The sequence below is a fragment of the Prionailurus viverrinus genome, chromosome A3 (genome assembly GCF_022837055.1).
Source record: "Prionailurus viverrinus isolate Anna chromosome A3, UM_Priviv_1.0, whole genome shotgun sequence".
NCBI classification, from domain to species: Eukaryota; Metazoa; Chordata; class Mammalia; order Carnivora; family Felidae; genus Prionailurus; species Prionailurus viverrinus.
This window is the reverse complement of record NC_062563.1, coordinates 131416458-131488546: the sequence shown is the minus strand read 5'-3', so window position 1 is coordinate 131488546 and position 72089 is coordinate 131416458. Positions and strand designations below refer to the sequence as shown.

Here is a 72089-nt window from a genome sequence, read left to right as displayed (position 1 = left end):
TGTATCTGTTTTTCTAATGGTCTTCCTCCTCCTCCTCCTCCTCCTCCTTAATCTTCTTCTTATAGCATAACAATAATTAGTGTAAATTACATTGCTATGTAATGCCATGATTTGAATGTTTTTGCCTCTCCCCCAATTCATGTGTTGACTCTTAACCCTTAAAGATAATGGTATTAAGAAGTTAAGTTTTGGGAAGTGCTTAGATCATGAAGGTGGAGGCCTCATGGATGGGATTAGTACCTTATGAAAGAGGTTCCAGAGAGATCCCTAGCCCCTTCCATCATGGGGAGACACGGTGAGAAAGCAGCCATTAGGAACCGAGGAGAGGGTCCTTGCTTGAAGGCACCCATTCTGGCACCTTGGAGACAGCCAGCCTCCAGAACCGTGAGCTGCAAGTTTCTGTTTTTTGTAAGCTACCCAGTCTGTGAATTTTGTTACGGCAGAGAGAACGGACTAAGGTAGTGATCGGTATTTAACATGCAAAACCACTTAATGATATTGGTGTCACTATTCCCATTTTGCAGATAAGGAAACAATCTCAATGTAAAAAGGAAATCTACCAAAGCTCTGGTGCAAATGGAGGAGAAATGGAACGTGAGCTCAAGCCCTTCTAATGCAAGGCCTTGTGCTGTAATTTACTGACCCTTCTCCTCTTTCTCAGTGTTCTTTCCACATCTCTGATGATTAGTCACTGGCACTCTTGGTTGGAGGGTTGGTTTTCAGCAGGTGACGTGACTAGACCCAGTCCTTGATCAAGTCAAGCATCCTGATTCATCTGAGAACTGCATAGGCTTTGGTCCAGCTATCCAAGCTGGTCTTGTAAATTTCTCACCCACGTTGCCCAGAAAGACCTTAGGGAATTTTGCTACGAGAGACTACTTCACAATAAGACTTGTCCTCTTGGAAATCATTAGAGTGAACACCGTGTGTAGCACAATTCAGTAGAAGCGAGGCGCAGAGGAAAGGCTCCAACCCATCATGGGATATCAACATACCAGGAACCAACTCACCATGAAAATTTGGCAGTTTCTCTGCCTGGGTGCATTTTGGTGTCTCCGAATGTAAAATGAGGACATTGGATTCACGAAATACAAGGAATTGTTCAGGGCTAACATTTTGGACACTGTCACTGGTTCATTCCTTCACTCTAGACCAGTACTGCCCAGTAGAACTTTCTGCAAGGCTGGTTATATTCATCATCTGCACGCTCCAGGACAGTGGCCACCAGCCACACGTGGCTCTGGGGCAGCTGAAACGCTGCTAGTGCAACTAAGGAACTGAAGTTTTGACTTCATGTAATTAAAATTTAAACAGCCATCGGGGGCTAGTGTCTACCACAAGGAAGAGCACAATAGTCTAGACAGTCGCCGAGGCTTGAGAATATTCTCTGTCCAAGACATCGGATTCAACATAAAAGTGATAGAAATATAAAACCGGAGCAACAAGGATCTTTGCTCGAGGATCATGAAGTCTAGGACAGATCAGCCAAGTGTGATCGTACCATTCAGGGCATCTGAGGGCTTTTTCTGCCCTCACCTCACCTCTGAACTCCTTTCAAGAATTAGACTCAGCCCTTATGTAGTTCCTCCATCAAGAGAGTTGCTTCTTGTCTTGGCTTTCCAAAGCACACTGTTTAGCTATTAATTAATTCATGCGTGTGTTCATCCATCCATGAGGATTAAACAGATCTTCATCAGGATAGAGAGTTTTGAACGATCGTATACTGCCATAGGGTATAATATAGCATCCAGAAAAATTGGCATTTCGTAGGAGCTTAATGATTTTGTTACAATTCGTGGCGAGTCTTCTTTGCGATCATGGCAGTAGGCACAGTGTCTGCCATGGAATAGGGTGACTGATACGTGTGGTTTTTTTTGAATGTGTGAAGCGATATAACCCAAAATAGATACCTATGGACATGTCGTATGAACCTTTAGAAGAATAGGACACTACTTTCGGATGAAGGAATACAGTGTGTTGAAAGGTGACCCCCAAGATGATATGTCTACATCCTAATCCCTGGGCACTGCACATCTCACTTTGTATGGGAAAAAGGTTAATGTTACCCTGTCTGGAAATAGGGGCCTTGCAAATATAATTAAATTGAAAATCTTGCGATAAGGATCTTATCCTGGATTATCCAGGGGGGTTCTAAATGTAGTCACTTATAAGACACACACTCAGAGGAGAAGACACACAGACAGGAGAGGAGGCGTCAGTGTGATCAAAGAAGCAGAAAATGAAGCTATGGGGCCAGTTGATGGTTAATTTTATGTGTCAACTTGGCTGGGCCACATTACTCAAATATTTCCTCCAACATTATTCTGGGTATTTCTGCGAGGGTGTTTTTGGATGGCATTCATGTTTAAATCAGTGGACTTCTAGTAAAGCAGATCACCGTAATGCGTGTGGGCCTCATCCAATCACTTAAATCCCGAATAGAACAAAAGACTGACCTCTTCTACGCAAGAGCGAGTTCTGCCAGCCAATGGCCTTCAGACTCAACTGCAACTCTTCTCTGGGGCTCTGGACTGCAAATACCATTGTGAGGATTGAATGTATGCCAAATACGTATAGATTTTGTAGTTTTTTTCTTTTTGAGACCATGAAAATTGATTAGATAATTTTAGCAAAGAAGCGATATGATTAGATCATTCTTTATTGAGTTGATTCACTTACATATTAACTTGGTTGAGGAGGGAGTGCCTGGCAGGAAGGAGGTCAAGGGCTTCTAGCAATTGTTCAGGACAGATGCCATCAAGACCCACATGGTGATGGCATTATCTTATATTTACACGTAATCAGAAACAGAATTTTCTTATATTATCTTATATTTACACGTAATCAGAAACAGAATCAAAATCAGAGATACAGAAACAGGGCCTGTGGCATGTTTTCCTATTTCAAAAGAGAGTGATCAAAAAATGTTTTTAATATTTACTTTAAGTTTATTTATCTATTTTGAGTGAAACAGAGAAAAGGCACAAGCAGGGGAGGGGCAGAGGAGAGAGGGAGACAGAAGATCTGAAGCAGGCTCTGTGATGACAGCAAAGAGTCCGACCCGGGGCTTGAACTCACGAACCATGAGATCATGACCTGAGCCAAAGTCAGACACCCAACTGACTGAGCCACCCAGGTACCTCTCAAAGGAGGGTGATTTTCATAGAACAGTAAGACATCCTTATAACCGTAACTTTCAAGCCGTAAGATTTCTATGTATATATTATCCCCTGCTGCTCATATTTTTGAGTCGTAGATGCCTCTATCTTTATTTTATAGTTGAAAACACTTAGGTAATTGGTGGTTAGCTATCGTCATTGAGGTCACATAGATATTCTAACAAAGTCAGGCTGAAATTGAATTGAATCCAACATTTGTGCTTATTGCTTTTTCTTTTTTGGATTGCTTAACACTAATGATGATATACTCATTATCATTTACTGAACTTAAATTTTTCCTATGATCCTGATACTGTGCTCAACACATTTTTTTAAGTTTATTTATTTGAGAGATACAGAGACAGCATGAGTGGTGAAGGGGCAGAGAGAGAGGGAGACAGAATCCCAAGCAGGCTTTGCACTACCAGCACAGAGCCTGATGTGGGGCTTGCAGATGAAACCATGAGATCATAACCTGAGCCAAAACCAAGAGTTGGACGCTCAACCAACTCAGGTGTCCCAGTGCTCAAAAATTTTCATACATTAGTATATTTTAATACTCCTAACATTTTTGCAGTAGGTACTATGATCAATTGTATTTTACAAAAGGAAGATCCAAAGTTAAAAAAATTAACTTATCTGAGATCATATAGCAAGCATGCAGCAAACATAGGCTGGGAACATAGATTATCTGAGGCTACACAATGATGCCCTAACCTAAGAGATTGTCAATTCCTGATTGCATTTGTTGGTCAGATGAAAAAACCATGAGCAAGCTAGATTTTTCAGAAGTCAGTAGGTTCCATATTTCTGGTTGAAAAGTGAAGAGTTCTCCAGAAAGCCGCTGGAATCCATAGAGAGCATATTTTATGCAGTGTGTTGGAGCGGTTCAGAAATAAAAAGGAACACTACAGAATGCAACACAGACCTTTCATCTTACGCCTGCCTCTTATACTTGTTCCTATTTATCTCACCACTTATCAGCAGATGGTGGAGATTAGAAAGCATAAAGTCTCTTTTGAAATAATTACCTGACTGACCCTGTTATGGTAAAAACTTGTAGGCTGCTAGGCATTTTTCTCAGTGCCGGTGGGCGGGATAATCAGCCTCTCCCTCCCCAGGTACTATCCTGCTAGCAATCATAAGAACCAAACAGCTGTCCTTCTTCCTGTGCTGAAATGTTAGTCATGCTAAGAAATTAACTGGAAACTTTGAGCCCCTTCCCTAACAACAGTTATGTCGGCCTCAGAGTCATTTGGTGGGTGAGCCTCGAGTCGTGGAGAAAATATACACTTCTGTCTCCAACCGGAAAGCGGTGTAAGGTTAAAGTCAACATCAACTGGCATTGATACAATCATTGATTACTCAGATTTCTCCAGTTTTATATACAGTATTTTTGTGTTGTTCTATGACACTTTATTGCACATGCAGATATCAGTAATCACAGCAATCAAGACACAGGATTGTTTGATCATGACACAAGTCTCCCTCTTCCTAGCTCTGCATATTCACACCCAACCATCCCTTCCACCCATTTCTAACTACTGACAACCCCTCATCTGTTTCTTAGTTTTATAATTTGATCATTTAAGAATGTTTTATAAGTGGAATCATCGAATACGGAAACTTTGGAGATTGAATTTTCATTGAGCACAATGCTTTTGTGATCCTTCTGAGCTGTGATGTGCATCAAGATGTATTAGCGAGGGTTCTCCATAGAAAACCAAAAGGATATACATAGATACATAGAAAGAAGAGTTGGCTCTCCTGGTTATGGAGGCTGAGAAGTCTCATGATCTGTTTGCCTGTAAGCTGGAGGCATAGGAAAGCCGGTGGTATGGGTCCAGTCCAAACCTGAGGGCCTGTCAACCAGGGGAGCCAATAGAGTATAAGTCTTAGTCTGAGTCCAAACACCTCGACACCAGGAGCACGGATGTCCATGGGCAGGAGAAGACAGATATCCCAGCTCAAGCAGAGAACAAGTGCACCCTTCCTCCACCCTTTTGTTCCGGCCAGGCCCTCAATGGATTGGATGATGCCCACCTACACTGGTGAGGGTGATCTTCTTTACGCAGTCTACCAATGCAAATGCTATTCTCTTCCAGAAACATCTTCCCCGATACACTCCGAAATAATGTTAACCAGCTATGTGGGCGTCTCTTAGTCTAGTCAAGGTAACATATAAGTAACCATCACATAAGAGTTTATTCCTTTTTATTGCTGCCTAATATTTCACCGTATGGATGTACCACAGTGTGTTTCACCATCCATCCACTAAAGATCATTAGGGTTGTTTTCAGTTTGGGGACAATCCACAAATAAATCTTCTATGAATATTCATATATAGGTTTGTGTTGTTTTGTTTAGTTTATTTTGTTTTGAGAGAGAGAGAGAGCATGAGTCAGAGTGGGGCAGAGAGAAAGGGAGAGACAGAATTGCAAGGAGATTCCGTGCCATCAGCGCAGAGCCCGATGCAGAGCTTGACCTCACAAACCATGAGATCATCACCTGAGCCGAGATCAAGAGTTGGATGCTTAACCAACTGAGCCACCCAGGCACCCGTTGTGTATAGGTTTTTATATGGACATAATTTTCATTTTTCTGGAATAAATGCCTAGGAACACGATTGTTGGACCATATTATAAGTGTACGTTTAGTTCCTCAACGAACTGCCAGAATATTTCCCAGAGGAACTGTACCATTTTGTGTTCTTAACAGCAGTGTGTCCAGTGTCTCTGCATTTTCACCAGCATCTGTTATTTTAGCTGTTTTAAGATGTACGTAGTGATGTCTCACTGTGGTGTTAATTTGCATTCTTACAATGATGAGTGATGCTGAACGTCTTTTTATGTGCTGTTTTGCATCCATACACCCTCTTCGGGGAAACATCTGCTCATGTCTTTTCCTCATTTTCGAACTGGATTTTATTTTTGATGTTGCTTTTTGAGTTCTTTTATATTCTGGATACAAGTCCTTTGTCATATATGTGTTCTGTGACATCTACCATTTTTTGAAGAGAGAAAAAAGAAGCGAAACAAATTCCATCTATGTCTGTTTATTACCTATCTATCATCTACCGATCTATCTATCTATCTATCTGCCTTTTCTTATCAGGAAAATGCTATTTCTCCTCAGACATTTTCACAGTATATTTTACTCTTAGCACACAAGACTTCTTGTACGTGAGCTTTCACTCATTAGTCAACGGGTTGTAGAAAAACCCATCATTACCATTATTATTTTTATTCCACTTCTCAAAAGTGAGATACATAGAGACTTCTTTCCCTTACAGGTAACCAGGCAAAGATTATCAGACAATAGGAGATAAACTGTGATCTTTGGGGTCTTTTTCATTTTGGAAGAATTAACACAGACTGAAAGAACTGTAAAATCATACCCCTCCCACCTGGCTAACTGACCTCCTCCCTTAAGAACTGAACCTGCTATAGTGAGTTAAGCCCCATCAATGTATTGAAAGTAGGACATAAAAGATGGTTTCCAGTCCGTCCAGTGCTTTCCTAGGATGACTGGAAACTATGTGGTTTGGGGAGTTGAAAACCATGTTTCCTGTCACTGATTTCTGGGGTAAACATCCTAGAACCCTTCACCCATTTCTCAAGTATGGAGGTGGAGACCCTGAGTAGCCTGAGTTCTATTGGTTGAAAACAGAAAACTGGCCAGTTAGTTGATGGGAGAAAGTGACATGGGGATTTGATCCTTCTGAGCAACAGGGATTCCATTTCCACTTGAGGCTCCCTGTAGACAGTCATGGTTCCTTTTTATTTTGTTTTAAATGTGCATTTATCTTTGAGAGAGAGCACAAGCCAGGGAGGGCAGAGACTGAGGGGCACAGAGGATCCCAAGCAGGCTCCTCCCTGAGAGCAGCAGAGCCCGGTGTGGGGCTTGAACCCAGGAACTGTGAGATCACGACCTGAGCTGAAGCTGGACGCTCAACCGACCGAGCCACCCAGGCGCTCCAGTCATGGTTCCTTTTTAAAGTGATGAAACATTTGAAACGTAGAAAAGCACAGAAAATACAAGAACAGGCACCCATTTACCCACAGGGCCAACACACCCTCAGTTTGTGCTTTCTTCCAGGCAGAAGCAGCACAGAAGCAGGAGACGAGGTTTGGCCCCCTGTGCCCGGGTTGGGCCCCGCGAATGAACCCCACCCCTGTGAAGAGACAGCCATGGGGGGAGGTCACCACAACGGAGATTAAATAGAAGTTAACGTGCTGCTATGCTTGCTTCAGAATTGTTTTTGTGCCCAAACCTAAGAACTATGGCCTACGGATGACCACCCCGTTCCTCACCTCCTCCCTCCCTTGCCCTCATAGCTAACCACATTTGCTGTGTATCCTTCCCACAACAAAATACAGACGGCTGGCCTCTGTGCATAATTTTACACAAGTAATCTCACACCACACAGTTTGTGCTGTTTTAGTCACTTGCCGTCTTCATTGACACTACTTCCGAAATGTCATTAGTATAGAGAGAAGCAAAGTGCATAAAAGCAGAGGCGTGTTTTTGTTACGGAAGCCCCATCAACCACTGAGCCATCCAAATGCCCTCCGAGGTCTGTTTTAATCTGAGGACGCACATTATTCCATCCCCATGGAAAAACCCGCAGCCACGATCTCTTCCAGTATCGCTTCCCTGCCACTTCTTCCCTTGCCTTCTGGAACCTCTCATTGCAGCCTCACTTAAGACCCTTTATGTTTACCATGTCCTTATAATCCCTTGCTTTATTCTGGGAACGTGAACCAAATAGATGCCTCATTGCACTGAGTCCTTATGCTGAGGAGTTGAATCTGTTCCTTCTGTCTGAGGAAATTTTAACATCAAGGATTTTTCACTTCCCGAAGTTCTTTTCTTCTGTCTGTCACATATGGGTTGTGTGTGTGTGTGTGTGTGTACAAACATCTTCTTTTTCTTCCCTTACCGTGTGTTGATTTCTAATTCTTAATCATTTGTCTTTCAGATTCTTGTTTTACTAGTGGATGTTCTGAGGCTTTAACAGTCCACATGGTCGTGTCCGCTTCGTTGTGCTTAGGATCGTTGGTTCCCTCATGCATTTTGTAGCCTTTGTGAGCTCAAATGAAGAAGGCCTCCCTCTCTCCACTCTGGCCCCTGTGGGAGATTGGATGGAGTCTGTGTTATTGAAGTACCTTTAAAGCTTTGTGTATTTCTTTCTGGGTGAGTCCGGTGGTATAAATCTATTCATTGGTTTATTTATTTATTTATTTATAATTATTTTTAATGTTTGTTTATATTTGAGAGAGAGAGCGCGAGCGAGCGAACACGAGCGGGGGAAGGGCAGAGAGAGACTGAGACAGAATCTGAAGCAGGCTCTGGGCTGTCAGCACAAAGCCTGACGCAGGGCTCGAACTCATGAGTTAGGAGATCATGATCTGAGCCGAAGTCAGACCGTTAGCTGAATGAGCCACCCACGCGCCCCATGGTGGTATAAATTTAGAGTCCAAAGTCGTATGAAGTGCTGGTAGAGACAGATCAAGTTTCCTGCTGGTTTTTAGGGCAGAAGGGAGATTTATCTTCTGATTCACCTTTCGCTGCCGGTGAGATATTTGGAGCACTAGTAGTGGTCTCATTTATACTTCCTGGTCTATTTAGACCCAAGGTCTTAAAGCCGGGCCTCATGTGGGTGTTGACACTCAAGATCCTATTGTTTCTGGGTTTAATATACCTGCTCAAGGTCAGGGGCACTGTGTGTTCTCATGCTTTACCTTCTGGTTTTTAAGTCCTTATTAATTCAAGGGTATATCTTATCCTGTCTTTTAAGTTTGGGGTCAAGATGCTCCTTCCTTCCCTCCTCCCTTCTTTCCTTCGTTCATTCGTTCATTCCTTCCTTCCTTCCTTCCCTCCTTCCTTCCTTCCTTCCTCCTTCCCTCCTCCCTTCCCTCCTTCCTTCTTTCCTTCCTTCCTTTCTTTTTTGCATTATCTTCATCTGCCATCTTTTCATAACTGGGATTGTTAAAAACAGGTTTAAGTGCTTTGGCATTGCCTTAGCACACGGAGACAATGCAGTTAGAGAAAGTGCGACTGTCAAAGGTAAGCAGTGACAGAGTCACAACATCACATTACCATCCTTCACGTTAGCAAGTAAAACGGAGAGCCAGCATTTTGTAGGATTAGTTGAAGTATGAAAAGTCTCTACAGAAATAACTCGTTTGGTAGAATTTTTATCTTGAGCAGAATTACAAACAAATTCTAGGAGCATCTGAGGTTAGTGTCGAGTCAGTGAAGCGCACACAGGAACGCTAAAGAAATAAAAACGAGGGGCATGGGTCACATGGGCAGTTTAAGAAAGGGGCATCCAGGTGGAAAGGCTGGACAGCCAGCCCAGAAAAGGTGCTCGTTTGGGCCGTGTTGGCTAATGAGTCTCGCCTATACCCAGTATTGCTCTGTTGGAGTCCGTTGTGTGTGCGTTAAGTAACCCCATTTTTTTTTTACAGAGCACACATTCTGCTCTCAACAAGAGGTTTTGTCCTCTTTATACACTTGGAAATGAGAGAAAGCCCCCTCTAGTTTTTCTTAAGAAGAGAAATCTAGACTGGCGGGACTTTGACCAACCACGACCACCAAAATTCTGCTTCCTAGGGCCAGGCAAATGGGTTAAGAAATCCACTTGGAGAACAAACACTCTCCTCAAAAAACTAAAGGGCTGCTTTACCTGGTGTCTTAGTTTTTTATTGAAGTGGCAACAAATCACCGCCAAGGCAGTGGCCTAAACATTACGAATATATGATCTTACAGTTTTGCAGGTCAGCAGCACAACATGGGTCTCACGGGCCACCTTCAGGGTGTCTGCTGGGCTGTGTTCCTTTCCAGAAGCTCCGGAGGGGAAACTGCTTCCCTGCTGGTGCGAGTGGTTGGCAGATTTCAGTTCCTTGGGGTTCCTGGCTGTCAGCTGGGGGTTGTTATCAACTTCTAGGGGCTGCTCACGTGTTTTCGCTCACGGCCCCCTTCTTCCATCTTGAAATCTGCCATTGGCCAGCGGTCTCTCTCACATTTCACTGCCTTCTGGCCTCTTCTGGTGTGGCCTGTGACCGACTCTTCTGTTCTTCCACTTTAAGGGCCCGAGTGATTAAATATGTAAACATATTTTCACAACTTCATATAATCATACCGAACTTTAAAACCTGAAGAATAATTCGTTAACTTTTTCCTGGCTGTTGGCTCTTTCAATGTGTGCCATTTGGCCAATGTTCTCAGGACAAAAACAAAGCAAAGAAAGCAAGAGAGAAAGAGAGAAGAAGATCATGAAAGAAGAAAAAAAGAAGGAAGGGAAGGAAGGGAGGGAGGGAGGAAGGAAAGAAGAAGAGAAAGAAAGAAGGAGAGAGGAACTAACTTTCCAGGGGGTCAAGTTAAAGAACAGGACTCACAGCAGTTCTCAAAGCAAGAAATATCTTTACCTGTTTACCGTTTCTCTTTGAATATTGTCTTAAAATGAGCTTTGCTATCTAAACATAGTGAGTAAAATTTAATGTACATTTCTATTGCTCCTGATGTCCCTGCTGCTCATGTTTTCCAACATAGTTGAACAAATTTATAATGCCACCAGCAATGTAAGTGCTACACTCCACTACAATTTCCCCAGCATCCAAGGTATTATATTTTACTATTGTTAGCTTAGGTGAAAAACATTTCTCGAACATTGCTGTTATTTGCTCTGTGATTCCCAAGAGGTTCAAGTGATACGATTACATTACATTAATAATGGTCTGTAATTCTGTCTTTTCACTGAGTCATAATGATGCTCCCCGCGGCCCCCCCACCCCGCCCACTTAGACCTAGTCCTTGAGAGTGATATAACTTGCAAAACTACGATCGAGGTCATTAGGTCAGGAAATTTTCGGTCTTCGATTTTATGTCTATTCCTAGCATCTCAAAAAAAATATGTTCTTCCTCTTTTTTTTTTTTTTTTTCCTGCAGGAGACTTCATTTTGCCCTCCATGTGGTTTATGCTGCTAATGTAATTTGGTTAATGGATTCTACTACTTCTAACTCTAACATATGCTTCGTCTGATACCTGTCTAGTCTAGGCTTTCCGAAAGAGTATTCAATGAAACTGTGTTTCTGGGTTAAAATTGGTTATGTGCTAAAAATTGTTCCATAATCTGGGAACTGATGGTGTAAGCAAAGTATAACAAGTTTCTTTTATGAATATATTCTCACTTTATGCATGATATGTTCCTAAGAGAGGGATATTATTATTGAAAATCTAAGAGAGGAGCATAGAAAGTATTGAAGACTCTGAAGGCAGGGATTTTGTACCTAAATTAACTAATCAAAGGAGAATGCAATAAAGCAGGCCCCCTGTCCTTGGCTTACAATGACCTCGGGCAAATGTATCACCTTTGTTTTTTCCAATCTATTGTTCATTGTCTTATACATCACACATATGTGATGGTCAGTTACATGGTAAAAAGTCTGTGCTCCAGTGGAAAGGAACAGTTTCAGCACTGATGGACCAGGATAATTCTCAATGCACTTTGGTGGCTCCAATGAATGGCATATGGAATGGGATCAGGAACCCCCCCCCCCCCCCCCCGCCCCAAGCCTAATCAAACCAGCTAATTAGGGGCTGTAGAATGAATAAACTTTGTTATGTGGAAATGTAAAAGCAGGGTGCAGAATGCTTGCAAATTAAGTACTCAAAAGAAATAGAACCAGCAGGTAACTTCAAGGGTTCTCAATGTATTTCCAGCACATTCCTTTTTAAAAATGAGTATGGTTTGAAACCTCAGGCAGCAAGTGAGAGAGCATGGCGAGGTTCTTTGTCCTTGTTTCCAAGACAGAATTTGAACATAATTTCTTCATTAGCAAAGAGATCTTTCCTCAAAAGGAGTCCTAAAGATTCCTGCTTATGTTACATTGCAACGATAACTTCTATTTATACAGTTCTTAATAGGCAGTAAACACTGCGTTAGGCACAGTGTACTCCCCCATGACAACTTTGCAAAATAAATTTGGTCATTACTCCCCCTCGTACTTACGTGGAGGCTGAAAATGAGAATTTAAATGGTTCACCCACCATTACACAGCTAGCGGTCAGCAGAGCAGAGCTGGGACTCTCTCAAATGCTTTCTCACACAGAATTCCCTTCACCCAACGAGGACACATAAGTGCCCCCTCAACTCGCTGCAGGGGGTCCGTAGGCCTGTCACCGTCCGAACCCTTCCTAGTCTCCTATTTCAGAACCAAAGAGCAGTGTGACATTTAAAATTCAAAACCAAAATACCCCCAGAAGGCAAACAGCCTTTTTGCGATTGTTTTGCCTCCCGAGGGAAGCTCACTTAACATGGGAAAGTAAAATTAAAATGTTGAAGGGGGGGTTGAAGACCCGGACAGATACAGAGTCGGGAAGCACGTGGCAACTCTGGAGGGACAGCAAGAATGACTGCCTTGATGTCAGAGAGAGCCATACTCAGGTCCGTCCTTTCCCTGAAGTTCAGTTTCCCCACCTGTGAAATACGAGGGTTCGGCCAAACGGTGAGTGCGGTAGAGTCCCCTGTGTTCACACAACCCACACGAGATCACACGGGAATGATGGATGACGATGAGAGATAGATGATACATAAGTACGTAGAAGCATGGATGGGTGGTGGAGGCTAGCGGGGGATGGACGGATGCGTGGGTGGGTAGACTGGACTAGATGGAAAGGAGGGGCTGACATCTGCCTTGGAATCAACCACATCCAGAAATCCATAGTCTTCTTGCTGATGATCTGGGTTTTTTTCCCTTCGTCCTCCCCACTCTACCCGCCCCCCCCACCCCCATTCCTCACGCTGTGGCTTCCACCTGCGTGTTGGGTCACAGGAGATTCTATCTGTCTCCTGCATGAGAAAAAAGACTGGGAACAAGTAGGTCTGGATCACATTACAATGGCTGCAGCCAAGATAAAAAAGGGAGCTTACCCTTTCTTGTCCAATTCTGAAAGCTCCCCAGAATGAATTTGATTGATCCAGAATAAGTCACTGTTTCCTTCGTGTGGCCGGGCCATAATGACTCAAGAAATGCAGCGCTAGGCAGCACTGTGGCTGGCTCAACCTGTTTTCGTGTTTCGCTACTGGATTACACGTGATTCTTCATTTTCATCTCCTTGCTTCTTGCCCCCTGGCTTGTGATATTCAGACATTTCTACCACACGTTCATCTCTAGAATGTAACTGATTACAGGAAGATTAGTAGATCCAAGGTGAGCGGTTAGAAAATGAGTTTAAAAGCTGATTAGATACCTCGTGATAGATTGCTAGTGCATTTCCCCTCGCTCGACTGTGCCACTGTAAGAGGCAGGATAACGATCCCCCAGCAATGCCCATGTCCTAATCCCTGGAACCGCTGAATAGGGGTTACAGACCTCAGAAACAGGGAAGTTTTCCGGGATTATCCAGGTGGGTCTAATTTAATCACTCGGGCCCTTAAAGAAGAAAAAAAATGTCTTCATTGTGATGACAAGTCAAACAAGGAAAAACAGGAATTTGGGAAAAGAAAATGTGTCACAACTAGGGTTTTTAAGAGATAGCTTTTGAGAAGTTTTCTTTAATAGCCTGACATTATTTTCATATAAAATGCTAAAATGAAAATACAATGTAGGTATATATCTATCTGTATAATTGGCTAGCTAAATATTGATTGGTGCCTGTATACTCTCAGTTGTTACAATCCTCGCTGATACATCAATAAGATGCAGAGAGGGTGTCTGAACAATTGGGGGTTTGAAAGGGTATTATACGCTCTTCTTTTCATAAATTATATACATAAATATTCATTGTTGTGAGCAGTATCTTCCTATATTTTTCTTAGTCATGTCACGTTTTCATTGCCAGTGTCCTGAATTCTTTAATCTGACCAGCATTAATGATTAGAATTTACCCAAATCAGATAATACTAGGATAAAAGAAGAAAAAGTCAGAGTCTCTACTGTAAGAAAGCTCTTATCTATGTTGTCCAATATATATTTTAGTTAATACCATGAGTAATATGAATAATTTACTTTGGTGGAAAGAATTCACAGTAAAAATGGTATGATAAATTTCTTATTGTTGTCACGAGTAACACAATAAATGTCGGGAGAAGGGGTAAGAAACAGGCTGGTGAGGGTGAATCTTTTTTTTTTTTTTTAAGTTGACTTATTTATTTTGAGAGAGACAGAGACAGCACAAGTGGGGCAGGGGCAGAGAGAAAGGATCCCAAGCAGGCTCCTCGCTGCCCGTGCAGAACCTGATGTAGGACTGGAACCCACGAAGAAGCCGTGAGATCATGACCTGAGCTGAAACTAAGAGTTGGACGCTTAACCGACTGAGCCACCCAGAGAAGGGGGATCTTGATTCTTACCGCAATCTTGTTACTTAGTAGCATTTTGACCACGTGACTTGCTGCCCTTCCTCCTTCCACGCTGTCATTTATTCACCCACTAATTCTTCCATCACTTACATGCAGCCAGTGAGGGTGCAGAAATGAATCATCTGGCTCCTGCCTTCAAGAGCCTCGCGTTCTAATAAAGGAGATGGAAAAGGGAAGAAAAAAGCTTCCACGGAGCAATGAGACCAAGAGTTTGGAAAGTTTAACAGGAACACAGGGGGAGAACAGCAAAGTAGGCTTCAACCTCCTTACAACGGTGACAAGCAGTTGTCCAGTTTTATTCATGAGGGGGAAACAGGGGGTCCTAGTACACATCCGCCTGTGCCGTGCCAACGTGCTCAATACTCGACAATCCCCAAGAGTAGTTTGAAAGGCTGTTCACAGTTGGCCTCCACCTGGTTTGTCCTATCTAGGGTCATTTCAGTCTTGTCCTATTCCTCCGGGAACTTTAAACTCTTCACCATTCTCTAAACAAGGCATAATTTCTCACACTTCTGTGCCAGGCGCAAGCTGCTTCCCCTGCCTGGAAAGAACCTTCTTTCTCTTTCCGACATGAGCCCTGCCGACTCCCCCTGCTCTGTCTTCTAATGAGCTACTTCATGCAGCAGACACAGTTCAAACAACACCGTAAAACCCCGTTGGGGCTCCTAGCACAGGCAATGACCTCTCTCTCTGCACCCCAGTGCTTTTGCCCCACCTCTAGCAAAGTACTCGTCAAAGCCACGCGCCTGTCTCCTTCACCAGGAACGCCCCGGGATAGAGATCTTATCTTTCTCATTTCCTCATGGCCAGCACCTAGCAATGTGCCTTGGTAAATGTTGCTTACCAAAATGAATGTATATGTAAAGAACATATTATTCAGTGGGGAAAAAAAACGCAAATAAATGAGTGATCAGATTAACGAGTCAGTAAATTATTGAATAGTGATTAAGGAAATGAGGAAGTGTGATTGAGTGGTAAGTCGTAGAGCTATTTAATTAATGAATAAACTGATACATTATTTAGTAAGTGAATAAATAAATGGGTGGCTTACCTAAGGGTGCTCATTGCCGTTTCTTTCCACATCAAAGGCCAGATGATTTACTCCCCTCTCTCACATACCTCCCGAGTTTTATTGGACACATAAGCTTTTCACCTTTACCGGTCACGTCTCCCATTATCCTGCTCAGGTAGGATTTTTGCCTAGAGGATGAAGAACAGGTCACCTTTTAACTATTCTAGACAATTTGCAATTGTAATATGCGACAAAGTTACGGTTTTGACGATATTTCAAACTTATTTTATGACTAATTTGACAATTTAAGCATAGCCCTCTGTAAAACGCTCAGTGTTTTTTGTCTTGTTTGTTTGTTTGTTTTTTCTTTAACCTGCTTCCAGCTATGGATGACAAATGACTTTTACGACTTTTATATACGTGGGCTCACCCATTACACTCTGTCAGGGTAAAGGAGTTTTATACAACTTTAATTTATAGAAGACTTAGAAGAAAACTTAGAAGAAAACTTCTGTTACTTACAGTTTACTCAAATAAAAGCAGGTTTGTACTATGTCATTTGCATTAACAAGAGAGTGAACTCATTAGCTTTAGAAACGGCATGGCATTTTTGTGGTGGCCACAAGGAAAAATTCCTCGTGTTTGCAATGCAAATCTGCACTCGATCTCGATTGTGAAATTGCACGGAGGGAGTGATCGTTTGGTATTTTGAACACCCATTTCTCATGCAGCCAGGAGCTTATCGCGAGGATTGCCAAATAATCAGATCATTAGGTTAAGATTAAGACTGTCGACACAGAATCTACTAGCTGAGGGTCTGATGGAACAGGAGCCGTGCATTTTGCAACGATTAACAGATCCTGCATTTTAAGATTCCATTATCACCAAGGCCTGGGTGGCTCAGTCGATCGAGCATACAAATTTTGATTTTGGCTCAGGTCATGATCCCAGGGTCGTGGGATCGGGGCCCGCGTTGGGCTCCATGCTGAGTGTGTAGCCTGCTTGGGATTCTCTGTCTCTTTCTCTCTCTCTCTCTCTCCTTTGGCCCCTCATCCTCTCCCCCCCCCCCAAAAAAAAATAAATAAGTAAACACGTAAGTAAATTAAAAAAAAAGATTCCATAGTTCCCTCACTTTCCATGTAAATGAGCACCAGGGCAAGGCCTCAGTGAATACAGTGTTCATCAAACCCGTCACAGATATTAGAGAAATTGCAGATTAATAATAATAATGACCTTCATATACTGCTTTCAATGGAAAGAACAGAGGGTGACCATGGACATCCTCTGTCCGTCTAGGGTCCTGTAAGAGGCAACTTTCCCAGACCTGTTTCAAACAACACTTCACTTTGATCACTATAAACCATGTAGTTTAAAAATAAAAAAAAAAAACGTAGAAAATAGAGGTATGTTACCCATTGTCTCAACACTCAAATCTCCCGAATGCCGGCACCTAGGCTTTCATTCTTCACTACCCCCATGGTCCGCTTTTATTTTACTCACTTTCTTTCTGTATCATTTCGTATGTTCATATATTGTGTTTAACAAATGTATTTTGAATCGCTTCATGGTTTTCAATTACTATAATAACCCACGGGCTATTTAGTTATATCCGGGAATTTGGTTATTTGCAGTGTTCGCAACTTCCAGGTATTACAAACATCAGTGTGTTGGTTACTGAGGTGTGTGAAGCTTTTGCTATATTTTGGATTATGTTTTTAGGATAGGTTGCCCAAAAGGAATATTTCAGTCTAAAGTATGAATATTTTAAAGCATGCATATATATTTTCAAACTATAGAAAGAATTTGGAGAGGGGTGCCCGGGTGGCTCAGTCGGTTGAGCATCTGACTTCACTCAGGTCATGATCTCATGGTTCGTGGGTTCGAGCCCCGCGTCGGGCTCTGTGCTGATGGCTCGGAGCCTGGAGCCTGCTTAGGATTCTGTGTCTCCCTCTCTCTCTCTGCCCTTCCCCCACTCAAGTTCTCTCTCCCTCTCTCTCTCTATCTCAAAAATAAACATTCAAAAAAAACCCAAAAAGAACTCGGATACACTCTAAGTATTGAAACATCTCTTCTTCCTCAGGAAGTACTTCGTCCCTTACGTTAAATATGGAAAGAAATGTGATTAATTGGTAAAGGCTTTTTCCCCCCTATGATGTTGCTCTATTCATCACAGTTTATTTGGCATTTCAAATACTCTATTCTAGAAAAATATTGATGTGATAATTTTGGACCACTTTTTCCCTAAGAAGCAGTCATGTAGAAGAAAACAGGGATTTGTTTGTTTGTTTGTTTTCTTCTCCACAGAGCAGATTTTTTTGTTTTCTTTTTCTCCAGAGTGCAGAACAGAGACCTTTCTGGATGGATCAACTCTGCTGTGAGGAAGTGAGTTCTAATGGTTCTGGACTCACCACGGATGCATCTAGGAAACTTGGGCCGGTGCTTTATTTCTGGAAATGTCCAGACAAAGCTTGGATGACCAATTTCCGGAGAGATGTTCTGGTCTTAGAAAGGTGTTCTCATTCTGGCTGGGTAGTACAACTAGATGTAAGGTAAAATCACTTTCTGTTCAAAAACTATAGCATGCTGGGGCGCCTGGGTGGCTCAGTCAGTTAAGCATCTGACTTCAGCTCAGGTCATGATCTCCCAGCTCGGGAGTTCGAGACCCGCTTCAGGCTCTGTCTGTGTTGACAGCTCCGAGCCTGGAGCCTGCTTTAGATTCTGTGTCTCCCTCTCTCTCTGCCCCTCCCCTGCTCACGCTCTGTCTCTCTCTGTCTCAAAAATAAATAAACGTTAAAAAAAGTAAAATAAAGTAAAAACCTACAGCATGCTGGCACCACACTATCAATCGTGTATCCAGCAGGTGTGATCAACTACATAATTTGAAAGGTATTGCATTTCCAAAGAGGCAGTCAACGGAATTTGAATCAATTGTTTCAACTTTGTCCTCCGCTAACGCCCATTTAAAGAACTACTAAAAGTAACAGAACAGTGGTTTGATATATATACTTTTTTGACAGCTTGTTTAATCTGCTCCTTCCTTGGGCCTCTTCAGTGTTTCATGAGGGACATGCCAATGAATGAGAGCCAAAGACACCCCAGCAGTAGACGAAAAGCATCGACGTAAGTTATACCCCAGACCGGGGACTGTGACAGAAACACAGAATGACTTGGGCATTTCAGGAAGTTTTGTGAGACGGGGCAACACAGCCAAGACCATTCTGACAAAGCCATACCAATTATGCTTATTGATCTTGGAAATGAACTCTGTCTTCCTCTCACTCCCCCGACCAGCACACTGTCCCCTATTTCTGCTGACTCACCTCCCTACTCTCCCTCATGACTTGCCCCAAGCAAAGGCTGGGCTCTCATAGCACTTGAGAAGTCTTCAAGGGGACATTGGACAGCTGCCTTGAAGAAAAGAAAACTGTGTTGGGAGAGAGGGACACTCAGGAAATACTGTGCTCTTTGAATACATTCAAGAATTTTTTTAGGAGCGAGAGAGAGCTAAGATATTTCTGTGGTTTCGCATGCAGAAATATGAACAGAAACGACCAGAGGACATTCTAATAGGAAAGGCTGGCCACATGTGGAACACACCCCTGAAGGTAGTGAGGTGCCAATGGCTATTGTAACACTGGAAATGGACGAGCTGTTGTGTGACCAAGTAGAAGGAAGTAGGTCAGTTCAGTCCATTAGATTTTATAATTGTAGGATGTAGAAGGAAATAGGGAGCTATTGAATTTTAGCTGCCATTATCCCAGGCTAGCACTGGACAACAACCACGTGACCCATAATTACGATAATTGTTCGGATGGACTTCATAAATGAACTGAGATAGTCCTTTTGGAAAGAGCTTTTAAAAGTGAAAACATTTCCCCAATACACATTTTCTCGTCTGCTTGGCTGTCCCCTCTGGGCTCAGTAAAAGAAACTCATGCCGTGGAAGTATGTTTAGCGATTGGGCCTCTTCCCAGGTTGTGAGACGTTTAGCAAAAATCCAGAGTTATTATTAGATCTAAATGGAGGCTTTTGTCAAAAGGCCTCTTGAACTGTTAGGAAATCAGAGTGCAAATTGATAATGACACACAACACATCTCTGCCCTGGCAGCTCCCAAAGGCCACTGAGATACCCCAGAAAGAACTCGCATGGTCTCCTGCCAACCGCGTGTTGCTCAACACTTGTCCTTCTCCTAAGTCAGCCTGACAACTGCATTGTTCTCTTCCTTATGAGAGGCAAAATGAGACGGATTAAAGAGGATGTTTGAACCGAGACCATTAATTTCCTTGCAGTGTGTATTCAAGTCAGATCCCTTTGGAGGAGCCTTTTGTGGTTTCGTAAAATTACAGCGTTGGTTCTTTGGCTGCCTCTTCCAGAGCATAAATTTGGCCTTCTAAAGAGAACGTACTGCAGAGAAGAAAGGAAAGAAATGAGTATGTAGTTATCTTAAATATATTCGTTTTATATAATAGTTCTGTTATGCAAAGAAACAATTACGGTATTAGCTCCTTATTAATAACAGAAATCATAAAAAAGCGGTCTTCATAAAACTTACAAGGTTTTTTTTTGTTTCTGTTTGAAAAAAAATTAATAAAAAAGATTTGTCCCTAACAGTTTACGAATGCTTAAAAATACTTGTTTTTTTCAATTGTCAGGTTTAAAAATAAATGTTCCTCTCTTTTCTAAGACAATTAGCATACTTTTTAGTTTTGCAGGGGTTAGGTGAGACCCTGGGGTCTCGCGGGGCAGTTGGAGAATGAATTGTTCCACTCGCTTGTCTGAACATCTCCTGTCCATTAGCTTCCCTCAAATGTGAGTTACGGTCGTGTGAGCAGCCCACAGCTCGTGAAACAGCAACGTTATTTCAGATTCTTCCTTTTTTTTTTTGAGTTTTAATTTGTTATGTTTTTATTATTATTAATATTTTTATTTATTTATTTTTTAATTTTTTTTTCAACGTTTATTTATTTTTGGGACAGAGAGAGACAGAGCATGAACGGGGGAGGGGCAGAGAGAGAGGGAGACACAGAATCGGAAACAGGCTCCAGGCTCTGAGCCATCAGCCCAGAGCCCGACGCGGGGCTCGAACTCACGGACTGCGAGATCGTGACCTGGCTGAAGTCGGACGCTTAACCGACTGCGCCACCCAGGCGCCCCTTTATTAATATTTTTAAATACGATTTATTGTCAAGTAAGCTAACGTAGAGTTGTATACAGTGTGCTCTTGGTTTCGGGGGTCAATTCCCATGATTCATCGCTGACGTCCAACACCCAGTGCTCATTGCAACAAGTGCCCTCCTCAATGCCCATCCATCATTTTCCCCTCTTCCCCACGCCCCCTCATCGACCCTCAGTTTATTCTCTGTATTTAAGGGTCTCTTACGGTTTGCCTCCCTCTCTGTTTGAAACTTTTTTTTTTTTCCACTTCCCTTCCCCTATGGTCTTCGGTTCCGTGGTTTCTCAAGTTCCACATATGAATGAAAACATTTGACATCTGTCTTTCTCTGACTGACGTATTTCGCTTAGCATAATATCCCCCACTTCCATCCACGTTGTTGCAAATGGCAGGATTTCATTCTTTCTCGTTGCCAAGTAGTATTCCATTGTACCCATAAACCACATCTTCCTTATTCTTCTTTACAGCCCATTCCTGTGCTCCAAACTGTTAGCAGGAAGTGCGTTTTATTTCATGAAGGCTTAAATGCAGTGCCTGGAAAAGGGGGAGATTCTTACTTTGCTCTGTGGGTTAAGCAAACTTGTGGTTGACTTGAACTGATAGAAATCAAAAACCAACTGAAGAAAGACAGCTTGGCTTTTTGGAGTCATATCTACCATCTGGGGATGAAGTAGGTAGTTGGGGAGACACAGTGAGATTTTTAAAGGTGCCCTCGCTGTCAGTCTGCAATCTCACCTCTAGGCCCACTGCTGTGTGACTGTGATTAGTCACCTCCACTCTCTGGGCTCTCCATTCCCTACCGAACTCCGTGATTTCCAATCGCCATTGTACCTTAGAATCGCCACTGGAGACTTTTTTCAACACCCACGCCTGGGGCTCACATCATACCAAATCCTTTAGAATATCCGATGGGTGTGGCCCAGCTGTGTACTTCTAAATAATTTTCCAGGCAACTCCAAAGTCAAGCTGGGTTTAAACCATGGCTCTAGATTGGTGCCTCTCTAACTTTAATGTGAGATGAATGACGGGGGATCTCGTAAAAATGCAGAGTCTGATCCATGAGTTCTGGGAATTCTGCAGCTGAAGCAAGTGCCCCAGGTTATGCTGGCTGGCTTCGTTGCCCTGGGACAAGGAAGATCTAGAACCTGGGAGCTTATGAAACATATGAAAGGCCCCACCGCAGGCCCACTGAGTTGGACCTTGTGTTTCAAAGAGTCCTAGGTGATTCATAGCACATCAGAGTTTGAAAAGTGCTGGTGTAGATAATCCATAATAACCCCTCTGGTTCTAACACACGAAGTCTTTCAGGGTAGGGCCTCTGCCCACTTCTGCCTTGTTTCCTTCCAGTCTCCCCATGCTCCCCGCACCCTGACAAATGAGACTCTTTGTATTTGCCCAAATGTGTGTCTGCTCTGCCTTTGTGCCTTTGCATTATGGGTGTGCCATTCCCTTTACATTGAAAAGACCCTTTCCCTTTACCTTGCTTGTTTTCCATTCCTCCCGCAAGATTTAGATATCAAGTCCTCCAAGAAAGCTGTATTTAATATTTCTAACAACCACACAGCTTCTTCATGGAAGCTCCATGCTTCCTCATATTGAACCGAAATTACCCACTTTTGCGCTTTAATACCCATCTAGAATATAAGTTTCTGGAGTGGCAAACATACATCTCACTGAGTTTGTTTGTTTGTTTGTTTGTTTTTCTTCTATCTATCAAGTTTCCTGGTACAATGGGTACACTTCTCTTCTTAATGTACATTCTAATTAGGATGGAGATCCCAGTAGGTCCTTCATATCAAACCGTTCTTTCTGCCACGACTGTTAGTAACAGGGTCCTGTGCCGGTAGCCACTCAAGACGGATTTCCTACCACAGCCTAAATCTCTTCGCGTGTCCTAAGGATTTGTTGGATCACGTGAGCTCTTGAAGGCTCAAGACCCCCAGAATAAAGCAGTGTTCGTGGGCTGTCTTCGGCAATGGTAACAGACGAGCGAGAAGGGCACGTACGCACTTGATTTCTGTGCTTCTTCTGTTTTTGACGTTTATCAAAGTGGACGTCCCTTCCCAAAGGCCAAGGGAGAAAAGATGGAACAGATCATTTTTATTCGCCCAGTGTTCTCGTGGTTGTTTCCCAGGCTGACTGAGAATAAATTTGCCTCCTGTCCAGGCCCCATAATTTCTGGTTGTTAAAGAAAGACACATGGGTATTGCCGAAGCACCCCGAGAACTTTACTCGGCGGAGTGTGACCTGAAGGATAGGGGAAATGTGGGAGGGCTGTTCACTGTGATTTTCTCCCTGTGACCCCCATTGGAAATGTCCTGTGAAAAAGTAAGAGACATTAAGGCTTCATTTGCTCTCAGCTTAGTTTTGGATTCAAATTATGTGTATGTATTAAATTCAGTGAATGTCTATGTGGTGCCCCCTGTGTGTCAGGCTCTGTTAGATGTTTGGGGAGACTAACTATAATGAGTCATAGATTTTACTTTTCAGGAGTTTCCTATTACAGATAAGGAGGACCATACAGCTAAGTGTTATCCTAGAGAATAGGGTGCCATGAGAACACAAAGAGACAATAAACTCTCTTGCTTATGCTGTAAAAAAGGGCTAACATAACAAGGGCTAATATGCCAAGGGAAACAATTTTTAATGTTATTTATTTGAGAGACACAGAGAGAGAGAAAGAAAGAGAGAGAGTGCAAGAAAGGGGAGGAGCAGAGAGAGAGGGAGACACAGAACCCAAAGCAGGCTCCAGGCTCTGAGCTGTCAGCACAGAGCTCGACGAGGGGCTCGAACCCACGAACCGTGAGATCGTGACCTGAGCTGAAGTTGTACGCGTAACTAACTGAGTCACCCAGGTGCCCCTAGGGAAACTTTAAAAAATGAAAGAATTACTCAAAATAGAAGGAGGAGAAATAGCTTTCTACGTAGGGGAATAGCCCAAGTCAAGTCAAGAAGGCAAAATAGCATTTTAGGTTTCATTATAGCACTAGAATTAAATTTAATAACATATAATCTTAAATATAAATGTTTTTCTCAGCCATATAAATTTTTAAAAATAGGTCAGGGTATTATCCAATCCTTAGTCACTAATAATCTGGATAGCACTGTGGTATACCAGAAAGTCCAAGAAAATGGTCGAGGAAAAAGTAAAATCAGTAAGAGAACTTTAGCTCAACTTGAATTAAATGTGTCAAAGATGAGGCAGCACCTCTAAGATATATGGACATAATCTTGTGAATTATTTGAGGCTGGGCATGATATTTGTTCTACTACACAGATTTGGCCTTACCTGGGAGTGTTACCAATTTAGGATAATGATAAGCAAATTCTCAACCAGGTTTTTGTGGGCCAGACAAGCAATGTGAATGTGTACTTTTGAATTATAAGGGGAGGCATTCTCCTGCCTCAGTCTAGAGTCAAGTTTGATCATTTTAGTGCCCCTCTGCTCCCATAAGAGTTTCTGTTTTGTTTTTCAATTCTACCCATTCTCTGAAGACATTTCTCTTTTTGAGTCTGGGCTACACATGGGGGTCCATCTTGGTTTAAGCACTCTTCATAAGATACTAACAGATATGCCAGGACACTGGCTCTCTCCGATGTTTTGTTACCTCTCTTACTGTTTTTGGCCTCTTAACAAGAGATGTATATATCCGTATCTGTATCTGTATCTTCATCTATATAATCTATATCTATACTCTTTCAAGATACTTTATTCAAATGATTAGTTAATGTCTCCATTTCTATTGCTGTGTAACAAATGATCCCGAATCTTGGTGGCTAAAGAACAGCAATGGTAGATTACAGAGATAAGCTTGTCTTGTGCAGATGACTTTTAGCGATTTCTTTAAAAATAAAAACAGATGACTTTTATACTGACAAAAGTAAGTTTGAAAACAATAATAAAATAAGAACTAAGACCTAATGTATGTCCGTCACTGAAACGTGCTTGTCCATAAAAGACAATATGATTGTCCCTGATCTACTTTTTTGACTCTCTACTGATCAGTGGGTCCACCTGCCAGGCACACAGAAGGAGGCTGGAGAAAAAGGTAGGATCTAGTCAAAACAGAGAAGAGCTTAAGGTGAAGAATAAGGTCCTCGTCTTGGCTTCTCTGGCATAAGTTAATCAACTTAATATACATTGAATTCAGGGGCGCCTGGGTGGCGCAGTCGGTTGGGCGTCCGACTTCAGCCAGGTCACGATCTCGCGGTCCGTGAGTTCGAGCCCCGCGTCGGGCTCTGGGCTGATGGCTCGGAGCCTGGAGCCTGTTTCCGATTCTGTGTCTCCCTCTCTCTCTGCCCCTCCCCCGTTCATGCTGTCTCTCTCTGTCCCAAAAATAAATAAAAAACATTGAAAAAAAATATACATTGAATTCAAATGCTGGAGAGGATTTTGAAGGGGGAGTGGCAGGGTCCCTTCTGCAACAGAATTTACAATGGGTTATGGAGAGTGGAACCAGGAAGTGAAAGAGGTGAGGATTTCAAGGCTAATTGGAAATAGGTTTGCATCTTGACTTGGCAACTGGCCTTGAATAAATTACATTGTTAAAATATTTTTTGAAGATGAAAGGCACAATTCTAGAAAGAAAGAAAGAAAGAAAGAAGAAAGAAGGAAAGAAAGAAAGAAAGAAAGAAGAGAAAAGAAGGTCACAATGAGACACACCCTTATGAAATTTCAAACACTAGAATAAAGAGATCCTGAAAACATCATAGGAATGAAAATTAACAGGCATCGGGTTTCTCATTAATAACACAAGATGCTAGAACACAATGGTGTAATTCTTTCGTAGTTCCCAGGGAAAACATTTTCAGCATAGAACACTGTAGTTGGCTTTGGTGGAAAGTTGCGTTTTTCGACTCAGCATCCATTTTTTTTTTTCTCTTCCTATTTGTAGGTACATCTCCAGTTTTGTTGAGTATTTGCTGAGCTGGGATAAGCCAAGGAGGGGCCCTGGATAACGAATTATCGGTCTAAATCAATTGTGACAAAATCATTCCTCTTTGCTATTGCTTATTCAAAGGGTGGGACTGCCATGCAGTTCCAGCCAAGGAGTCTTCTGGGTCTCTGGAAACAACTGTTTTCCTGATAAAAAGAAAGAGCTATTCAGGAGGAAGTCTCTTCCCTAGTGGTCCATCTTCTTGCCTCAAATTCAGTTATTTGAGGATATTATGCTTGGATTTGTGTCACCCATCTTGTGACTACAAGGTAAGAAACAAAGTGCTGATGGCCAGGGAGAATAACAGAAAGAGCCTAGGTCGTTGATAATGGTGTTTAGACACTGCACCAAGCCTGGTACCGCCCACCTCCAGATTTCCTGTTATTTCAGATAATAAAGATCTTTCTCGCTTAAGCTGTTGTGGGATGGTTTGTCACCTGCAGCAGAATGCATTGTGAATGATCCATGGGCCAAGTTATCTATGAGGCAGAGGATGTAAAGATATTTTATCTTCAGACTTGGAAATACTCAAACATTTGCAGGTCATGCATTCCATTTTAGAGATTTACCTGCGGATCTATTCCAGTAAATCCAGGAAGGCAATCAGGAAAGGAAGCAGAATCCATCCCAAAGGAGATTAAAGGGAGTGCTGAAGTGATAGCAGAAAGCCTGGAGGCAAGAAACCAGATTGGAAAAAAAGGAGAAAGGGTTGGAAGTGCATCAGGGAGGGCGAGAGGGAAATTTCCAGGGGGCAGGGGGCGGGGGGGTGTACTCAATAGATAGAAATTATAGTTGAGAGTTTGGGCTACACTAAACATATGATCATATGACAAGGGGAGATAAATACAGAATGAAAGAAGGTAACTAGGAACCCCGGTATATGCATCTTGGAGAAGGAAGGTAGAGAATAAACAAGAGAGACCTGACATGAACATGGAATGAACCATGTTGCTGCATATGCTAACAAGTGAGGTAAATTAGAGAAGCTATGCAATCCCACTAAGTAGAAATAGTCACCTTTGGAAATTCCATAAGTCTTAGCATTGGACCCATCTAGGCTTAGCAAATGAGCAATGATCATATAATTTTCAAAATTAAATACAAATAAATGTAGTATAATCACATGAGCACAGATAGAATTAAACTTTCGATAAGGAATAGACATTTTGGTGCTGCTTGTCTGGCGGGATAGACAAAACGATGCTACTGATAATGTAAGAGTATAGAGGACATAAAGCAGGAATTCACAGTGGGGTACAAACCGATAGGAAAAGTTAAGGCATTAGTATCCTTAACTTAACGATCTAGTGTAATAGCTTAGATATTACATATCTTACATACTAGATATTAGATATTGGGCAGCACTGGTGGAATATGAAAGATGTTGGGGCTCCTGGGTGGCTCAGGGGGGGTTAAGCGACCGACTTCGGCTCGGGTCATGATCTTGCAGTTTGTGAGTTCGAGCCCCGCGTCGGGCTCTGTGCTGACAGCTCAGAGCCTGGAGCCTGCTTCGGATTCTGTGTCTCCCTCTCCCTCTGCCCCTCCCCTGCTCATGCTCTGTCTGTCTCTGTCTCTCAAAAATAAATACAGATAAAGTTTTTTTAAAATAAATAAATAAATAAATAAAGATAAAGATTTTGCTCATTTATACTACTTTTCTCTTTCACCAAATCTCCAAATGTTTGATTTTCTATTATTCTTCTTAGTTATTCTGCCGTCTACTTTTAACATTAAATAGTATATTTAAACATCTTTCTTTTTTTTTAAACGTTTATTTATTATTGAAAGACAGAGAGAGTCTAGAATGTCTCACACAATCCTCTTGTCCCCTATTTGTCTTCCAAATCCCACCTCATATTGTCACTCTGTGAAACATTCCCAGCCCCCTGTCACCCTTGCTCCCAGACGGCACCAGACAATAACTGTGTGCCCCCTCTATAGCGTTAATTTATACATTTGTCCATTCAACGTACTCCGGAGGGGTGGGTTATTCTGTTCCAGGCTCTGGTGTAGGTGCTAAAGATACAACTGCAAAAAAGATAAGCCACCTATGGGCACTCTTCTCACGGAACTGACACTTTATAGGCAGGAAAAGAATGAAAGATCTGATTGTAAAATTAAGGAATTACAATCGTGGTAGGGGCTATGAGCTTTGCCCTTCTTTTCAGAGAATAAGGAATTCACTGAAGATTAACCTCAATGAAATATGTTTGTGGCCAGATTAGGAATGTGTGAGTTGCAGCCTGTGGACCAAGCCCAGTCTACCACCTGTTCCTATAAAATAAAGTTTTATAGGAACACAGCCATGCTTTTTGTTTACTTATTATCTATGGCTGCTTTCAGCCTGTAATGGCAGAGTGAGGTCATTGCAACAGCCATTGTATGGGACGCAAAGCCTGAAATATCTTTTCTTCTTTAGAGAAAATGATCCTTGGAATAGATCGTCCTATGAACAATGCAGAGAACTGTTCATGCTTTTATGCTTGTACCCACTGTACTAAGATCATCTGTATACGTATTTGATCTCCCCATTATCATACATTGAGATCTTCTTTGCACAGGGACCTTATTCAATTCATCTTAGTCTCCCTAACTTCTGGTACATTATTGGTACAATGAACAACTCGTTGATTGAATCAATCTTCTTCCTCTACCTCACAGGTCATCTAGTCCAGCTGCTAATTTAACTGATTTGTTAATTAAGGTCAAGGGAGTTTGTGGGACTTTTCTCCCCAAACACCTAGCAAGTTAGTATCCATAGTGGGTCTCAAATCCTGATCTCCTCTTCTCCTTCTTCCTCTTCCTCCTCCTCCTCCTCCTCCTTCTTTTCCAAATCCTGATTTCTTGACTGTCACTCTTCTCATCTCTGTTCTTACTTTGATTCAGCTGCCTCAATTGGTCTAAAAATAAGCAATCATTTGAATCTCACTAGAACCAGGAAACTGGAGATATGCATCTACTTACAGAGTCATGCTTTGAGAGCCACGATGACTCAGTTATGAAGAAAACGTGCCCAGGAGCTTTGTCTCAGTCTGTGTTATAACTGTCTTTAGAGAGTAGAAGTTTGTGCATTATCTTAGCAGGCTGAGCTCGATGAAATACCCTGGAAAGCTCTGAGGACTCCTACGTGGAGGTCAGGGATGCAGAAGCCTCCGTATTGCTGTTCCATATGCCTGTTTGCCCTTCCTATTAGAAGGCTGGGAATATAATTAGGAGACAGGCACCACAGATGCCGCAGTTTACAATAACCAGAAGAAACCGTCGAAACGGGTAAGACATGAAAGGATAATTTTGCTTATACAAAATAGCAGACTGCAAACTAAAACCAAGAAAAACAAACAGGCAGATGGAAAGAGTGGAGAAGGCATTGGCACAGCTGTGAGCGGGATTTAGACACCCAGATGCAACATCATTTGGGGGGATGGGTGGGAGAGGAAGAGAATCTGAGAAAAAAAAACAAAAACAAAACAAAACCTGAGATACAAAATAGATACCGGAGAATAATGGGTTTCTCATCTCTCCACCTGCAGGTTCAACTTTTTCACAACCACCTCCTCTTACCCTGGCTGTGGCAAGTCATTTCCTGGGGGAGGGAGGAGGGGACTCAAGGACAGAGAAGATAAACAGGCATCCTTCCTAATAGAGAAGGCAGTGGCAGTAAAATCAACAGCTCTGATTGCAGTGGAAGAAGAAAGACATAGCCATTACCCAGAAGAGGGCGAATAGTGGTGTTTGGTTTTATTATTAGCAGCATTATTTAGATAGCAACACATGTGCATGGCTGCCTTTCCAGATAGAGCCATGGGAGGGGCAAGAAGGCTAGAACCACCCTGCCTGGAGTTTCTACGAATGCATTAACCACTGTCATGGAAACTGCAAACATCATTGTGGTTAATCCCCCTCCCCCAACAACACCGGCACAAAACGTCGGTGATGTACTGTGTTCTCTATTTTTAGGGGTTAGGAAACTGAAGGTCAGCGGGGAAGAGGCTGGATTTAAACTAGAACTTTTTTTTTTAATGTTTATTTATTTTTCAAAGAAACAGAACGTGAGCGGGGGAGGGGCAGAGAGAGAGGGAGACACAGAATCCGAAGCAGGCTCCGGGCTCTGAGCTGTCAGCACAGAGCCCGACACAGGGCTCGAACTCACGAACAGTGAGATCGTGACCCGAGCCGAAGTCAGACGCTCAACCGACTGAGCCACCCAGGCGCCCCTAAACCTAGAACTTTATGATATTCTAGAGTGCCTACTCCAACCACTGAAGGGCAGACGCAAATCAAAGTGATCAGAAGATACATTTCTGTTATGTCAGACCGAACTTGAGACCCAAAGGGATCAACCATGGGTTCCTCAGCAAACAGTGACTCCGCAGAGAAAGTTCTGTTGCCCAGAAGAGACACAGAGAGTGCACGCTTCACTCTGCCATGCTGCCACAGCACTGTGATTCCATTTCTCTCCAAATGCTAACATTTTCTTTCTTTTCTCTCTCTCTCTCTCTCTCTCTTTTTTTTTTTTTTTTTTTACAGTTGGCTGTTTATGCTTTTTACTCCCACTGTACTGTGAGCCCCTGGAGCAGAAAAATTGGACATCATTCATGCTTTTATCCCCAGGACCAGAAAAAAAAAAAAAAAAAAGCCTGCCTGTCCTTAAGGCTGCTACATGGCCCAGCTCCAGAGGCCCCACTGGAGTCTACTTTGGAAACTGTGTCTCCCTCTCTCACTCTGTCCCGCCCCGGCTCTCATTCTCTCTCTCTCTCTCTCTCTCTCTCTCTCTGTCTCTCAAAAATAAATAATGCAGGTGTCATTGTGCACGTGGCCGGTGAGGGGTGACAAAGGCATGGCCCTCTCCAGCCAGCTAGCCTCCAAGAAGTTCCCAGTGACAAGTGATATCTCCTTCCTCCGGGTTCTCAGGGAGCTCTGCTTGATGTGCCCTTTTCCCCTACCCTGTTCCTGACCACATTTTCATCTCAGTCCCCTGTACCAGCTGACATTCGTCCCTAGAGCTGTATATGCACACGCTGGCTTTCCTCTTAGTTCCCTTGAAGCGGTCTGGCCAAGTGAAATGACTATGTATTTTGAACAAAATAATGTGCTTCTTTTCTAAAGAATATTTCCTTATTTATAAAACGTGGCTTATAAATCTTTGACACATAAACAATGCAGAGTAGTATCTTTTCTTCAGTAACTATGTCCTTATCCCCTCCCCGAGGCTCCAGGAGTGGCACAACTCTGGACTCCTTGGCTGGGGCTGTGAACGGGTTCCTGATGGTGATGGGGACCCTCTGCCTGCTGCCACAGGAAATGAGGCAGGGTTCCCATATCTTGGAGGATACATCTCTTCATGGGAAGAGAGAAATTATTGGTCTACATTCCATCTCTTGGGTCGCTCACACCAGCTATTTTGGGGAAGGGGAAAGCCAGTCTCACAACACTATCCCTAGAGAAAAGATGCCAATGTCAATGTCAGCCATTAGGAAACGTCATTAAAGCAGATGAGAAACGGGCTGTGGACATTTTTATGAGCCCAGAATACTCTGGTTGGAGATTTTATGGAGACCACAGGAAACCAGAGAGACAATGACATTCATACTCTTTTTTTAGAGTCTAGTGAGGAGCAAGTGTGTGTGTGTGTGTGTGTGTGCTCAACAGAGTGTGTTTTTGAAAGGGAAAGCCACTGTTGGAGGCCATGTCAAAGTGAGCCTTATTCACAGAACTTGTGGATCTGTTAGCGATAGAATGCTCCAGGCCAAGTAGCTGTGGGCTCAATGCCCAAATCCTTCCAGAATTGCAAAGAGAGCCCTTCCTTTTGATTCCGGGATACTCTGCGAACTAGTCTTCAGAGAATGCTGTCTGCTTAAGCCTATATGGTTGCAACAGTGTATCTGTAATTTCTATATATTCATTTTCTTCTTTTTTTTAATGTGACAAAATGAAGCTCAGAAAGATTGAGAAACTTACATAAACACCCAGATGATAAGCAGTGGAGTCAGAACCTGACTACGCATCTTCTCTGTTACCATGTCGCCCAGAGGTACAGATTTAGGGCAGGGATAGGAAAAAGGTTGTGCATGTAGAATTGAACCCAAATAAAGTGTCCCGGGTCTTTATTTTTCTCTGTAAATCAGCAGTTGTGATATTGAGATATTTTTTTCTCTGTAAATCAGCAGTTGTGTTCTTAAGGTATTGATCCACACAATGGAATAGGAGGGAAGTGTGCAAATGCCTGGCAGTTTGCTTTCTGCCTTTACAGTATTGCAGTTGTGTGTTTTCCTGGAGTCCTACAAGAGGGAAGGGGCAGATTATCCAGAATATTCCTGAAATGTGGAGCTTTCCTATTCACATTGACATCTTGTGGTAGTCCTGTGTTACTGCAGCCTGCCTTGCTGCCTAACACAGCCTGCCTGTGTTACTGCAGCCTGGTAACCTGAAGATTCAATTTTACCAATTAAAAAAAATATATATATAGTGTTTATTTATTTGAGAGAGAGAGAGACAGAGAATGAGCTGGGGCGGGACAGAGAGAGGGGGAGACACAGAATCCGAAGCAGACTCCGGGCTCTGAGGCTGTCAGCACAGAGCCCGACGCGGGGCTCAAAACCACGAGCCTCAAGATCATGACCTGAGCTGAAGTTGGACGCTCAGCTGACCCAGCCACTCAGGTGCCCCAATTTTACGAATATTTATTTTACTTTTCCGTACAGTAATTGGATCACAAGTTACTAAGGACCTGGCAGGTGCCAGATGCTGTGCTAAGTAAGCACTTGGGAATATGAAGACATATTTACAGAAGAACAGTGGACGAGACCAAACTGGAAGCTCTTACAGCAGCAGGTCTCTGATCAACAAAAGAACCACAATTCAGTGAGCACCTGCCATGCAGGTCACCCGGTGCCCAGTAGTAACTATACTACCTGCTCTGCATTTAGTATTCCATTGAATCCGCACAAGGACCCCATGTGATGTCTATTCTCATTCACATTTCAGAGTCGAGGAAACTTAAGCTTTGACAAGTTATTTAGATGACCCCCGTTTACAAAGCTCACGAGTAGTAAAGTGACGTTTCAAACCCTGATTTGTTGTATCTCAAAGCCAGAACGACACCGTCCTGTGTAGCCGGGACGGAACGATTCCAATGGCGAGGTGGCATTTGAGAAGGCCTTAAAGAATGGCCAGGTTTGTTCTGTGCGACTGAGTCCATGGAAATAATGGGTTATCAGACTTTCCGGGGATCTAATGGTTAAAGTCTGCCCAATTTACTTCAATTCTCCAATAACAACAACAAAAATAACAACAACAAAACCCACCACTATTAACATGACCACGTATATGCATCAGCAAGTTTTCTTGTGCAAACTTATAAATACACGAATGTATACACAGCAACAACGAAAAAGAATCCCACTGCATGACCTGCTTGGTAATCTGCTGGTTTTTGTTGAATTTATTAGATTTCTACTGCGGTATACCAAATTACCAGAGACTTAATGGCTTAAAACAACACTCATTTATCTCATAGTCCCATAGGTCAGAAATTCAGGCAGATGGTTCTCCACTTAGGGTACCCCAGGGTACCCTTAGGTCCTCTGCTCAGGGTACCCCAAGGCCACAGTGAAGGTATCTGGGGGGCTCGGCTCTCACCTGGTGGCTCTACCAGAGAATCCACTTCCAAGTGCATTCAGTCCGTTCTCTGTAATTGTAGAACTGAGGACATTGTTGTTTTGCTGGGTGCGGGCCAGTGATCCCTTTTTACTGCCTAAAGGTGGCTCTCTGGTCCCTGTCAGTGGGTCCTCTAGCTCAGCAATGATTGAGACTCCTTCACATGGAGTCTCACTCAGGCTTTACATCTCCATAACTTTCTCTTCTGCTACTATCTGGAGAAATCCCTCGATATTTAAAGATCCCTTTTCATTAGGTTAGACCCATTTGGATGGTCTCCCATAGCTTAAGATCGACTGATTAGTATACTTAACTACATAGCAAATTTCCATTTGCCATAAAACATAATGTATCATGGAAATGCCACTAGAGGCCATCTCAGAATTCTGCCTACTGCATTTAACAATCGTTCTTTCTACGTACATTCCTTGAGGCTATGTTACACGCTAGATTCTAGGCCCTAGAGAGATGACAGCAAAAAAACAGATCAAGGCCCTGCGTTCATGAAACACACTAGAGTTCTGGAAAGAGAAATAATTTCTATACGATGGGATATGCCTATGTTTGTTTTCATTGTTTATGGCTGTGTAGCCCCATGGTATAAATACACCATAATTTAAGTAAATATTGTCCAATATTGGACAATTTAGATTATTTTCCAGTTTGTATTTATAAACAACCCTGAAATGGACATTTTTTGGCACTGGTATCAGACAGGTGCCTGGAAATGGAATTTATGGGCAAACTGTATGATTTTTGATACATGATATCCAATTGTTCCTTGGAAATCTCATGCCAGTCACATTCCCACATTCCTGCCATTTTTTTTTCACCTTTGCAAATCTTCCTAGTGAGATTGAACATTTTATCATATACACACACATATCTATCTATCTATCTATCTATCTATAGATATATATTATATTTAAAGCTTTTTAGGTTATTCCTGTTCATATCCTTTGTGAATTTCTCCACTAGGATTTTTTTCATCATTGTATTAGATATTTAAATATTCAATGTATTCACTTTACTGTCGGATATACTGCAAATTTTATCTGAGTTCATTGTCTTGTCATTTCCTTTATGACATCTTTTGGTAGAAGGGATTTTTTTGATCCAATTTATTCATGCCTTTATGGCTTTGCTTTTGGGATAATAGCTGGTAAAGCCTTTTTCACCTCTGTATGTAAGTATGCACATGTATTTTCTTTGAATTTATTTTTATTATGAAAATGTTTAACTTGGCCCTAAATTAAGGATTTTAGATTCTTTTTCAAAAGTATAACCAGTTGCAGGGCTCCTGGGTGGGTCAGTCCCTTAAGTGTCCCGTTCTTGATTTCAGCTCAGGTCATAATCTTATGGTGCTTGAGTTTGAGCCTCGAGTTGGGCTCTGTGCTAATAGCAAGAAGCCTGCTTGGGATTCTTTCTTTCTCCACCTCTCTCTGCCCCTCCCTTGCTCACATGTGAATAACTCTCTCTCTCTCTCTCTCTCTCTCTGTCTCTCTCTCTCTCTCAAAATAATAAAAAAGCCCACAAAACTTAAAAAAAAAAAGTATAGCCAGTTGTTCTGCCATTGTTCCATGAATACACCAAACATTTCAGCGTGTCTGAAATGTGTCCCAATTCTCTGTTCCCTTCTGGGCTTTCTATATAATTTGGCCGTTCTGGCTTTCTGGATGACCCCCACACCAGCTTGATTGTTAGAGCTTTATGATGTTTCAAGCTTGATAAGCCAAGTCCTCCTTCATTAGTCTTCTTAAAAAAAAAAAAAAAAAAGAGTGCCTGGGTGGCTCAGTCGGTTAAGTGTCCAACTTCAGTTCAGGTCATGATCTTACAGTCTGTGAGTTCAAGCCCTGCGTCAGGCTCTCTGCTAATGGCTCAGAGCCTGGAGCCTGCTTCGGATTCTGTATCTCCCTCTCTCTGGGCCACTTCTCCACTCATGCTTAGTCTGTCTCTCAAAAATGAATAAATGTTAAAAACACTAAAAAAAAAAAAAAAAGGAAAAGATGCCCTGAGAGTATCTGCTGATACCTCTCTCTCTCTCTCTCTCTCTCTCTCAGTTCCTAATATTCCACCTCCAAACAGTTACTTATACCATATCAAGTCCCCCCACCATTCTTAAATACATGAATTTTCTGCCCCCAGGCTCCTACTGACTTGGTCCTGACTGTGGTCTTTGCCTAGACTCTTTAGAGACCTCCTGACCAGCTTAGCGGTCCTCAGGCTTATCCAACTCCTTCTCCCCAAAGGCCACCACACTGATTGTGTAAAGGGCTGACCTGATCACGTCTCTGCCCTGTAGGAAACCCTCATCGCCTGTGATTTCAGGTAGGAGCTCTACTCTAAACTCTTTATACCCTGCTCCTCATCTATCTTTCCAACTGCATCTCCCTTGAGACATGGTCTCACCCCTTCATTCTGCTTGCGCTCCCCCTTCCCCACGGCAAGTGTGTGTGCCTCACCTTCATGTCTTTCTGGATGCAGTAGTTTTCGGCTGGGGTGCCCTTCCTCACTTCTCCAGCTTCCCCTGCTGACGGGCTAACACCTGCCTCTCCTTGAAGACTGGCCCCCGACTTCACCTTCTGGGACATTTCCCAGCTCTCCTCCTCTCGGATTCCACGTCAGACCCCTCCTCCCATTTTCCCAAACACGTGGCGAGCAGGCTACTGGTTTTCATGTTCTCACATTATTATTGTTACCTCTCCACAGAATAGTATCCTTTCCTACATAGGTGCTTGTTTTCGATAAATATAAATTACACGATGGCTCAAGCCCCATCTCATTGATGTAGGAATTTACAGCCCCTGCCAGACTAGAAGCATAAAAACTCTAATACATACAGAAATAAATAAACTAACTCTATCTCTATAAAAACTCTAAAGCTATGTGAGTTTCTATAACAACACCTGCCGAAGATTATCATCCTGGCTCACCTTTCTTCGGTCTCATCTCTTCTAATTTCGTACCTTCTGTTTTGAACATGGCCCTTAAAACCAATCTGAACTCAGCTTTAAAGGACACAATGATTCTTTGTCTGGGGAAATTTTGTCTTACCAGTTAAGCAGAGTTAGCATGGATCTTGTATGGCTTTTTTCTCCTGTTGCTAATTTCGGTGTCTCCAAACTAAAGAAAGGAAGGAATGAGACTCTTCCTTCTTCTAGGCTAAAGAGTATCTTTATTACTAAGTTCATAGGTGTTAGCACTTCCCGGAGCCCAGTGGGTGCAGTTCCGGGAGACAGGCATGAGCTTTCGTCGGAAATGTGCTACCTGGCTCCGTAGACCTCTCTGAAATTAGCTTCCCATGTTATCCAGGCCACCCCAGGTTGCTATGGAAACCAACATGTCAGATCAGCACAAAATAAGATAAAGATTTGGGAGAAGCCACTGATCACTGCAACCTTCTTTTCAGATTTTTCTCGTTCTCTCTTCGTGCAGATGTGTGTGCGTACGTGTGTACCTGAGTGTGTGTCTGAACGGGTGCTTAGTGTCAAAAGCCACGCTGTCCCTCTTTCACGGGGCACAGGCACCTTTCTACCCTTCTCAGAGTGGGGACTCCCCAGCTGTCCTTTCCTGCTGTCGGGACCTCCTCCGATAGGTAGCCCCAGTCTGTGGGGGACCCAGAGAGAACTTAAACCTTTCCTATTCACATCCAAATGGACTCTGGAGAAGAAATAGTTATGTAAGGAGAAAGAACCCACCATGGGTCCTGAGGACTGAGTCACATTCCACAGAAAAGAAAATAAAAAACTGTGGTCGGTGTTTTGCTAATGTCTCTGCTGTTAATACAGGGCTCCAGTCCAGAGCCAGGGAAAACATTTCATTCAGACCTCGGAGGAGGCTCTTGTAAAAGTCCTTGTTTCAGCTTGGTCGGGGAACCCACCCAGGCAGCACAGCGGGAAATGTTTCCAACATTAGAAATTCCAGCTGGATGCTGTAGCCGAGTTGGCCTCTAGTTTGGAATAAGGTATACTAATGAGAAAAGCCCAGTTGCTGGCTGAGATTCACTCAGGGTTTCATTCACTAGGAAGGCGAGATGGGCAGAGCTCGGAGTTCCTGAATGTTCTCAGCTGCTTCATATATACACCGGAGTTGGAGAGAAACGCGGTGACTTAGGTATTGGGGGCAATACACTGATGTGGGTGAAGTCTGGAGTTCAGACCCCTTGAGGGGGATATAAACAGTTCTGAGCACTGACGGTGTACCGGTTACCATTGTAGGCGTTGCAAACCTATTATTTGAAACTCGTTAATTCTCACACCAAGCCCGCATGCCGCAGGTTATCCAAGTTTTGCAGAAGTTTTTGAGAAGCCAAGAGGAAGAGTACAATGCTCTTGAGCATGGCTAGTAAGAAGCGATGGGGGTTGATCTCAAGCCTTCGGGACATCAAACTGTTTTTCTTTCTAATCTTCCCATCAAAACACACTAGCTACTACAGGGGCTCAAGCAGTTCTTCAAGCGCCCTATACTTGCACACTGCTATTCTTGCAATTCAAACCTTATAGGTATGAATGACTTCAGGGGGTAGCGTTAGAGAAAGTGTTAATCACCCCATGAAAACCAGTCTTCTGTCCTGAGGGAAGTAAGTGCCCAATTTAGGATGAGTCAGCGGAAGAAATTTTTTTATTTCCTCCCTCCCTCCCTTCCTTCCTCTCCTTTTTCTTTCTTTCTTTCTTTCTTCCTTCCTTCCTTCCTTCCTCCCTCCCTTCCTCTCCTTCTTTTTCTTTCTTTCTTCTTTCTTTCTTTTCTTTCCTTCCTTCCTTCCTTCCTTCCTTCTCAATGATTCAACAAGTGACTTTTGAGCAATTTATTCTGCTCCGGTTTCTGTACTAGGCACAGAACTAAAAAGATAATCTTCGGGTTTGGGACTTCTTTTTGCATTTTCATTTTGGTGATTTACTGTGTGTGTGTGTGTGTGTGTGCTATGAATACAGGTGCATAGTTCTTAATTGCAACATAGTAAAATTCACCAATTTGTTCTTTATTTTTTTTGTACCTTTTGTCTTCTAAAGAAATCACTGCCTCATATTACAGTGCCTCTTACTAACTGTATTCATAACATTTTAAAGCTTTGGCACCCACAGTTTCCTTTTCTTTTCTAAGTTTATTTATTTTTAGACAGAGAGAGCATGAGCAGTGAAGGGGCAGAGAGAGAGGGAGAGGGAGAATCCCAAGCGGGCTCCACACTGTCAGCACAGAACCCGATTTGGGGCTTAAACTCACAAACCATGAGATCATGACCTGAGCTGAAATCAGGACTCAGATGCCTAACAGATTGAGCCACCCAGGCTCCCTGGCATCCATGTTTCTGTTTTAATTCCATATGAGATTGATTTTTGGATCTTGCAAAGTAGGGACCCTATTTCCCTTTCATCTCTTTTTGAGCTGGGTAAGTCCACTCCCAGTCCAATGCATTGAACTGGTCACAGTCCTCCCGGACCTGTTGGATCATGGACCACGCGCCTATTTCTGGGGCCCTTCGTTGCTCATCCAGTGCTCCACTTCCTGTCACTGTTATTGGTGTTTAGAAGCTCAAACATGTGGCCTTGTGACTTCATTTTTGATACATGAGTTATGTACTTGTGGATTCCAAATATATGTTTACTTAAAACACATATTTGGTGCCACTGGTTTCTAAATTGTGACCAGAGATCATGGTGAACAGGATATTGCTATTTACAACAGGTTGAGACTTCTTTTACGATTTTCAAAATTACAAACTGCTGTAAAACTTTCACATGTGCTTGAAAATTATGTGTGTCTTGCAATTGCTGGATTTGGGGTTCCACGTTCATTAGCTCAAACTTGCAAACAGTATTTTATTTAAGTCTATTTTTTTTCTATTTTTATTTTTGCTTGTCTTTCGATTATTGAGAAGCCTGGATTAAAATTTTCCATTATATTTATGCAATTTCTGTATAGTTTCGTCAAGTTTTCCTTTGCACATTTTGAAGCCATAGTCATTTTCATTCATTGCCACTGAAACTACTATCATTATTTCATGATCTGTGTCTTACTAATTTTCTTTCTGTAAATATTTGCCTTACGTGGCACATATTTTTCCATCTTATACTTCCAACCTACTGTGTCCATAAGATCGAATGTGGGTTTTGTAAAATTCATTGGCTGATATGTTTTTTAAGTCTGTCCGACTATTGATTATTTTAACTGGAGACGGGTTGAAATATTTTTAATTGTTTTTTTTTATTCATTTTTTTAAGTTTATTTATTTTGAGAGAGGGAGAGATAGAGAGTGAGAGCAGGGGAGGGGCAGAGAGACAGGGAGGGGGAGAATCCCAAGCAGGTTCTAGGTTCAGTGTGGAGCCTGATGTGGGGGCTTGATCTCACAACTGTGAAATCATGACCTGAGCTTAATTGAAGAGTCAGGCACTTAACTGATTGAGCCACCAGACGCCTCTAATTGCTTTTAAATGTTACTGCATTTACTTTTGAAGGTCTTTTTTCCCCTTTCTCATTTTCCCACCTTTGGTTTCTTAAAACATATTAAATATACTTATTATGTATCTGAAAAATTCTGTTTGTTGTTGCTGCTGGTTTCCTTGAGTTGTGTTTGATTTTCAAGTCATGTCTTTGAACCTCTTTTTGGCAATTCTTTGAGGCCTTGGGTGCCTAGAAACGTATTTTTTGTGTTTCCTTCTGTCAGGCAAATGTAGTACACCAACCAGTAGTTTAAATCAAAGTTCTAGTATTTGTGGGATTTTTTTTGTTTGTTTTTATGAAGATGGTGTGGATTCCACATCTGGGGCTGAATTGCATGCCTTTATTCTGAGGGAATACATTTTTATTTCCCTTTTCACCCAGCGTTAATGGCAGATGACCACCGTCTGCCTCTGTGGGATGGGCGTTCTGTAGCTCACGGTTTCTCTGAGGGTGTCTTTCTTTACAGGTATCAGCACATGTATTGTTCTAAAGTCTAATTTCCCTTCCTGGGAGGGTGCAAAATATGTCTCTAGGTCTGTGAATGCACGTATCCATTATGCTGAACTGCAGTCCTTCCGGGATGCGAAGGCGCTTCCGGGATGGGAAGGCGCTTCTGGGGAAGACTGCAGCTACAGAGTTTACCTTTGCATGTAAAAGAGCACTAAGATTTTCATTTAGTTTCAGCTTCCTGGGTGTTTCGTGGCAGGATGGCGTCATGTTCTTCCTCTTTCATTCCACAAATATTTGAGTGCTGACCTTACAGCGTCTACTCCTCATGGTGCTCACAGGGAACAAAGATCCCTGCCCCCTCAAAGCACCTCGTATTGCCTTCATGTTCTCATCGTGACAATAACTAACACAATTCTGATGTACCGAGAATCTTTCTAAGCATATTTTTATATATTAACATGAGTGTTTTCATTAACAACCTAGTGATACTGGGGCTACTGTCATTACCCTTGTATAGATCAGAAAATGAAGGCCTGGGGGGGTTAAATAGGTTAAATACATACTCATTGATATAAATGGACAAACGCATGTATGAATGGATATATGGCAGAAATTCAAGAGATTCGAACTCAAGACCCTCTGAAATCAAAGCCCATAGCAGTATGCTGCCTCCAAGAACCCCGTGGCTTGTAATTCTAGCAGAGTTCCTATGGCGTTCTTCATCTGAGACTGGGAGCTCTGACCCATCTTATTTTATGAAGATGTTTTGGTTAATGAAACTCTACACAAGATTTTTTCGGGAGCAATCCTGCAGATAGACTGAGAACAACTGCGGTGAAGTGAGACTTGGGGCAAGCCACTGAGATGCACCTCAGACTCAAAACTTTTAAAATTCGAGACCAGTCGAAGGTTTCTCGGGTGTAAGAACACTTGTGATGTTGTGGATCAGTGATCTATCAAATTATAAAGTATTTATGAAACATCTCCTCCCAGTGATGGAACTTCTAAGCTATCACTCTATCATTGCTCCTTTCATGAGGATCTCCCGTTGGTAATATAAACAGATCTTCTTATCTAGCAAAAATGATTCCTTTTATTGTGGATTCAGTGAGTGCGTAACTTTTTCATCTACATAGCCTGATGTGATAAGGTATTAAGGGGACCTTTTCCGGGTGGGCTACCCATTGCAAAGAAAAAAAGAAGAAAGAAAGAAAGAAAAAAATGCAACAAAAATTACAAAATTTTATAGACTAATATTGTTGCCACATCATCAATTTGTCCCTTTGTTAGTAGTTGCCTGCAAGTCGTTAATGAAAACCTGAAGAAGTAAATTGAGATAGAAAGTAAACAATCAAGCTGTTGTCTGAAGTCAGGAGATAGCCTTTATAACTACATAGAAAATAAGTACAGGGTCAGGGATTATGATCTCTTATATTTACTTATATTTACATATATTTATATGTACTGTGGAAGTGTTTTTCCACTTGTGAATAGGTGGGGAGATAGCGGTGCAAAGTTTGGAAGAACATTTCTAAAGTTTTCAGCTGCAGAAATGATCTTCAGAAGTCCTTGTATCTTATTCTCTATAAGAGCCTCTCCCCTCTCTACAATCATTCCACTTTTGGAGTCACTTTGGTTGTCTATTGAAGGCAGACTCCCCTCTCTCCAAAGTAGGGTTTCTAACACTAGCCATATCTCCAGAAATTCACCATCTTCTTTCCTCTCCTCACTGAGTGACTCAGCAAGTATGCTGGGGATCAAGTGAGGACCTTGGAACAGTCATTTCCTAAATGGCCTGAAGCTTATCCCTATAGAATTACTTAAAACTATCCCCCCAGTACCAGTGAAACTGGTTTCTTATGTCTGTTGGAGGAAGTCTTACAAGAGTCCTCCACTGAGGAAGCGTTTCTCTTACGTCTGAATTTGAACTACTTGTTCACTAGATTCTGAAGTTCATGGGGGCAGAGACTATATCTTTCTTTATAAACTATTGTTTTCCCAGAATCTGATACAATTTCACCTTGTAGTTGCTCAACAGCAATCTGTTGAATAAGGAAATATATCATGCCCACTGCCTGCATCGCATGTTTGCCTAGTGGCTTCATAGTCTTATCTGGTACAATGTCAATGGGTAATGAGTAACTTCTGCTGCCGACCCAGCCAGACTGAAGCACTATGATGGAAGCTGTTTGCATGGACATTCTCTATAATCAACCAAATTTTAAATTCAATGGTCAAGAATGACCAATTCAAATACGGTCTATTTAATTCAAAACAAACTTTGAGAAATTCTGCTCTTTGCAAAGCCCAGACATACATGTACTTTATGGACAGAACTTTAGAAAATTTCCTACATAGTTTACTCAAGCATAATTATATAGATACAGAAGCATCTCATACAATTAATTTTGCTATGAACTTCTAACTCCTTTTCATTTAGTGCTGGTGTTTCTCAACAGAGTGTGATTTTGGCTCTCAGGAGACATTGTGTGTGTGTGTGTGTGTGTGTGTGTGCATTTTTTGGTTGTCACTAAAGGGAAAGGGAAGCACTATGGGCATCTGGTGGGTAGAGGCCAGGGATATTGCTTAAAACATCCTTCTATGCTTAGGAGAGCTGCCCCCCTCCCAACAAAGAATAATGCAGTCCAAATATCAGTCCTGGTGAGGTTGGGAAATACTGGCCAAACATGGCCGTGAACAAATGTCTTTCCTCTTCGCTATCCAACTGTTCTCTCTTGATGTTCCTCACTCTTTGGCCTCCCAGTTGTCCCTCATTCTCCTCTATAGTCACTGTCTTTGTGCTTGTGGAGTAATGTGCACAGGCCATTGGTGGCTCTGGTCCTATTTCTCGAAACCAGGCAAACCCATCCATTATTGTGACAATGTCATTTTTGACAGTCATACCAAGTTTTCTTCTTTCATCCCGTCAACACTGATCCCCTTTTATTTATTTTATTTTATTTTTTGCTTTTAACAAACTGACCCTTGTACAGTTGTACTATGAAAATGAGTCAGTTTCATAAAGCAGTATATTAAGATTTTAGGCAGAGGATGAGGAAGGTAAATGGTCCCCTGTCCACTATATTGATGTGATTCTCTGGCCATTGTCCAGTCAAGTGAGATTCTGTTGGGACAGTACAGGGTACTCTGGTGGGTGGCACAGTATACTTTGCCTATATCCTTCCTGACAGTCCCCCTTTTGGCCTTGGGGCCCTCGTTCAGGCATCTGCCATCTTGGTTTATTGGATCTGAGGTCAGTGCTTGATCTGCGTCCACATATTATATGTGTAGGTGTGGCTGCATATTTTTCTGGGGGTTTATAAAGGGTTTATGAATTTTCAAAGGGACTTGTTGATATATAGACATTAAGCATTAGTCAGAGAAAAAAAAATCTTTCTGCGACCTAGCAGATCATAGACTCATGCTTTTAGATTCGAATTTAAGGACTATTTCCATGGGAACTTTGGGAACAGTGATTCAGGCCATCATCAGGCCATGCAAGGAGATACCCAATTATGGAAGAATTTGTCGTTTTTGAAATTAAAAAAAACAAAGACAGCCAATTTAAAAATGTTTTTCAAACGTGCATTTGTTTTTCCATTTGTATTACTTACTTCATTGTCTTATAAAGATGGATGGGCTAAAAATGGCCATTGATGACAATGGCATTGAGGAGTGAAGATTACCATACTAGCAGTTACGGAGGACAGAAATGATGTGACGCTACTGGCCCCATGCAGTCTCTGTTCCTGGTTTTTACATCCAGAATGGCCAAGTATTCTGGATCCTAATGAATCCAGCCCTTAATGCTTTCCTACAGTTTTCTCTAGGATCTTCATATACTGTTTCACTGTCCTGTGGGGACCTGCAGGGACCCAACGGCTATATCACCTACACACACACTATATTCTTTTATATCACAATGGTAGTATCAGTAGCAGCGTCAGCAAAAGCCAGATGATTTGACTCTTCTAGAACATTATATTCTATTCTGCAGAAGTAACTGGACAAGATTAGAGAAAAAGTCTTAGAAATAATGCGGTCAGTTGACGTTTTGCTTCGGTGCTGTCATCAGGATATTGAGTCCCCTTGACACTAGGGATAGGGTGGAAGAGAAGCCCCTTGTGAAGTGAAATGCCATTGTTTGAGGGCTTCCTTTATAGTTCGCTATATTGTATGACACTCTGTGCAGTAGCATTGTCACCATATTTATAAATTCAAACACAGAGGCCCTGAGACATTACGCAACTTGCCAACATTTGGGCAGTTCTGTACAATGGAGAGAGGCTTTTAACTCAAGTTTTTCAGACTCCAAAGCTATGTTTTATTCTACTATCTTTTATGACCTGAGAAAATTATGAAAAGAAATGATAGATAGCTTCAGAGGTTGTACTTACTATAGTCATCAATGATAGTTTTCCAAGCTCAGGGATCGTGTGGTTTCAGTGTGAGGGGCGGGCCCTATCAATTACAGCTGAGTGTGGTTTGCACAGGGGTCAAGGTTATTAATAGTGTCCTCAATGAAGAGCATGAATTGAATTCTACCCAATCTAATGTGACTCAATTCAATTCAAGCTAAAATTACTTATTTTGAGCACCAATTACAGAGTCAATCATCTTGGGGGTCTCTGGGCCGAGACAGAAAAGAAGTACAGGTCTGGGCTTTATCCTTCAGAATCTCATAGTCTAGCCAATCATACAAGTAATGACTGTGGACTGATTAACAGCCACCTTCATGTTCCTGTGAATTAATGATTGCAACAAATCACATATTTTGAATCATATCTCAAGTATTGGATGCAAGGTATTGATACTTTCTAGCTGTATAACTGTGGAGCATCCTTTCATGGATAAGATGGGGATTAAAAAATTCATTAAGAGAGTTTCGTTTTGTTTTGTTTTTGGTTTTGTTTTTTTGAGGATCAAAAGAAATGCTACTTTGGAAGTCCATTTTGATTATACATAGCCACGGAGCTTGGGTTCTGTTGGAGGATTAAAGTAAATGTGGTGGTCTCATTCCCTCTCAGGTAATTAATTCCATCGATAAATATAGGAAGAGGCTGAGATACTTCGGAGAATAAAAGGAACCAAGACCTTGATTCCTGACGTTCAGAGGCGGAAAGTATGTGGGACGGGATTGGTTGTGTATAATTCATAGGTCCTCGGAAAGGAGAAGTAGAATCTGGCAAAGTGTGTAGATGGTTAGAGAAATACACCTAGTTACCTTGGCAGTAGAAACTGAAAGAATTCTGCAAGACGGAGCTGAGGCAGTTTGGGGCCGATGCTCTCTGATCTTGTGCATCATAAAAAGAAGGGATGTTCTCCAGCACCTTGAGGAGCCATAAAGACTTGGATTATTCAGGGCTTTATGCACTTCATCTGTCAGCAGAAAGAAGTGGCAGGAAAGGAAACTCCAGGACTAGAAACTCAGGGGGAGTTGCATTTTATGTATTTTTTATTTTGTTGTTATTATTTTTTCCATTGGGTGTCAGGCTCCATTAGCAAGGACCTCGGTAGACGCATGGCTCCACCATTGGCTATGCAGCCAGCATGAGGCTTTGCCTCGAGCGTCAGCGATCTGCCTACTCACTAGTCCAGAGCATCAACCAAGCAGATGACATCTTTGTCCTGGTCACATGTTGATCTCTCTGAGACCCACAGTATTATTGGGGTAAGCCACGCTGTGAAAAGTTTGGGACTTTTACTAGAAAACAGGCCGCGAGTTAGAAAAATCACAATTTTTGGTATTAAGGTACACCAGATTTTATTTTCCAGTGAAATCTGAAGTATACTGGAGACTTAGTAAAAACTCCCTCACGCTGATTGGATAATTTTAGGAACTACTGTTATTCTGAACCCAGATGGAAGACGTTCCTGGAGGTGCTTGCCTCAGGCAGCAAAAACAATCCTGAGCAGCGGCAATCTCGTCTTTGGTGTAAGAGAGCTTGGTGGATGCCAGATTTTCTTCACAATTGTTTATGGAAAACACTGTAGTAAGAAATGAGCAACACTGTGTATTTATATTTGAAGGCCTCATGGCACAGGAGTATGATCAACTTGGCATGGTGCTGGAGGGCCTTGAAAGTACACTTAAACTACACAACATTGGGTGTCTTGAAACCTAATTCCTGAGTAACCCCTCTCAGGATGGGGAAATTGATCAGAAGTGTTCCTTCCAGCATTGGCCACGGAGCTACAGGAAGTGGAGGAATGAGTCACTGTATTTGTCTGTTTACCCTCTGTATACACTGGGCTTTGAGTGAAGAATTTCCCATTGATAAATTTGCCCTGATTCTATTTCTTGGACCCAGTGGGTCACTTGTGCACCAAGCTCTAACCAATAGATACAGAGGGGTCACATACGCTGATGAGCTGTTCTCTGTAGTCAGGCTGCAATCAAGTTCCTTAGATCCTTGTTCCCTCTCTCCTCACTCCCTCTCCCTCTCTCCTTCTGTCTCTCTCTTTCCTTCTCTTTTTCTCCTAATCGGTCTCCTCTCCTCCTATCTCTGTTTGGTCCCTAACTCCCCATTTTTGTTATCTCTGTTGGGGGTCTCTCTTCTGCCCCTCATAGGATTTGGTTATTTGGTTTTCTCCGGGTGATAATAAGATTTCCCCATCACAAGTTTTATCTCCTCTCCTTACTCTTCCATCTCAGAAAGGCTCCAAGAGGGTAAGATGTCCTGAGGCTGGTGCTGGGATCCAAGCCCTGACTTGGGCTGAAAGCTCAGGCAGATTTACCAATATACCATGAGGGGGTGGGATGCACGGTATGAAGTGCAATGCAAAAATATCCCTTGAAGGTAAAGTTCACCCACTTTTTCACGGTTGTTAATGGGGGGAGTGGGGGGGGGGCTGTTTCCTTCCTCTTCATGAAAATGAGTTTCTCATGGAAGGATTGGGGCCTTAGCCATCAGAACAGCCCCCACCCCCCACCCTCCATTCCATCCTGGAAATCTACGCGCAAACTCAAGCACAGACAGGATGAGTGGATGTGTGTTCATCTGAGGTTCCCAGGATGCTGTGCGAAAAGTATCACTGCCTTCCTTTGATAGAGAAGCCTGAGTCCAAAAAGCTCAGTGAGCGCATTGGTGGTGGCTAGTCGTGGACTCCTATGTGCCTGTTACTGTGACCTTTTCTTAAGTCTCCCAGCTTTGGGCTGTTGTGATGGTATAGAATGGAAAAAATGAGTAGTGAAGATCTGGGATCATTAAGGGGATTTTCAACCTTTTAAATGGAAATATACCCAACTAATAAAGGTATCCTCAAAAAATATCAGTTCCTTTCTGTGAAACTTATAAAATATATATTTTTTCACACCTGCTGAGTGCCAGGCTTAGGGCTAAGGGGTGCCCTTACAGATTTTACATTCTTATGAGAGGACATTGACAGTAAATAAGTATAAAATTGGTAAAGAATCATGAGGACAAGGAGTAATACGTGCTTTGAAGAATAACCTAGAATGGTATGGTAGGGAGTCTGCAAGAAGGGGGTCAATTTACTGTAGGAGAGTGGATAGAGTAGACCTCTCTTAAAACATGACAATTAAGTCCAAACCTAAAGAAAATGATCCAGTTTAAATCATGCTAAGCCAGGATGTCTTTTCTTCCGGCGGGATACCTACCACATAGAGCACAGTCATGGGTTAAGATCCAGTTCCTTGGTGTAAGCTGACTACGTCTGGAGGACAGCATGTGGTAAATGGATCTCAGTGTCCCCATTCTAAAATGAGAGACTGTAAGGTGGCTCTCTTACCTACTTTATAGGAGGGCTGTTAGATGGAATGTGTTAATGTTAATTAAAACTATTTGCATATTTTGGGGCACCTGGGTGGCTCAGTCGGTTAAGCTGCCGTCTCTTGATTTCGGCTCAGGTCATGATCTCACTGACAGTGTGGAGCCTGCTTGGGATTCTCTCTCTCTCTCTCTCTCTCTCTCTCTCTCTCTCTGCTCTTCCCCTGCTTGCATGTGTTCTTGCTCTCTTTCTTTCTCTCTCTCTCAAAATAAATAAATAAACAAAATTAAAAAGAAAACTATTTGCATATTTAATGAATTATACCAATGCTACTTATCACAGAGCATAGGGAGAATACATTTGAGTACTGACTGCATGCAAAGGATCTGTATGTCTTAGGGACTTTACACACGTTATGTTCCATAATCCTTACATCCACTCGACGGTACTCGATGATACTCCATGACAACTGCTCACACAAGGAAGAACTGGGAAAGCTGGAGATCCAGCTCAAAGCTTTGTGTTAACTCCTATCTCCCTTTTCCCCATGTCGTCTAATTCACAGATTACATCAACTCTATTGGCAACAACTGGGTTCTAGAGTAAAATCCTAGACTCAGAATAATAAAGGTGAGTTTCATCCTGTTAAGAGGAATCAACACAGCACAATGGCGATGCCTGAGCAGTGGGCACGCCAAGAGGGGCCTCGGGAATGCAAGACTGAAGAAATCTGATGGGAGCGCGGTGCCACAGCCATCAGAGGAGGGCAGAGGTGTTCTGCCTGGGATACTGTCAGAGGAACAGGTGCAGGTTGCATGTCCCTGTACCTCTCAGCACCGACAAGGGGGTGCTCCATCACCTGTAAATGAGAGTCCCCAGAAGGATTTCTCCCTGCCTTCTTTATAGTTTCAAACTACAATTTGTATGAAGATGCCCAAACTGTGTGAAGGTGGTCAGACATAGTTAATCACACAGACCGATAGACAGAGTAGGACTAGGTCTCACTCAACTTCTCTTTACTAATACCGGTAAGCTCCCCAAACTCTTGAGGGTGGGCTGCTCGTTTCCTTTCTGCCTGGTCAAGACGGTTCCTTTGTTCTTGGTGCATACAGTCTGGTCTGCAGTGGAGCATGGGCTTCTGACTTCAGGGACTTAATTGGGTCTTAAGGTCATGTCAGCGTTTGCTCACAGCATAGTTAAGTCCCGAGTGTACGAGTTGACGTCTGAGCCTTGCTCTGCACGTTGCTTCCTGAGCCTGTGAAAGCAGCAGTTCTCTCTTTGTCTGAGCCAAAGTCTGCATTTTGTCCGCAGGATCAGTCATTTTGTGACCTGGAGCAGTAGGAGGGACATTTTAAACCTTTCTTGGGAGGGAAGCGTCGCTTTAGGCTTAGAATGCGAACATGTGGACCCCAGGATACTTCCTCCGTAGCATCGTTACACATCAACCGAGCAGCGGCAGCCCAAGAATGGTTTGAGGGTGTTACTGTTTATCCCTTCATGCCCTGTGTCATGTGGGCTCCATTAGCAGCCGTTGGAACACCCCCAAACCATGACTCCATCCTGTGGGTCCCTGGCCACTGTCGGGCCAGATGCAACTGCATTATCTAAGTCTGATGCAGTACAGATGCAAACCAGGCAGCTGCGAGCTGTCAAACTCCAGCTGATGGGCTTTTGTCCTGCTTGGGTGCAGAAGTTACAAATGAAAAAGAATGAGGGCAGAGGCTGTGTAACCACAACTCTGCATTTCTGTAGGTGACCTCAGCCTTGGGTGTGAAGGCTGGACTTTGCCCATACAGGTTCAGGACCAAGAATGCTAAGGGGACAGAAGGGCCCTCAAGAAGCAGCCTGGAAAAATACCTGAGCTGCAAAAAGCACTTCATCCTGACGCCTTGTAGCCAACAGACCAATTTAGGAGAAGAAATGGCTGTTCCACTTGTCCCTTCCCTACACCAGCAAAGGCCATGGAATCAACCAGACTCCCTGAGACTGTGCCGGCATCCTCTTAATGGTTGAACATGTTCCTCGCTAACCTCGAACTTACTCCCCCCCCCCCCCAACTTTGTATGCAAATCCAGCTACCATAAGCTGTAAATATGATGACCCATCTTAGGAACATGAGGCTTTGTTTTATAATGAAAAGTCAATGTACTCTCGGCTCACTCTGTTCGTGGTCAACGGGGCCTTGGTTCATTTGTGCTGCAAATATACACCTTTGAACTATTGTCAGATCCTTGCATATGGATGAGGGACTGGATTGATTCTTTTTTCACTATTTTCATCAAGTATAAATAATAAGTTCTGTTAACTAGAACATTCTCCTTCCAGACCTGGTATGCTCTCATTTCACCAGAAAAAGCAAACATCTGAAAGATTTTTAATGACTTTATCCTTTGAATCTCTAGCCACAGAGAGGAAATGGAGAATAAATACATCATGCTGATTGCTTTAGAGTATGGTTAGCTTGTCTAGAACTGCATTTAATTTGATTGTTAGCTGTACCTCCATATCACTCTGAGTCAGCAAGCACATTTCCAAAGTGATGTATGCTCTAATTTTTTTTTTTTTCAGCTTCAGAATTCAGCTCTTGCTTCTTCGTCCTTCGCCTTGATTAGAAAGGTGATATGAGCTGGTGGGAAGAACATCAATTTTGGAATCATCAGACTGACTTCAAATCTCAGCTCCTCGAGTTACCATAGAAGGCTAGGTTATTTATACTTAGCCTATTTCCTTTACTATGAAATAGCCATACATACTCCCTTCTGTTTTGTGATGATTATCAAAGGAGACACAATATTAAAGTGCCAACCGCAAGGACATGATAGGAAGTCTTTGTTAGTTCACTGGCTCTCTTCTTCCAAAGCACCTCCTAGTGGAGATATCCCCCTGTTGTTTTGAAATGCCTGTCCTTTTGCTATTTTTAAAAACACAGCCTTTCACTATTCTTGCTCACGTCTTTTTTGTTTTTTAATGTTTATTTATTTTTGGAAGAGAGAGAGAGAGAGAGAGATCCCTTGAGCGTGCACCTGAGTGCAGGAGGGGAAGGGAGAGGGAAAGGGGGAGGGGCAGAGAGAGGGAGACAGGATCTAAAACAGACTCTGTGCTATTAGCATAGAGCCCGATATGGGGCGCAAACTCATGGACCAGGAGAGCATGACCTGAGCCGAAGTCTGACGCTTAACTGACTGAGCCACACAGGTGCCACCCCTGCCAGCTTTTAATCCCTTAATCCCTGCAAAATTCTATGAACCCAGTCTTCCCACTTTCAGCCACTCCCCAGCCCTAGCAGAATCTCAACTGCCACCAGTTGTGTTCCTAAGACAGAACATTGTACGTCTCTTCTTCTGCTCCAAGTTGGTTCTGGCCGTATTGCCCACATGGGCAAGTTTGAAGGTTGTGATTCATTCACTCTTTTATGCACTGATTCCATACACAAATGTACATGGATCCCCGGGATGTGCACACACGCTTTGAGGGTGCTCTGGAAACAGATAAATAGGGACCATCCTAAGATCACAAATCTCGTGAGAACACAGACAAGCAATGTGACTTGAGTAACATTATGCCATAAATACTATTCTAGAGAGGCGGTAGTCTCTCCCCAACTGTAAATCTTCATGGTTAGAAATCTGATTTAACTTGATTTCACTTCTATACCTTTTGCCTCAATGGTGAGAATCTTGGATTAATTAAAAGGGTCACTCTGAGTTGATGACAAGCAATTACTTGGTTAGGACATTTAGCACATTATCCAATTATTGGATTTCTTGATGTAATGGGAATGCCCACAGACAGGGGCTTTGCCTTATTCTCTCTGAATCCTGGGACAGCACAGGACATGGTCTGCTTTTCCCAGTGAATGAAACAGTACTGCCTTTAGAGACGGACACTGAATTAAATCTTAACTTTGTCAAGTAACAATTATAGGAGCCATAAATGAGACTTCATGTTCCCGAGACATGGTTTCCTCAGGTATAAAGTGAAGCTAATAAAAACTGTCATCAAGGATTATTGCATTAATTAAAATACCATAGGGGCACCTGGGCGACTCAGTTGGTTAGGCATCCGACCGAGGCTCAGGTCCTGATCTCACAGTTCGTGAGTTTGAGCCCCGCATCAGGCTCTGGGTGGACAGCTCAGAGCCTGGAGCCTGCTTCGGATTCTGTGTCTCCCCTTCTCTCGGCTCCTACCCCGCTCACACTCTCTGTCTCTCTCTCTCAAAACTAAATAAACATTTAAAAAATAATAACATAAATGAAGCACACGATTTAGGGGTTAGCACACAGTAGGTGCTTAAAACTTGTCAGTTCCCTCCTCCCTCTACCTTCCCTTACGAAAATGCACTGACGTAACACAGATAAGGTAGTTCTCACGATGCCTCGCACCTAAGAAGAAGAATATTCATCATCACTTTGGTCTGCCCACCATGCATAGCCCAGATGCTGTTGTAGAGCTTTGCTCTTGTATGGCAGCCTCTGGGGAGAACCAACGCAGGTCAATTATCCCATGATCTAGACAGTATTCAAACACATTTCTCCTAGAACGCTGCATACCTGAGACCTCATTACTCAAGAACCAAAGATCAGCAGGTGCATTCATTTGAATAGAATACAGACCTTTGATATAATTGCATCCAGAGTTGTTTATTTAAATATCCATGAGGGCTGAATCGGCCGCCTGCATGAACGTTTCCCTCAGCTTTTACTTTCCCCTTTTTTTTTTTTTGTTTTTTAATTTTTTTTCAATGTTTATTTATTTTTGAGACAGAGAGAGACAGAGCATGAACGGGGGAGGGGCAGAGAGAGAGGGAGACACAGAATCGGAAACAGGCTCCAGGCTCCGAGCCATCAGCCCAGAGCCTGACGCGGGGCTCGAACTCACGGACCGCGAGATCGTGACCTGGCTGAAGTCGGACGCTTAACCGACTGCGCCACCCAGGCGCCCCACTTTCCCCTTTAAGATAGCCAGCGTCATTCTCTCTCAACCCAGATACACAGATCGTTTGTACATTTGTTCTGCTTTTTTACTGAAATGCTAACTGCCTCGGGCTTTCCAAAAAGTTGGAATTCCCAAGCACTTCAAATTCCTTTCTGCGTAGACAAGAGGAAATGACTAGTTTCCCACAGTATGGAATTGTGCTACATACTTACAGATTTTAGAAATTTTCTTTCAAGTCACAGGGCATTATGTAGATACAGGAGGTGCCTGAGAAGATGACAGACTGGATACTGAGGCCACTGGTCCTGTTTCCTATTGGCGATGTAATTCAACCTTTCTACACCACAGGCACTGGTAACAAGGAGCTTGGGCATTTTTTTTTTTTTTTTTTTTTTAGTGGATGGCTTTCCTGCAATTAAAAGCATATGTATGAAGTTGGGAACCAGGAAATACATAGTTTGGTAACTTCTATTTTTCTTTATGGTTCTTTCCTCTAAGATTCAAATATTAAAGCCATAAATTCTCAAGTGGAGACAGGAGGCGCTTTGTGGCTGGAAGCAAACGGACCATCTCGTGGCTGGAACCGGGCTCGTCCGATGCTCAGGCCATGACACTGTTCAGCCTCATGTGTTGTATGCATGGTTGAGACGGCAGTCAGGCAAAGCCAGGCACTAGGAGATAACACTTGGGAGCTGTATCAGCCCCAGTATCCATTCCGGATGGCTTAGAGCACACGCTTTCTTTTCTTTTCTAAATTCATTCAGTTCAGAAGTACAGAGTTCCTACTCTGGCAGGCACTACTGACCAGCAAGCACTGGTTAGGACAAACCAGCGAAGAAACAAAACAAACCATGCGATTCTCCCAAAGAGTCTGATGAGAACCGGAGAGACGACCTCTCTTTATTTCACTCATTCTACTTGTAATTGCCACCGTTCTGTCTTCAAAGCTGCATTAGAGGCTTGGGGAGCCTGGGGGCTCAGTCAGTTAAATGTCCAACTTCGGCTCAGGTCATGATCTCACGGTTTGTGGGTTTGAGCCCCGGGTTGGGCTCTGTCCTGACAGTTCAGAGTCTGGAGCCTGCTTTGGATTCTGTCTCTCTCTCTCTCTCTCTCTGCCCCTACCCGCCCCCCCCCCCTCAAAAATCAATAAACATTAAAAAAATTATAAAAAAAAAGGTGAGTGACTGTTTTCTGAATTTTCTCATGTCATATGACTCGTATGTTCTAGATTGAGAGGAGAGAAATTAATTCATTTCATGAACAGATGCCTTAAGGAATGAAGGAGTAATTCTCAGAAAATCCCACTGAGAAAGGCAGCACAAGACCCTAGGCAGAGCAACCACCACAGAGATTCCATTCTGGTTTTTTAGGCCTCTGATCTTAGTCAGAGACAAGCAAGCATCGCCAGACTTTGAAGAGAGTATCTACCATGAAATAAAGAAACCAACCAGAAAAAAAAAAAATAGTAGTTTGGAAAAGACTGAATCTATAAATTCCTCGCAGGACAGAAGATGACATTAACATCTGCAGAGAGAAAAGTGGGGGGAAATGCGGTCATAAAACAACGATGTGTTTCTCTACAAAGTTGTTTTTAGATAATTAAATAAAGCTTTGGAAATTGAAAGCATGGTAGCAGAAGGAAGAATCTCAAAAGGATTAGATAATAAAACAAGAAAGTGACAAGCAGTTAGAGCAAGAACGTCAAAAGGATAGAAGGTAGAGGTGAGAAAAAGTACAAGGCGAGAGCAAACGGGCCCCCGTCTGAATAGCAGGATTTCCAGAAAGACAGATCAACAGAGGAGAGGAGATCGTCCAAGGAAAAAAACCAGGAAATGATAAGAACCGGTAAGAATTTTCACTTTTTTAAAAATGTTTGTTTATTTTGAGAGAGAGAGAGACAGAGAGAGACAGACAGACAGACAGAGTGAGTGCAGGGGAGGGGCAGAGAAAGAGGGAGACAGAGAATGCCAAACAGGATCCTTGCTTTCAGCTCAGAGCCCCACATAGGGCTCGATCCCATGAACTGTGAGATCATGACCTGAGCTGAAACCAAGAGTTGGATGCCCAACCAACCGAGCCACCCAGAGGCCCCGATAAAAATGTTCATCTTCATAGTCCCCACCTTACACCAAGCATAACAGATGAAATTAGACCCAATGACCTTCCCCAATGAATGCTATCTGAGGAGATATCAGAGCTGATGCCAAAGATAAGGGCAGCTTCCATTTAAGGAAAAAAAAAAAAAGGTTTCCAAAATGGCACAAGCATCACAATTGCATTGTTTCTTCCTCAGTAATACTGGAAGTTAAAGTCAAGAGTGACTTGAATTTAAAAAAGCAATGTCCAGCCTCGAATTTTCTATCCAAGAAAACTATCAGTTAAGTGTTAGCATAAAGTCACCCTCAGAAATCAGGTGTTTTTTTTTTTTTTCAAAAATGTTACTTGTTACACCTTAGGAAGCTACTAGAGTATGAATTTAAACCAAAGTATAAGAATTAAGACATTTTAAAAGGTAGGGATATCGACATCTTACTTTAGAGCTGCAAAATCAATTAAGAGCTAAAATTGGGTGTCTGGGAGCTAGGAATAAAAATACTTTTTTCTAATAAGCTTTGTAGAACTGCTGAACAATTCCAATTACGTGCAAGCATAATTTTGATAAAAATAAAACTAATTTAAAAGCATTACCCAGGCTAATATAACGAAGCCATCTTGCACATGGCACAGCGTCTATACTTTCACTTTTCTACCTCATTAGCCAACAGTGGGTCCTTGCTAAGTCTGAGTTTCCCAACTCAATAAACGAGAGCACTGGCCCAGGTTAGAACACTTCCAAAGACTCTAAAATTTTATCGATCGGCTTAATATTTACTAAGACTTCAGTGTAGTCATACGGACGCTGTTTTTGAACATTAAATTTTTTGTCTCTGCTTTTAACCTTTTATTATAAGCATGATATTCGAGCAAGCAGGATCTAAAATGCACCCGCAAGTTGTTCTACTCTTATAAAAACACGGATGAAATGGAGCGCTAGAGGCATAGCTCCCCTCTTCCTTCATTCCACAAAGGTCAGTACCCCCACCCCCTCCTTCCTCTCCTGGAGAGAATGTCTTTGACTTTTTAGAGAGGGTGAGGCCAGTGGGTGAGCACCAAGAGAATCCTCTCCAGGGTTAGGAACTGGATGCCAGTAGAGAAACATGGCAATTTGACTTACACAAATTCACTTCACAGTGCCGGGTCCACGGTAGACTTTTAATAAATGCCAGTTTATAGGATCATAAAACATGGCATATATTTTGGAGCAATTGAGAAGAAAATAATCTTCCAGAACACTGGCAGCCATCCTCTTGCTCCCCACGTGACAAAGAGTTGCTCCTGGAAAGAAGCATGTGCTCCCCACTTAGCATCTTGGTAGGGGCTGGTGCCCTGGTGAATGCCTCTGGTTTGCTCTTTTCTCAAACCCTTCACGTCTCTGAACTGGTGCCTTGTGCTTGCGAGTAATCAAAGGAGAATTAAAATTGATATCGGGGATGATGGTTGGTGGGAGTTGGAAACAGGAGAGCTAGGGTTTGGATCGTTTATATGATCCCTCCTTTCTATTGTACACACACTGAACTTAATTAATTTCAAGTTGAAACTGATTTATTTATGTTCATATCTTACAGAACATTCTAGTGAAGTTTCCTTGATTTAGGCCAATTTCTAAGTGCTTTTCTCCTTTTTATTTTAAAAGAAACTTGAGACTCTGTTCCCTATTAAAGAGGAAGAAAGCATCATTGATGTCCAGCTTTCCTCTAGCTACTCTGAATTTGAGCAGATTGTATGACTCATCTTTCCTAGAAATACAACAATGAGATCATCATGTCTGTTCCTTCCCACTCTAAATACAGTTGATTTTGTTTCCTCTATGTTCAGGGATATATATGCATATTTTCTCCCTCCCTCCTTCCCTTCCTCCCTCCCTTCCTTCCTTCCTTCCTTCCTTCCTTCCTTCTCTTCTGAAAAGCCCTTTGCTTGTTAATACACAAGAGTTTAATCATATAATTGGAACAGCAAAGAGGAAAATGAGCAGAAGTTAATATACTTTTTTTTTTCAGACAGCTCAATCCCTGTCTCCAAAGCTAAAATTGTATAAATTATGTAAAGAGATATATCTGTATTTTTAAAAATTTTTAAAGTTTATTTATTTTGAGAGAACTAGCAGGGAAGGCACAGAGAGAGAGGGAAACAGAGAATACCAAGCAGTCTCCTCACTGTCAGTGCAGAAATCGATGTGGGGCTCAAAACCACAAACCCGTGAGATCATAACCTGAGCTGAAATCAAGAGTTGGACACTTACCCGACTGAGCCACCCAGGCACCCCATTGTTTTTTTTTTTTTAATACCTCCTATAGTAGAAAACTCACTGCTTCTAGAAAGAGGTAGTCATTCTTTTTTTTATTATTATTTATTTAATTTTTTAAATTTTATTTTAGAGATAGAGGGAGAGAAAGAGAGTGTGAGTAGGGGAGAGGGGCAGAGGGAAAGAAAAAGAGAATCTTAAGTAGTCTCCACATTCAGCACAGAACCTGATGTGGGGCTCAATCACATGACCCTGGGATCATGACCTGAGTAGAAATCAAGACTCCATCACTCAAACTACTGAGCCACCCAGGTTCCCCAGAGATAGTCAATTCTGCTTTTAGCAATTTCCTTAGATCATTCTTACTTACCTGGACCTAAAATCCAATGACCCATAACCTTCACCTGTTAGTGGTGGTCCTGACTTAGAGAACCAAAAGGGATATGCTAGCTAGGGATCCTGTCTAGCTGATATCCCTTCGGATATTTGTGGACAACGATCATATCACATGATCTGTTCTACTTCAAGTGTAGAATCCATAGAGTATAGTTTACTTCATTTTAGACATTTAGCTGTGATCCTAGATTAACAATTTGGCCTGAATTAACCAGAAAAGTCTTCAAATACCTGGTTTTACATGTCTTTAAATTGCTGTTTCACCAAATTGACAAGTTGCTACCATAAGATAGGCAAAATGTCTGGGCAAATACCTTTTTCCTGAATCACATAGATAATTTGGCACTATTGTTGTGCAACCAGGATCTGCACCATGTTTATTAAAAGAAATGTGAGGATAGCTATTTCTTTAATTTCTTACTGTATTCCTGAAAGATGGTGTCTAAGTCAAATTGCCGCATCAATCCTCATGCAATTCTGTTTTAAGATTCTCATTTATTCATTTTTATTGCTTGTGTGCAAACCAAATTTAACAAAATGCATGACACTTTTTCTATTTTTCTAGGATATTAATGTTCAAAGACCACCCTACCAGCATAGTCTCAGGTTCCCCTTGAAGTTAGAATTAAAGAGAATGTCATATTTAGCCCCAGCTGCAAAAATAAGGTTGCCCAAGGGAACAAACAGAACAATGGAGAAGAAGAAGAGGAAGAAGGAGGAGGAGGAGGAGTAGTAAAATGGAACAGAGCATTAAGAAAATACCTGAGTATCCCAAATAGGATTCCAGGCGTACATCCATACATGAGGAAGTGCAGAATGCAAAAGAACTTCTAGACATTCAATCTGGAAAGAATATTATGATTTCCCATGTAGTTTTAAGAGTATCAGTAATTTAATTTTCCAGTGAATCTTCTAAGTGCAAAACTTTAGAACTTTAAAAATTAGAACTCACAACTTTAAAGCTAAAATACAAACTAGAGATACAGGGAGCACCAAACTGAGCCAATATACCTTGGCTTGAGATACTATGATGTCATTTATGAGCAGTGTAGCATCGCTAAGAAACTGCCTTTCTGGAACATATTAACCCAGGAGCCTGGCTTTCCAATGCTCCTGGCCTAGTCTGACCGTCACAGGGCTCTAAGAGAATTAGAGCCTCAACTAGAGTTTCTACTAAAGGGCTTTCCAAACAGAGGGAACACACATTTCCAAATACAAGAAGTGCTAAAGTGGTAAGTCTGGGGAACTGGAGGTAACCAGATTCTAGGCGGGCCTTAAATTCCCTGCTAAGAACTTGGGCTGTACCCTGTAGAAACCGAAGTATCCTGAAAAGTTTCAGAGTTGGTCCCTGGCCAATGACCAGGTTTGCAAAGCAGAGAGAACCACTCGTATAGGAATTCAAGAGGATGAGGTGAAGTGAATGAGGTTATATGGCAACAGCACTGGGGTAAGGAAATGAACACTGTGGCTGAGATGCATGCCATGTGCTATGGAATGTGCACCTTGTCTAATCAAAGAAGACTGCATACTGAAGCCCAAATGTATTCTGAGCATTGAAGTGTGACCCAGGGGGCCCATACTTACTTATTTTCTGAAGTGTCCAGGAACAATAATACACCCTGTACTGTGCCCTGAGTTCCTAGAACTGTTGTATGAACCACTCGATGCATTAATTTCCTGCTTACTCTTCTTGAACCAATCTTCTTCCTTGATCCTGTTTCTAATGTTTTCCTTCCACTCTTTTCCATACAGTGCCTCATGCGTGGTAACCCAGTTGTCCAGTGATGTTGGGGAAGAGCAGAACCTTAAGATTGCCATCCTTAAGTGGGATCCCCATGCAAAATTCCTCTGGACACGGCCAGGATATTTTCTGCTCTCTCTCCTCAAACCTGTTACCTCCCACACATAGCAAAATGTGCCATATACTTACTCTTCCAGTTCCTCAAAACAGCTATCACCACACTTCCCAAAAAACTTTTCTAGAAAACTTGTTTGGCATTGATTCAGCCTCAGCTTATCCATCACTGATGGGCTTACAGATTTAAAAAAATGGACTGTCAGAGGTTGGGCAAAACGGAACTTGGTTTTTCCTCTTAGACTGGGATGTTACCATGAGAATTAGATGAGCTGGATGTTCTCTGTGGCCTCTTCTAGATACAGTCTCTTCTTCTCATTGTGCCTCAGGACACTGACTTACATTCTTTACCCTTAACTCCTTTGGCTTCTAACTTTAGGTTGACTTCAGGCAACCAGAGAACCTGGAAGGATATTGGAGGCTGGAGAAGAAGAGAGGTCTGAGGATTTATCCTCACATCGCCTGCCCCCATCGGGACAGTGGTGTGAAAGTAGGTACATCTCTACCAATGCCCACCCCCTACTGGGCAGCCCTTCTCCCATGGCTCCAGCTATCTTGGGCTCTGTAATTGTACTTCCCCCTCTCATCCTTCCAGGCCTAAAGGCAGCACCTGCTCCCAGTAAGGATAAAGACCGTGGTTATAACTTCTTGGTTCTCTGAACACTGTTTACACCTGTATATACAAGCCTTTCATTAAACAGCCTTTGCTTCGTTCTTTGATCCTGTTTTCTGCTGAGACCCTGATTGCTACAGCACCTCCAGATGTTGCAATGGTAAGACAACAAAGTTTGGGGGAAAGCACAGGCACTTGATGTTTTTGGAATTATATTGGATTCAGAGTAATTAGACCTAAACTCTATTCCAAGTTCCGCCACATACTGGCTTTGTGTCCTTGGCAAAATTGATTAAACTCAACTTTCTCATCTGCAAAATGCGGGATACTACTTAACTCCTCGCCTCATTATATAAATTAAATTCCAAAAGGCCTTATATAGTCATGTGCTTTTTCTTGAATTTCCATCTCGTTCAGTTTTTGTGAATATTTTACAAATAACTAATATAGGGGTCATTCCCACTGTTTATCTTTCCCAGCGGTAGGAAATGAATACATCAAGTGACTCTCCCCAGGTCACACAATCTACTTTGAGTGGGCACGGAGGGAGCTTGAATTCTAACCAAGGCAGTTTGATTCCAGAATCTTCCCATGTAACCACCATACATCGCTTCTTTCTGAATTTGTTACCTAATACTAATATCTTCTGGGTTCACTTTCCTTCCTTCTTCACTTTCCTTCCTTCACCTCCAAAACCCCAAAAGCAACAGCAATGTAAGCAACAGCATTGGAGTCCAAGCCCTGGTCTACTGAGTTCAGTATCTGAGCTTGTGAGGACCACCCAGGCTGGGAGTGGCCCACGGTAGGGAAAATCTGTTCCATCCACCCCCACCTTCCTCATGCCCATCAATAAACCCTTTCTTTATGCTCACTTTTCTGAGATGCAATTAAGCTACTTGGACCAAGTACCTTGTTTAACTTTAAGATTTGCCTAAGTATTTTGGGAGCTTTTACAGGAATGCCTTTTCTGGCTGCCCCCAGGCTGCACCAAGAAGGGTTTGTGCCTAGAAGCTCCCTGTCCTAGATTTCTCCTCCCCTATTTTATTTATTTGGGAAAGTTGAGGGAAGGAAAGCCCAACAGTGTCTCAAATGAAGAAATCATTTAGTAAGAATTCCTTTTATTGCCGATGGGCCGGATTGGATAAGAGCAGGATTTCCATAATGGGGAAGACTTAAACCCCTTTGGGACCTTGGTATCCTCAACCGTTCTGAGTATTGGCTTTCTCATTTAGAAGATGAAAACAATGTGTGCCCCGACGAGGAAGTCACCAATAGTGAAGGACTTGGAGAACAATAAGACATCTAGTGGCACCTCATAAGCCCCCACAGAAAGTTTTCTTTTCACAGTATGTGGTTTTTTAAAGTTCATTTTGAGCCCCTGTTCTACAGTTGAACTGTTTCTACCGACTTTCCACTAGACATTGACTCTTGGTAATCATCGTGTTCACTACGCATAAATGACTTGGTGACTTAGATTATATCAAAGATTATCAATTAAAAAAAATGAGCGATTCATTCAGAAGCCATGTGCAGCCAGGAAGCCAAGTTTGGGTGTTCGGTCCCCATTTAGTAAGCTGAGTGAAATGGTACAAATAATGATGGAAATAATAGCCATTACTTACAAGGAGCTTACTTGGTTCAGGCACGATTGTAAACACCATACATATTTAGTGCATGGTATTTTCGTAACAAACCTATGAAATAGCTCCATTAACCCCATTAACAGGTGAGAAAACTGAGGCATCAAGTTCAACTTGCCCAAGGGTTGCGGACTGAATAACCTACCTCCTGCAAAATAAAGATATCCACGTCCCGATTCCTGGAACTTGCAAATATGTCTCCTTACCTGGCAAAAGGGACTTTGCCAATGTGATTACATCAAGGGTCTTGAGACAGGGAGATGATTTTAGATCAGCCAAGAGGGTCAAATCTAATCCCAAGGAGTGGGGCAGGGGGACGGGAGTTAGATGTAGTCCATGATGGGAGTGGCAATACAGGGCAGGGTGAGGCAGGACCATGATGTAAGCAGCCTTCAGGAGCTGGAAAAGGCAAAGGAAGTTCGCCCTGGGATCCTCCTGAAGGTGCTGACACCTTGATTTTAGCCTGCTGATGCTGATTTTGAACTTTTGACCTCCAAGACTATAAGAAAAGTAATTTGTGTTGTTTAAGCCACTATGTTGCTGATGATCTGTTAGAAGAGCGGTAGGAAATGAATACATCAAGTGACTCTCCCCAGGTCACACAATCTACTTTGAGTGGGCACGGAGGGAGCTTGAATTCTAACCAAGGCAGTTTGATTCCAGAATCTTCCCATGTAACCACCATACATCGCTTCTTTCTGAATTTGTTACCTAATACTTAATTAACACGAATCACAATGTCTACCTCACAGAGCATTTGCAATCATTATTACAGGTCCAGAGACATGTTGTGGCCGATTGAAAAAGTACGGTCACAGTGTTTTGCAGCTCCATTGATAAAGAAACGGCACCTCTTTCCTCAGCCCCGGAATCTGGGCTCCCCGTGACTTGTTTTGGCGAAAGTGATGTTATAGCTTCTGTGCTTACATCTTGGAATGTCCCTGCCATCGTATAAACAAGCTCAGTCTGGTCTACTGGAGGAAGAGAAGCCAAATAAAGAGAACCAAGGAGCTCGGCAAACTGCCAGCATGAACTGCCAGACCTGTAAATGGGCCCATTTTGGGTAGTTTTGCCCCAGCTGAACCTCTGCCTCGTTGCAGACACACGATGAAGCCTGGGCGAGGACGAGAACTGTCCAACCAACCCACAGAATCATCAGAAATAACAAACTCATTATTGTTATTGCACTAATGTTTTAGGGTGATTGGGTATAGAGCAATAGATAACTGATATACACGTAAAGTGCATGAAATAGAATTCATTTTCCCCCTTTAGAGGAAGAAAATGTTCAATTCCTGAAAAGCCAGTTTCCAAAACAGCAGCAAACATTGATCTGATGCTGGCTGAAATTAATTTCCTCTTTCAATTCCAGGTCCCGGAAATATATTAAGAAGACAAAGTTAATGTCTACAAGGGTGCTAGGGACCTCATGTATTTAATTTTCTCAGTAACCCAGTCACAATCCTCATTTTAAGATGAGGAAATTGAGGCCCGGAGAGACTGAGTCTCTTGTCTGAGGTCATGGAGCCAGAAAGAAGCAGAGAAGTATTTACAACCTAGATCGGCCTGGCACGAAAGTGCATTCTTTTTCCAAACTCAGCTGAAAGTGTTCTCAGCAGTCCCTATAGACATCATTTTGCTCTTGTAAATGTGTCCGACTAGTTTTCATCAGTGAGTGGAAAATAGCCAAGATATGATATTCTATGAAATCTCCCTTAACACTCAGAATCCGCTGGTAATGGTTGCCAGGCAAAATATCTTATGCCCAAATTGCCTGTCTTATAAGACATTAAAACAGTTTTAAAGCGTCTTCTCCTCTCAACATGCATTGTATTGTTAGCTTTGCCCTTCTCTCTCTCTCTCGCTCCCTGTCCGTCTCTCTGAAATGCAATGTGAAAAACATCTATATCTTAAATAGAAAACTGACCCTGTAATTTACAACTGGAGACTTCAAAAAATTGGAGAAGGGAAGGTACAGTGGACACGGTCCATTATCATTGCAGAATGCATTTGGAAGCATGCACGCACAGAACATGGGGAAGAAAAAGAAAAAACCTTCTGGCTGTTTTCTGTCATTTTCCTTGTCTTTCATTTTTGTCTTGTCACTATTTTCAATCAAAGGGAGTGTGTGAGAAGCACATTGGCCTGGGTTCAGGAAAGAATGGAAGTCTAGCTAAGAAATAAGAACATAGCTATTATAGCAAAAGCTACTTAGAATCCACTCAACATAATAAACTTACTCATTAATCATTTCATTAGGTAGACTACTCTTGAATAATGTTTACATATTTTTATCTTAGGAGAGTGCTGCATGTTAATTACAGGAAGAGTTTCAAAGGAAGTAAATAAGGGTAAAAGTTACCCATAGTTCCAACATTTAGAGCCGATTATCCTCAACGTGTTGGTATCTTTCTCTCTAGCTTTTAAAAGGATATTTTGCGTACCTTTTTTTTTTTTACATTTGGAAGATAATTTGGCATCCTTTATATTTTTTATTATAACACAAGCTTGTATGTTTATTATAAACTTTTTTGAGAGAGAGTGAGAGTGGAGGGAAAAGTGCAGAAGGAGAGAAAGAGAGAGAGAGAGAGAGAGAGAGAGAGATCTGAAGCAGGCTCCACCCTCAGTGCAGAGCCTGACACAGGGCTCAATCCCCTGACCCTGGGATCATGACCTGAGCCCAAATCAAGAGTCGGACACTCAACCGATTGAGCTACTCAGGGGCCCCCTTATAAATTTCCATAGAGATCGGTAGTTTTCAGCATGGGGTGCTACACTTCTTTGCCTGAGGATGTTAGAGTTGTGTGAGGATGCTCTTGGCTGTAGCACTGACTGAGGATACGGCCAGCATCTAGCACCAGAAGGCCGCAAATGCTAACCCTCTTGTAGTGCACAAGACAGTCTTGAAAAACAAAGAATTCCCACTGCAGTGCTCTCCATGTCTCCGTTGAGGGACACTAGCTATAAAGCTATAATCACGGTTGCATAACTCATTCCTGGTTAGTAGGGATACAAAACGACACAGTCACTTTGGAAGACAGACTGTCATAGGCTTCCTAAAGCCAAACATGGTCCTACCATACGATAAAGCGATTGCACTCCCGGTATTTACCCGACTGATTTAAACATGTACATTGGCACAAAAACCTGTGCGTGAAATTTCTAGTAGCTTTGCCCACAATCATAAAAACTAGAAATGACCGACATGCCCTTCAATAGGAAAACAGGTAAGGAAGCAGTGGTTCATTCCCACACAGAATACTATTTGGTTTTAAAAGGACTAAGCTAGCCAGTCACACAAAGCTATAAATGAGTCTTAAATGCATACTGGTAAGTAAAGAAACGAACCTGAAAAGGCTACACAGTGTCTAATTGTATTGATTTGACATTCTGGAAAAGGAGAACTCTAGGGACAGTGAAGACCACTGGTTTCCAAGTTGGCAGGTGAAGCAGAGGAGAATTCCTCAGGGGGTGAAACTATTCTGCGTGACAGGAAAATGGTACATGAAGGACACCATGCATTTGTCAAAAGCTATTGAAATTTACAGCACCAAGAGTGGACTTTCATGTAAACAAATTAAAAGAAAAATATTTATCAGAATGAGGCATCCAGGGATGGAATGTGAACCCTGATAAAGTAGCATAACTATATGACAAACGAATGAAGTCACTTTACTGAAGAGGGTGGAAGATGTGTGGGCCTGGCACTTTGAAGATAAGTGGTGTCTGTAAGGCTAAAAGTACAGGGGACTGTATAAAAGCACTGTAGTCTGGCTGATAACACTGTTTCTCATGGGGTACAGATGAACAATTCTGATGTCACTGTCCATATATGCTAGAATTGAATGAGCCTAGACCGTCCTATGTCTTCAGAGATGGAGACAGAGGGGGAGAGGAAGGAGGGGAAGGGGTGGGGAGGGGAAGGAGGCCAAGCAGGGAGAGGAGGAGGGGGAGGAGGAGGAGAGAAGAAGAAGAAGAAGAAGGGGGAGGATGAGGAGGGGGATGGGGAAGAGGGGGATGGGGAGGGGGAGGAGAGGGGAAGAGGAGGAGGGGGAGAAAGAGGAAGAAGAAGTCGAGGGTGTGTCAAAGGACACAAAACCCAACTGTGGGACTACCGATACCAAAGCTGGAACAATCTGAGGAACTAAATAAAGTGGTAGTATTTTATAAACCAAATAGTCTCTCCTTCCTGATTTTTAAAATTAATTTTCTTTTAACTTATTACTTACATTTACTTTATCATTTATATTTTAGTTAATATTTTTATAAGTTCATCTATTTATTTTGAGAGAGAGAGAAAAAGTAGGCGTGAGTGGGAGAGGGGCAAAGAGAGACAGGGGGAGAGAGAGAGAATCCCAAGCAGGCTCCGTGCTCAACATGGAGCCCCACACAGGGCTCAATCTCATGAACCATGAGAAATCAAGAGTCGGACACTTAACCAACTGAGCCACCCAGCACCCCTTTAATTATTATTTTTAATTTTAAAATTTATTTATATCAGTATGCACTCATGGATGTATAGCCATACAAATACATGTGAATAGGCAACTGAATAAATTAAAATCACGAAGGAGAGACAAATCCCCCATAGGGAGATATTCCAAATCATTTCTGTCCATACTCTTACCCTCGGGGAGGGGGAACGTAACTCCCTGCTCCTTCAGCATAAACTACACACAGTGGCTTCCTTTCAGAGTACAGAGCAGAAAACGAGGCAGATCATCTTCAAGTGGAAAAACCTAACCAACACTACCCCAACTGGATAATCAAGAGCACCATGGACAATGATGAGTCCCGTTGAGGGAAAGGGCCCTTGAGATGAAGTAACGAAAGTGCCTTGCTCTCCACATCTCAAAGTCCAGTCTGATGCTGTCAGCACTGGAATATTGTAAGGCAGGTAAGCTTTCTCCGTCTTCCCTTCCCTGGTTAGAAGCAGGGGACTCCACAGACGTGAGGGATGGATCAGCCACGAGCTAAAAAGAACTAAGTCTCAGAAGTAAGAAAACGAGTCTCCGGCCACCAGAAACACCCATTTTGACTGTTCAGGAGGGAGAATTAACCGCGATGTCACTGAAATTTGGGGGTTTTTGTTAGAATAGCCAGCAAAACTACACGAATACACAGGCTGCCAATTTCATGATTCACTCATGTAAGCAAGTCATTTTCGAGACGAGGTATTTTTTTTTTCGATCTGGAAAAAGAGGCTAAATATAATAATAGTCACATAGGGTTGTTGTGAGGTTTATATGGGATCATACTCAGAAAACGACTTGCACTTTATAAGCCCTGATTCAGTCTCGTTGTCCACTGCTGTTCTTTTTCTGACTTATCTATTTATCCACCTGCCGTCCAACTTGTAACATCCACGAATAAACTCCTCGACCTCAATACATAACTATGGCAGATCGTGATCAGGGCTCTGAAATGGTTCTACTCCAGAGACCACCACGTTATATGCTCTTTCTCCTCTTTCTTTGTCTTAAATATGCCATTTCAAAAACGCACAACCTTTGCTTTCTCTCCGGAGCAAGTTTACAAACCAGAAACTCTATTGGATATTTTGCTTAATTCATTCATCAGAAAAAAAAAATTACTGTTTATTTCTGCATGAAAACTGTAATTACTGCTAACACGTATCACATTTTCCCAAACTGGAGAATTTGCAAATTCATCAAGTGTGGATGTGGGGGAAGTTCAATGTTCAAATCCTGTTTGAACCCCTTGCATAAGTTCCCGAAGGGCCCTCCGGGCTTTGCATTTTTGCATTTGATAAAAACATAAGCGTTTGTTTAAAAATCGTGGAGAAGCTATGTATATAGAAATGTACCAACTAAGGTCAGTGGATGTGTCAGCCATTCACTGTTCATTCAGGGCCACGGCCCACAGACCCAAAGTACATGGGACAAACCTTTTCCCCAAATGCCATGCTTCCCGTAGGCAAGAGTTGCAAGTCTTTTCAAATAGCGTGCTTTGTTTCCAAATAATACCTTTTCAGTACTTCCCAGATTACCCAGTTTTGAAGACGCAGAGAAGTTGCCAAAATTTGAGGAGTCTGCATATCTGGTCAAACAGTTTTATGTTCTTGTAGCTTATCACAAAGAGTATTTCTCTGCACGCCATGGAAACGACAACTGAATTTATTCATATGAATTACACGGGAGCAAATAGTTCCAGTGCATGTTAAGAATTTTTCTAAAGCACTGACTCGATCATTTCTTCCCCATGTTAATGATCTACAATGGTACATTGTTGCCTAAAGAAATGTTTTCAAAATATGATGGGTCAAGAATGTCTTTGAACAACTCACCACAGTGTTGTCTCTTCCCCCCAAACTGCCTCTATGGAGACGAATATGTGGCATTTTAGATGCCTCATGGACATCAGACATCAGCATGTGGACCCAAGTTTCAGACCATCTGACTTTTAGGATAAAGGATCATCTGGTCAGACTGCTAAACAATCTACCCCTTGACTTTGCCTCCAGGCCCTTCTCCCTCGGCTCTGCCCTACACCCCCTTCACATCCACAGTCCCACAGTCAGGCTCCTTAACAGACCCAGCACATTCATGCTTCTGTGCCTTTGCACCTCCTATTCTCCTTGACCTTGAGAAACCACCCTTTCTGCACCATCCATCTGATTCATCGGTTGTCCTTCAAAATGTTAGTGCAGATGCCATCTCCTCTAGGAAATCTGGTTTTCTTTCTACCTTCTCTGTGCCCCGATCGATCGTATAGTCCTCTACGATAGCGCACCTCTACGCACCTACGATCGTGCACCTCTACGATAGCGTCCATCACCCTGCATTAATTCCGCCTCTTCCTGCGAAGAGACTGGGTTCCATTGATAATGGCATCTCTAATCTCTACCACGAGGCCTGATATAAACAGAGGTGGTCAATAAATGTTTGTATACTGAGTGAAGGAATGAATAAATGAATGCCCTTCTTTCTATTGTAAAGACAGAGAAAACTAAGCGTAAATCTTGACAACTGAAACAAATCGCTATGGCCAGTAGTTAGAGCAAGGTGTTAGGGTGCTTCACCCACAGGCAGCAAGTGCCAAGCAAATTCGATTAGTTTATTTCAGATCGGTCAGAGGCTGGGTCAAGAGGTGGGAACACGAGCAAAGTGCCTATGCTAGATCAAGGCATAGTGGCCAGTAAAATTGTCTGGTGGAAAACGAATAACAACTTTAATGGCTTTCGACAGAGTTTTATGAGATGAAAACATGCTACAGGCGGACTTGTTGAAAACAAACATGCGAACCAACAGAAAACACAGACACACACACATACAAACCTAATAAGCAGAAAGGCTGAGCGAGAGCCCCAGGAAAGGACTGTGTCATTTGTCCTCATTGGGATGTACAAGCTGGAGAATAGCATGGATGTTTCACAGATCGACCTCTCCCACTGATGAGAGAGCGAGAACATTCAGGTAGAGCAGGTTCCCCAGCTCTACACCCCTCCCCTCTGTCACACCTCCGGCCCCTCTGGTCTGGTGCTCCCATCCAGCTCTCTGGCCCGTGACTCCCACTTCAAAGGCTGATGAAGAGGGTTGGTGAGCGCTAGCCAAGAAGTCAGAGGGCCTGAACTCCTGTGCGCTCTGCAACTTCCTTGCCGTGGGACACTGGGTAGGTTACTCACACGTGTAACCCTGTATTTCTTCATCTTTCAAGCTGGGCCATCCGTGCCTCCCTTCATTGAAGTGCAAGAGGGAGAAAACGGAAGTTCTCGTGCACACCAGGTGGCACTGTGAACATTTCTTACATGGTATGCAGTTGCTTGCATCCACGGACGTGTCTTCTACGGAAATGCGAGCTCCTTGATGGCAGGAGCAATTCTTACTTATGTTTACTTTCTGAGAGCCTGGAATATGATAGACAATTAGTTCTCTCTCTCTCTCTCGCTCTCTCGACAGACAGTAAATCTCAGTTTGCAAGCATAATTTGTTCCAGAAACATGCTTGTCATCCAAAGCCTCTGTACATCAAAGCGAATCTTAAGAACCATTGGCTAAGTTGTGATCATGTGACATTCCACGTCACCTACGACTCCTACTGCAAGACATCACTGATTTATCAAGTGAAGATTTATTAGAAATGTTTGCTCGCCTTGCGGAACACTCCCAGAACAAGTTCCTCGCAATCCAAAGTTGTTACTGGTAGGTGCACTTTTACGCTAAAACGAATTCTTTACTATGATAGTTCCTGGAGGGTAAACTGTGAAAAAAAAATAAAGAATAAACCACGGTCTATCGGTGCCTAAGAAGATTGGCATCTGTCTATGCAGATAAGGCGTAGGCTACACGGAAGGCACTAGCATCAATGAGTTCTCCTGATACGGAGAGGGAGATATTTATTACGGTAATTGAACAAAGTGAAATTCTAGCCCCTGTTCATACACAGTTTTTCACACACCTTTTTAAGCAAATGGAGGGGTGCCCGGGTGGCTCAGTCGGTTGAGTGCCCGACTTCGGCTCAGGTCATGATCTCACAGTTCGTGGGTTCGAGCCTCGCGACGGGTTCTGTGCCTGGAGCCTGCTTCAGATTCTGTGTCTCCTTCTCTCTCTGCCCCTCCCCCGCTCATGCTTGGTCTCACTCTGTTTCTCAAAAATAAATAAAGGTAAAAAAAAATTAAAAAAAAAGCAAATGGAGAATATCTTCCAATGACAAAAACTTCCTACATTTATCAAACGTGTTATTGTTTCGCTTCATCAGGCAAACTATATGAATTTGACTTTAATCCACTGGATGGAAGTTCTTTGAATTCCAAACACAAATACAGAAGCACAGTTATTAGTTTAGCTGAAACATCTGTTTCCAACTTCCTGAAGGGAAAAGGAGAGGTTGCCAATGTATATACATATTTGAAACAGGGCTCGTACCGCACACATGGATACAATATGCATTTGTAAAAATTTTCCAAGCGGTCTAATGCCCCACTTGGTCAAGAGAAATAAGATGATGGAAGCATGCGATATAGGAAAATGAGTAGGTACAACAACATTCCCACTAACAACTCTAGTTTCTAGGAGAGAACGCCAAGGTCACCGCTTAATGGACAGCACCAACCAGATTCTGGCCATTGGATCTGATGTTTACCTGTGGGTAATGTACCTCCGTGAAGGATGCTATCTCTCAGAGTAGGAGAGGGTCTAGTTGGAGTGTGTGTGTGTGTGTGTGTGTGTGTGTGTGTGTGCGCGCGCGTGTGTGGTGGGGGCAGGGGGAGGGGGTGAGTTTGGATATAACACTTCACAATTCTGAATTCTGGCCCATCTTCTGTCACTAATTTTCTCTCTGACTTTGGGAAAGACACTTCATTATTCCATCCTTTAGGGTCTCAGTTAATGCATCTGTAAGACGAGTCTGCAAAAGTGCCAGGCAGGGGGTCAAGGCTTCTGGACTCCAGACCTCTTGAAATCATTACGTTCTTGAAGCCAATCAACAAGCAGTCACCAGCAGTGAGATTGCAACTCCAATTTCCTAAACAATGTCCCAGCTGTCTTGTCGGGTTTATCACCTGGCACTTAATAAATCCCAACCGTTTCCTCACTCTAGGCATGAGGGGTGTGGGTTAGCTCAGGGGTTGATGAAAGCAATCACACCCTCTTCTAAAGGTTCCTGCTCGACACTGATGCCCCAAACCTGCATGAGCCGAATAGAGAGGAAGGCGAGCTGAGAATCAAAATCTGCCAGGTGCGACGCTACCTGAGAGAGATGTTTTGGATGGAGATTTATTGATGCGATGACAAGGGCGAGCAATTTCCTGGAGAAGATGAAGCAAAACAAAATACAGAGTTAGAGCATCCTAAGAATTTTTGGTGGAACCTAAATCTGGTCCTATTAATGCGCTGAGTGACGGGACAGACCAAAAGGGATCTTAATCCTGTACCCTGCCGTGCTTCTCAGGTGCCATATCATAAAAAACGCTGCTAATGGATGAATTAATTAATACGGAGACATGTTACCTAACAGCTCTGAGCTTTCATTTTTTTTTTTTTTTTTTTTGTCTATGATAAAGAGAGAGTAACAGTTACCTTACTCTTAGGTGTTAAATCAAACCAGTAAATGAAAGCTCTAGCACAGTACCTCTGTTGCACAGCAGATTAGGAATCGTTAGCTTCACTGTGCTACAAAATCACCATTGCAAAACAATTCCTTTTAACGAGATGTCATCTACGATCAGTCTGCTTTTCCAGACCTCGGCTGCCTTTTCTTACTGTGCCTCCTAGTGGCATCAGACACTCAGGTGTGCCTGGTACCTGCTGGTCAGATTTTACAATTCAAAATGATATCCTTAAACGTGGAATCCTGAGATCTATTTCTTTGTGTTTATCTGGCTCTGAGGTGACTCACTTACAGGCATCAGATTTTCTCTGGGTTTGCT

General features: G+C 42.5%; 1 long non-coding RNA gene across 2 annotated transcripts; it reads right to left on the bottom strand.

Moving 5' to 3' along the window:
• Positions 1-13474: 13474 nt before the first annotated feature.
• LOC125162445 (uncharacterized) lies at positions 13475-53246 on the bottom strand. Of its 2 annotated transcripts, XR_007151041.1 has the most exons (5): positions 53070-53246; positions 50422-50548; positions 15576-15724; positions 14516-14675; positions 13475-13598 (listed from the first exon to the last, which is right to left on the bottom strand). It is a non-coding gene; the product is annotated as an uncharacterized LOC125162445 (long non-coding RNA). The 2 variants fall into 2 exon arrangements; XR_007151040.1 differs by lacking the exons at positions 13475-13598; positions 14516-14675; positions 15576-15724 and having other exon boundaries at positions 50281-50548.
• Between the last annotated feature and the right edge of the window lie 18843 nt (positions 53247-72089).